Genomic DNA, 72089 nt, shown 5'->3' on the forward strand with positions numbered 1-72089 from the left:
AAAAGTTTCTTGAGGATTTCAGGGAAGCACACTTTGCTCATCTTAGCAGTATACTTGGCATTCAATATGTGTTTATTGAAGTCAAATATAAGAGTATCAATATTTCTCATGCAGAGAATTAAGAAGAGAATAAAATAAATTACCAATGTGAGGGCACCTTGGAGAAAAAAGAAAATGGTTTTCTTTCTTATGTCTGGGTCATTTGCAGGAATTCACTATGGTTGCTAGCAGATGAGGTAACTCATCCACTAGCAGGCAAGCCCTGGAAAGCTACTTTTGAAGCTCCTCTTAATGATATTGGTATCAAACTAATCAATTTACCTTTTTTTTTAAATAGGGAGCTTTATTATTTTTTCTGATTTTCTGATTATAACAATATATGCTCATTAAATTCAGATGACCAAGGAAAATAAAACAAATTAAATCCAGTTCAAAAGTAAAATTTGCTCTAAATCCCACCACACAGAGGTAGCACAATTATCATTTTGGTAAAAATTCTTCTGAATATGTCCCTATGTATATGCATACATGTGTAAACACAAAAACATGCTGTTTCACATATTCACTTATTCTCAAAACATTAAACTTCACATAAGTGAGTCATATTATAGCTTCTCTTATATAATCTCCTTTGTCTCTCAATGTATTACATTTCATATCAATATATAAAGCTTGGAATCATCTATTTCTATAGAATATTTCATTGAATGGATATCTTACAATGTTTTCCAAATGTCTGCTGATGGATCTAGGGGCTATTTCCAAATTTTTGTTACTGCAAAATTCCCATCATGATAGACGTCCTTGTTCAATGGGGTCACATGTTTTGTGGTGTTTCAGGAAAGATAATGTATACAGTAAACCTCATGAAGAGTCAAAATCGCCATGAAAAATTAGATTGGTGCCATCCTTGAGAAAGACGTGGCTTCTCCAAGCACAACCCTTTTTTTCTCCTGCATCAGATTAGATGGTTGTTTCCTCAAACAAGCACCTGATTAAATAGCTGGCTTGCATTTTGGTTGGGGTCATGTATTATGTGAAAGATGAACAACACGTTTACTACCTTTTAACACTGGGACCCAGCCCAGCTCATTGGGATGCTTTTATCCATTTGAGGCCTTTTAAGATGAGATGAAACCAGCAGAGGGAAGAGCAGTCCTGCCTTCCTCCTGGCACATGCCTATTGTGTGAAGGGACTGGGGCTGGGGGCCAGAATCACCTGGGGAATTTAACGTTCTGTCTCTCTCTCTTACAGAGTCCATACAGTCCCTTTTGCAAATGGTAAGTGTGAATCCAGTGTCTTGTTATATACCTTTCCAGAAATGGGCCTGCGAATCAGAGTGTGCCAGGTCAATAGTTTATCAATTTATCATCCTAATAAAAATGCATACAAGTTCGTATTTTCCCAAAATGGGCATGCTTGATGAATCCACTTTTGCCAGTCTGACAGGGTCAGATGTATCATTTTTATTTGTATTTCTTTTTGATAGCTTCATTATGATGAAATTATCTTCCTAAGCTCCCTAGCTATTTGTAGCTATTTGTGAATGGAAGATCAATTTTTATGATCATGTCCTCTGTTGCACTCTCTTCTTTTTCTGAGTACCTTGAAGACCTCTTTGTACATTAGGGGTACTGACCTGTTATATGCTTTGCAAATTGAAAATATTTTTAGTTTTATAGTTTATTTTAACTTTATTATAGTATTGTTATTTAGTATGAAGGTGTTTGATTTTTATGTAGAAAACAATATAAGTTTCTTCCTGTAGATTCTAAGTAATTTTCTGTTTAGAGTGTTAGGTTTTAGTTTGAGTATTTTTCTACTTTTGGAATTAGGACAAGAAGGAGTTGGTTATGTCAAACTTTTTTTTTTTTTTTTTTTTTTTTACTAATTTTATCTACTATTTTAATGACCCTAAAATAGTATTGATAATTCTCTTAAAACACGTGGAAGTGAGCAGAGATTCTTCATTCAAATTCTGCAGTGTTCAGCTGTACCTCATTTTAGTGGAAACCTCAGGTAGAGAACATAAATTAGAGGTTAATGAATTAAAAATTAAAGGGTCTTCTCTTTTAAAAGAAATCAACAGTTTTTCTTTCAATATCAAGTTATTTTACTTAAATAAATTATAAGAAAGTAGTTGGTACATTTTAAGGCCTTAATCAAGTGTAAATTTTTCTTGTTATTAGAAAGAGGACTGAAATATTAATTCATGGAAAAATCAGTTTTTACTGAAAATAATTTAAGCCACACAGCACTGTTCAGAATCAAGTCTTACATTCTTTCTTAAAGTAACAGACATCGGTTTTGGAACCAGATCTACACATTATGTCTCCTTAGAATCTTTCTAAGGGTCAGAGTTCATAGATGATCTCAATATCACTGTGGGGACAGAGTTCCAGAGAGCAGTTTCCAGGCTCTTGGCCTCCCGTGGAAAGGTGCTGGCTTGGTTAGTAAATGGCCATCCACTAATGGCTGGGTGGCCATCAGCTGTAACCAGTTAGCCATTAGTCACTGATATAAGTGCCATGGCTATACTGAGGGATTGGTTGGTTGGCAGAGAAGCGGAGGCGGATTGCACATCGTGTGGATCCTGCTTCCTGTGTCTCCAACCCAGCTGCCAATGAGAATATAGCATTTCACTACCAGCATGAGACATCTGGTTTTGGATACTGCCCCTGCAAGTACTTTTGGATCGTTGGTTGCCATTCTTATGCCCTATGTGGGCCGGTGGATCCATGAAGTTACCATCGCCATGGCCACCCTGGGGGATGTTGAAAGCCGGTGGCAAGGGAAGTTAAGACAGGAGGTCTGAGAAGTCAAGACATGGAAGCTCAAATCAAAAGTAAGGTGGTGAGATTGCAGGCCTCAGAGAGTAACATGCACACAGATATGGCGTGATCTTGTGGCAGCAAAGGTTGATCAGGAAAAAACAGACCAACAACCCAATGCACTCTTGTTGGAACTTTGGAAACAGCTGCGTCTAGAACAGCAATTCCAATGAAGCCAAAAGGGGAAGTCCGGGAAAGTGCGACCCATGTCCCTCCAGAATTTCATGCGGCTGCTTGAGGGCGACTCCTTTCAGCTTGATTGGGGGGCGGGCGTCAAGGTACCCGATCAGAGGGAACGAGCGGGGACTGGAAACTCCACGTAGAACTGTCCATACATTGGTCTCCTTCTAATGTGTAGAGGGTTTTAGCCGTAGCTGACACCGGCACAGACTGCAGTCTTATTTATGGGAACCCAGAACTGTTCCCTGGACCAGAGATCTGCATTGATGGCTACGGGGGAAAGACTGTGACTGTAAAAGCTGTTTCCTTACCACTGGGTATAGGTAGGGTTCCCCTGATACGTACAAGGTGTATGTCTCCCCCGTTCCAGAATATGTTCTAGGGGTGGACGTACTACGTGGCCTCAGTTTACAGACGTGGGTTAAGGAGTTCCATCTCCGGATCTGGGTGATGAAAGCGGTGACACCTGGGAATGCTCATCACCCTCCTCAAGTGTTGCCACAGCCCCGACATGGTTACAGTTCGACCGTACCGCCTGCTGGGAGGACAGGAGGAGATTGGTTGTACAATTTTGGAATTGGAGAAGGCACATATTGGGAGGCCAACGCACAGTCCCTTTAACTCCCCAGTATGGCCTGTCAGGAAGCCAGATGGGACCTGGCGAATGACTATGGACTACAGGGAGTTAAATAAGGTGATACCACCCTTGCACGCTGCTGCAGTGCCTTCAATTCACTACTTGATGGATCGTCTGACTGTCTGCCAGGGAACGTATCACTATGTAGTGGATTTGGCCAATGCTTTTTTCTCCATTAACATTGCACCTGAGCGTCAAGAGCAGTTTGCTTTTACTTGGGATGGGCGGCAGTGGACTTTTCAAGGCTTTCCACAGGGATACATGCACAGCCCCACTATCTGCCATGGGCTCGTAGCCAAGGACTTGGCACAGTGGGATTACCCATCTTCTGTGATCTTGTTTCACTATGTTGATGACATATTACTAACTTTTGATTCTCTTTCAGATTTAGAGCAAGCAGCTCCGTCTCTTCTCCACCACCTGAAATCACGAAGCTGGGCGGTGAATGAGGAAAAGGTCCAAGGCCCTGGCTTATCTGTCAAGTTTTTGGGTGTTGTGTGGTCGGGTAAGACAAAGGTCATACCTGAGGCGATTATTGACAAAATACAAGCATTTCCCTGGCTGACCAAGGTCTCCCAACTGCAGATGTATTTAGGTCTGCTGGGGTATTGGTGTGTGTTTGCACACTATTTAGCACAAATGGCAAGGCCCTTGTATAACAAGTTATCTGGGTCCAAGGCCCATGGTGGTGATGGCTCCCACTGCCTTCTCATGCCCTCTGCTTGTGGCCTCCAAACTGTGGGGTCCGAGTTTACTCATATATGGCATTTGTTATGTTGAGATATGTTCCTTAAATTCCCACTTTGCTGAGAGTTTTTATCATAAATGGATGCTGGATTTTGTCACATGTTTTTCTGCATCTATTGATCTGATCATTATTTTTATTTTTCATTTTTTTTATGTGGTGTATCACATTGATTGATTTGCAGATATTGAACTAAACTTGCATACCAGGAATAAATCCCATTACATTACGGTATATGATCTTTTTAATGTATTGCTAAATTTGGTTTCCTAATATTTAGTTCAGGATTTTTGCATCTATGTTCATTAGGGATATTGGCCTATAGCTTTCTTTTTTTTGTAATGTCTTTGTCTGGTTTGGGAATCAGGATAATGGTGGCCTTGCAAAATGAGCCTGGGAGTCTTCCCTCCTCCAGGATTTTTTGGAATAGTTTAAGGAGAATAGGTGTTAAGTTTTTGGTTTTTTTTTTTTTGTTGTTGTTTTTTTTTTTTTTTTAATTATGTTTGGTAAAACTCACCTGTGAAGCCATCAGATCAGGAATTTGTTTCTTGGGAGCTTGTTGATTACTGATTCAATTTCATTGGTACTAATCAGTCTGTTCAGGTTTTGTTTCTTCTTGATTTAGCCTTGGTAGATTGTATGTTTCTAGAAATGTATCCATTTCTTCCAGATTGTCCAGTTTGTTGGTATAGAATTACTCATAGTATTTTCTTCAATTTTTTTGTTTTTCTGTGGTTTCCATTGTCATTTCTCCTCTTTCATTTCTGATTGTATTTATTTGGATCCTCTACCATTTTTCTTTATGAGTCTGTTAAAGGTTTGTCAATTTTGTTTCTCTTTTCAAAGAACCAGCTCTTGGTTTCATTGATCTTTTGCATTATTTTTTCTGTAGACTCCATTTTGTTTATTTCCACTCTGATCTTTATTTCTTTCCTTCAACTCACTTTGTGTTTAGTTTGCTGATTTCTTTTTTTCCAGTTCTATGAAGTGTAAAGTTAGAGTGTTTGCTTGAAATTTCTGTTTCTTGAGGTAGGTTTGCATTGCTATGAATTTCCCTCTTAGGACTACTTTTACTGTGTCCCACAGATTTGGGGTCATTGTGTTTTCATTTTCATTGTCTCCTTACTCTCATTTCTTCCTTGCTCTCACTGTTAACCCATTGATTATTTAGTAGCATGTTATTTAGGCTCCATGTGTTTATGTATGTTTTAGGGTTTTTTGTTTTATTTTATTTATTTATTTATTTTTTTTGGTAATTGATTTCTATTTCCATAGCATTATGATCAAGAGGACCCTTGATATGATTTTAATCTTCTTGAATTTATTGAGATTTGTTTTCTGGCCTAACATGTGGTCTATCTTGAAAAATGTGACGTGCACATGAAAAGAAAGTATATTCTGCTACTATGGGGTGGAATGTCCTAAAACTATGAATTAAATTCATCTGGTTCAGTGTGTCATTTAAAGCTGCTGTTTCTCTGTGGATTTTCTGTCTGGAATATCTGTCCATTAGTGTCAATGGTGTGTTAAAGTCCCCTACTATGATTGTGTTACTGTCAACCTCTCCCTTTATATCAGTTAATATTTGTTTTATATACAGAGCGTGCCAAAAATGTATACATATTTTAAGAAAGGGAAAAAAACTATTAAAATAGTAATATTCAATATACAGTCATATTTGACTTCTGCAATTAAAGAGGATCTCAAAGTGGTTACCATCAGCGTCCAGACACTTCTGATGACAGCATGCTACTGCTATATAGATAACATCTCTTCAAATGTGTACACATTTTTTGGCACCCTCTGTATTTAGGTGCTCTTATGTTGTGTGCATAGGTGTTTACTAGAGTTATGTCCTGTTGTTAATTGATCCCGTTATCATTATATAATGTTCTTCTTTGTCTCCTATTATAGTTTTCATTTTACAGTTGGTTTTGTCTGACATAAGTATTTCTACCCCATCTTTTTTTAAATTTCCATTTGCATGAAATATCTTTTTCCATCACTTTATTTTCAGTCTATGTGTGTCTTTCGATCTGAGGTGGATCTCTTGCTGACAGCATATGTATTCATATCTATTCAGCTACTACATGTCTTTTAATTGAAGTATTCAATCCATTTACATTTTAAGTGATTGTTGATAGGTACATAGTTATTGCCATTTTATTATTCATAATTTTGATCTTGTTTTGTTTGTTTTCCCCTGTCTCCTTAAACAAGTCACTTTAACATTTCTTGTAATACTGGCTTGGTGGTAATGAATTCTTTTAGCTTTTTTTGTCTGGGAAGCTCTTTGTCTCTTTTAAATTTAAATGCTAGCCTTGTTGGATATACTAGTCTTGGTTGTAGGCCTTTGCTTTTCTTCTCATTGAATATTTCCTGCCTCTCCCTCTGGCCTGCAAAATTTCTGTTGAGAAATTAGCTAATAGCCTTATGGGAGCTCCCTTATAAGTAATTAGTTGTCTTTCTCTTGCTGCTTTTAGGATTCTCTCTTGTTGAATATCACTATGGTCACCTTTGAAGAACTCCCTTTAGGAAGCTATGCACTGATGCCAGAACCTAATCCACCCTTCAAAGCAATTTTGGAACTCTATCTGGAACGGCCATCAGAGCTGTCGTCATATTACCCTTGATATCTTGAATGTAATCAAGATGTCTTCCTTTCAATATTTCCTTTTTCTTCAGGTAAAGAAAGAAGTCATTCGGGGCCAGATGAGGTGAGTAGGGAAGGTTTTCCAATACAGTTATTTGTTTACTGGCTAAAAATTCTCTCACAGACAGTGTGAGCTGGTGAATTGTCTTAATGCAAGAACCATGAAAAAGTTTAGGTCGTTTTCATCTAACTTTTTCACACAGCCTTGTTAGCATTTCCAAATAGTAAACTTGGTTAACTGTCTGTCCAGTTGGTACAAATTCATAATGAATAATCCCTCTGATATCAAAAAAGTTTAACAACATTGTTTATACTCTTGATTTAGACTGAGAGAATATTTTTTGGTCATGGAGAATTGCTGACTTCCACTGTGCAATTTGACACTTTGTTTAAGGGTCATACTGGTCCATCCATGTTTCATCACCAGTGATAACACTGCGCAAAACATCGTCTTGCCTCTCCAAAAGGTCTTGGCAAACTTCAACTCTCCTTTGCTTTCATTCATCAGTGAGCTCCTTCCAGACCATTTTTCCACACAACTTTCTCATCCCAAGATTTTCAGTTAAGATTTTCCTAATTCATTCTCTATCAATGTTTACTTGGTTTGCTATGCTTCTCAGAGTCAGCTGATGATTTTGACCCACAACTTGATGAATTTTTGCAATGTTTTCATCAGTTCTGAATATTATTGGCCACCCTGACCTCTCTTCATCAATGACACATTCTCTCCCCTCAGAAAAACGTTTAATATTTTTTTGTTATTTATACATTGTCTTTTTCTTCATGGTATTATCCCCATAAACTTGGACTAACATGTCCCTGATTTCACTTCCACTCTTGCCAATCTTAACAAGAAATTTAATGTTTGTTCATTGCTCTAATTCAAGTGCAGACATTCTTGCGACGGGACACAAAAACACAGAACAACAATAATAATGCCACTTAGCAAGACACCACCACATGTCAACATGAACACAGCTGTAAAACACTGATATACCAAGGTTATGAAACCTTACTGAGCTGTTTGTACAGTGCTGCCAATGAAGTGCACAGTGGTAAGTTTGTAACTCAATTGTCAGGCTTGTATGTCTATTTCCTTCCCCAGGTTAGGGAAGTTTTCAGTTATTTTTTTCAAATACATTCTTTATCCCTTTCTTCCCCTTCTGATACTCCTATGATGCTTATGTTTTTTACACTTGATGTTGTCTCAGAGGTTCCTTAAATTGTCTTTGTTATTGTTTTTAAATTCTTTTTGTTTTTCCAATTGAGTGGTTTTTTTTTGCTATTTTTTTTTCCAAATCACATATTCAGTCCTGTGCTTCATCTAACCTGCTGTTGATTCTTTCTAGTGTAATCTTCATTTCAATTACTGTATTCTGTATTTCTGATTTTTTTTTTTAATAGTTTCTATTCCTTCTTCATGTTTCCCATTTCTTTGTTGAAGTTCTCACTAAGTTCCTTAAGTATTTTTATAACAAGTGTTTTGAACTCTGTTTCTGGTAGGTTGATTGCCTCCATTTCCTTTAGTTTTTTTCCCCCCTGCAGTTTTCTTCTGTTCTTTTATTTGGGACTTTGTTTCTCCATTTTGGCTGCCTCTCTGTGTTTGCTTCTATGTATTAGGCAGTTGTCATGTATCTCTCAGTCTTTGCCAGGTTGCCTTATGTGGTGTGTGTCCTGTGTGGTTCAGTGGTGCGGTTTCCTTGATCACCTGTGCTGTGTGTTCCAGGAATGTTCTTTGTGCATGTTGTATGTGCCCTCCTTTTGTAGTGCCCTCGATTGCTTTTGGCACATCAATGAGTGGGACTGACTCTCAGACTTACTGGTGCTTGACCAGAGCATTTGAGCTGCTCTGTGGGCACTGACCCCTCTGAGGTGATTCACCCCATCAGACTTTTGTGCCTGTTTAGACCACTCTTTGGGTATGTCTCTTGTGGGGTAATCAGGGAGTGCTGTGATGTCTTCTGAAGCTCTCCTCTGGGTGTGCTGTTTCTGGTTCCTCATGAAAGGTCTGTGAAGGCTAATTTCAGTCTCTTCTGTGACCAGCCTGGGGCTACCTGGTAGGAGCCACAAAACTATATGTAGTTGGCTGATGCCTGCGCTAGACCTAGAGGCCGGTGTGGGTGACCTCACTGTGAAACAAGGTTGACTGCTACCAGTATTGGGCCTGGGACAGCTTAGCAAAAGGCCCAGGCCCCACCCACCCCCAGGCTTGTTGCTTCCTTCCAGCTATCCTTAAGGCTCAGCTGCTGAAAGAGACTTCTTTGATGCATGGGTCAGACTGGTCAACCCGGTGCTGACAGTACCCCCAATGATGCCACCTGAGTTGGGTTGGGTGGGGACTCAGGGATTCACCTGGGTGAGTCTGGTTGTTTTCATAAAGTTAATGCAAATTCAGTTTGTGTGTGAGTGCTGAGTCTGTGGCCACTGCAAAATGCCCAGAGAACGCCACAGCCAGCCTGCTCATCTTGGGCCTGCAGATCCCCAGGAGCCACCCAAGAAAGGTTGTAGCATGTTTGACCACCAACCACTGAAAATTTTCCAGGCCCCTGTGGGCTGTCGGCTGCTGTAAAATCCTCCTGCATGTTGTGGGGTGCAGCTGGCTGCCCAGGAAGCAAGAGTGCCGCTGGCAATGCTGCATTAGCTGGGCAGGGTGGGGTCTCAGGGAGTCACCAGGTTGGGGCACACACAGAATTCATCAGGGCAGTATGTTCTCAGGTTTGGCCCTGTGGAGTACGGTTTAATACAGGAAAGATGGTGCCCACCTGTAGGCTACATGTGGATGTGGGCTCCACATATAGATAGCAGCAGCTCTCCCTCTAGCCCTCACCCTGCAGCCATGTAACTCAGTCTTTCCCTGTATGTCTATGGCATTTCTCAATTTGCTGCCCCTCTTCTGGAGCATAGTGTGAGTCCTTGCAAGTGAGCAAGTTTATGCACGGTCCCTTTAAGAGGACATCTGCGTTTTCAGCCACCTTCCTTCTCACCAGGATGGAAGAAGTCCTTGCTGATTTTCACAAGTAGATGTTATGCTGACTCTTCTTCCCAGAACAGGACCCTTGGGCTGGGGATCTGGGTGTGGGGCTGGGACCTCTCGTTCTCCAGGGGGTCCTCTGCTGCCAAAGTGTCTCTTCCAATGCTCAACCACTATGTGTGTGTTTGGGGTCAGCCCCTTTCATGTCTCCACCCCTCCTACCACTTTCCACCTGCCCTTTTAAAAATATCCTTAGTTATAGAGGTTGGTTCTGTTCAGCTAATCTGCAGGTGTTTCTTGAGGCTGATTTTTCTGTAATTTAGTTGTAATTGTAATGTGGCAGGTACAGTGTTTACCTATTTCACCATTTTGACGCTTCTGATACTCCACTATTTTTAAAAATAACATAATATTCTATAGTATGTGTTATAATTTGATTATTCTATTGTTATTTTAGGTTGTTTCTCATTGTTCTGCTATTACAAGTAGTTGTGCAATAAACATTTTTTGTATTTATTTTTGTACACTTGAAGATATATTTCTGTAGGATAGATTCTAGAGGTGGGATCCCTGGATCAAAAGAGTATTTATAGTTATTTGTCTATTAATGTCCTCTCACTTACTAGGACCTCACGTTGGCAGGTGAATTCAAGCCTCTTCAGCTGCTTTGATAAAGTCTTCAGAATGTTGCCTATGGGTGGCTTGGTGTGGGATTGGACTGAGACCTTTAGATGATATTACATTTTACATTTTCTGATCAAAATTCAGATTGGTAGAGAAGTTGGGAGAAATATAGGGAATATATATATGCAAAAGTAATTGCAGTTTAAAAATTAAAAAATAATTGTGAAAACCACAATTACTTTTACACCATATATATATATATATATGGTGTATATATATGTGTATATATATATATATATATACATATATATACATATATATACGTATATATATGTATATATATATGTATATATATATATATATATATATATATATATATATATATATATATATATACAGTGCTATTTCACAGAAAATAATATGAGTTTGGAAGTCAGAATTACTTATTCAAATCACTTGGAGAATGCTAAAATATACCAATACCCATGTTACACCCAGTATATCTGGGGAAGTAGCCTAAGCATCTGCACTTTAAAAACCTCCCAAGTCCTTTTAGTGTTCCTCTGAGAATGAGAGCCATTGTTCAGATGCCCCTGTGCTCTGATCAGCTATGAGGCATCATGAACACTGTGTTTGCCTTTTTCCCTTCTGTAACATGAGAATGTTTTATTTTACAAGTTTTGTGATGGCAAAAAGAGATAATAGATGTCAAAATAATTGTCAAATGAGCATTAAAAATAAAAATATAGGCCATCATTATTATTTTTTAGTTTAGCCAGTCAGACAAAGCAAAATATTTAGAAAGCATTTAAGAAGTTCTAAAATTCAAATAGTGAGATAACAAGATTACTGAAGGAGAGGAGCAATATTTGGGTTGCTCCCAGCACTGCTGTCAACTTGGGGTTTGATAGCTTGTCAACAGATTAAGAACAACACTCTCCTCAACTTCACAGGGATGGACTATTGTGACGGTAAATAAAGTAATGTCACAGAAAAGTGCAGTATAAATATTTGCCGTCAGCAGTGATAAGAACAAATTGCTTCCTCTGTGGATTCTGCCTTGGATGTGTACTCATTTGAAAATTAGTCAGTGGTCCAAAGAAAGAGATCCCCACTTCCCTTCTAATCTTCATTTCAATCACAAGGCAAGGGAAAGGAAGAACAGAGGAATGGATGAGGCGATCTTCGAATTTAAGATGTAAATTTGGTGATTTCATTTTCCCTGGTGTGCCCTGAAATACACTGATAAGTGTGCCAACTCCTGAGGCCTGACACTCACATGGGTTTGTTGTTGTTGTCTACCCTTCTATTTCTGAATGTCCCAATGTGTTAAGTAAATTAAAGACTGAGAAATCCTGCAGTCAGAGAAATCTGTTTAACTTGTTCAGATCTGCACTTCCAAAACTTATTTAATAATGGAACTGTATATTAACACACCCTGAGTCACCATGCAATCCCCCTGAATGAAGACATCCTAAGAGGGAGATGACGTCATGGAAATGGTAGTGTGAGGTGAGCCTCTCAAAATCTTCCCTGGAATTTACAACAAATTGAATAACTATAACTCCACAAAGGACTCCCTGTGCAGCAGAGAGGCAAGACTAAGAGATGAGCAACTGAAATCATCTAATGGTGGGGAAAATGAGCGTGGGGGGATGAAAGCAGGAAGGGCAGAGACCCATGCTGCGCAGGTGCAGGATGCAGACCTAGCTCAAAGCTCCAAGCTCCCTGCATTCCGGAGTTACAGCAGTCATGGGAGAGGGAAGAATTCAGACTGTTGGAGCTCCCTTTATGGCCCACAGTCTCACCTGAGGGATCAGCATATAATACGGCTGAACCCAATGCTCATCGCAGAGACCTTGGAGCAAAGACTGAGGGAAGAAGGGTAAGAACAGATTTAAGCCCTCACTGCCAAGTAGAAGATGGAAGGCTTATGCATGGAGCCTAGCTGTCCACTCCCACCCTACTAGAGCTTGCCTCACCCCCACGTCCCAGTACTAGAAGCAGAGATTAGCAGTCTCAGATCAAACAAACAGATATTTGCAGTTCTGAGAACTGCGGCCCCCAGCTATGGACTCACAGCCCAACTAGTCCCAGCTAAGGGGAGAGAGCCCTGGGCGCAGCATGGGCTGTGGTGGTGGTCACCACCATTTGTCTCAGCCACCTCTCACAATCCACCCCACCTCATCCCCACCTATCTGGGCAGATCCTTGCAGTGGCAAACAGAGCCACTGAGACACATAGGCCCTGAATCTGGTGCAGGAAGGGCTTTGGAACTTCAGAAGCTTTCCACATCTCCCAAAGGAGGTGGTGCCCTGAGACCCAGGCAACCTGCTCACAGAGGAGAAACCCACCTTCCAGGGAATCCCCCCCCCATTGTGTGAGAAGCCGGAATAGTTTAGAGAAAATATAACACTACAGCATGAGAGAGTATTAAAGGCTGCAGTTGGAAAGAAAATAAAGCATTCTACAAACACCTACTGGAAAGCAAAGGAAAGACCTCTTCCTACCAACCTGTTGCAAAACCCACTCATGTAGATGCCTAAGAAGAGAAATAATAATTCACTAATTGTCGTCAATAACCAAGGAAACAAGGCAGCTCAGAAAGAAATGTAAAGTCTCCAGAAAATGAATGCAAAGACATAGAAATATATGAGTTAAATGACAGAGAATTCAAGATTGCAGTTTTAAAAAAACTCAATGAGATGCAAGAAAACACAGACAGGCAATTTAATGAACTCAAAAACACAATCAAAGAACAAAATGAACATTTTACCAAAGATATTGAAATTTTAAAAAAGAACCAAATAGCATTTCTGGAGATTAAAAACTTAATAAAAGAAATGAAGACTGAAATAGCCAGATTAGGTAATAGAGCTGAACAGATGGAGAAAAGAATCAGTGACATTGAAGATAGAAATCTGGAAATGACACAGATCAAAGAACAGAGAGACTTGAGAGTTAAAAGAAATGAAAGAACTCTACAAGAACCTTCTGACTCCATCAAAAATAGTAATGTAAGAATAATGGGCATACCAGAAGGAGAAGAAAGGGAGAAGGGAACAGAGAGTATATTCAAATAAACAGTCGACCTGAACTTCCCAAGCTTGTGGAAATAACTGAATCCTCAAATCTAAGAAGCAAGTAGAATACTTAATTGCCTTAACCCCAATAGGCCTTCTTCAAGGCACATTGTAATGAAGCTGTCAAAAATTAATGACAAAGAAAGAATCCTCAAGGCAGCCAAGGAAAAGAGGACGTCCCATTAGATTATCACCTGATCTTTTGCAGGAACTCTACAAGCCAGGAGGGAGTGGAATCAAGTATTGAAACTATTCAAAGAGAGATATTATAAGCCAAGAATAATATATCCAGCAAAGATATACTTTAGATATGAAGGAGGAATAAAGACCTTTCCAGACATACAGAAGCTGAGGGAATTTTCTAATACAAGACCTGCACTACAAGAAACACTGAAGGAGGCTATTCAACCAGCATAACTAAGGACCATTTGTGACAACAAAAACATAAAACGGGGGGAGAGTAAAGGTCTGAACTGGCATAAGGGAATGGAGAAAGTAAGCATGCTGAAGAAAATGGAATACTCTAAATATGAAACTTTCTTTTACATAAATATAATGGTAATCACTCAAAAAATCTAGAACTGAAATATATAATATAATAAAAGAATAAACAGAGGGAAAAATCATAGAATACCACCACACTGAAGTAATAGACAGCAACAAAAAGGCAAAGAAACAATGTAGACACAGTTCTAGCAGAAAACCAAAGACAGCATGATAGGATATCCTCATATATCAATAATCACCCTAAATGTAAATGGATTGAACTCACCAATAAAAAGGAAAAAGAGTAGCAGATTGGATTAAAAAAACCAAACCCAACCATATGCTGCCTCCATGAGATATATCTGAGGTACAAGGATAAATATAGACTCAAAGTGAAAGGGTGGAAATTGACACTCCAAGCAAATAGTATCCAGAGAAAAGCAGGTATAGTCATACTGATATCAGATGAAACAGACTTCAGGATAAAAAAGGTACCAAGAGCCAAAGATGGATATTTCATAATGATAAAGGGGACTATAGAACAAGAAGACATTACAGTCATTGATATTTTTGCTCCCAATCTGAGAGTACCAAAATATACCAAGCAACTATTAACAGTCCTAAAGGGAGAAAACGATCAAAACACAATTATAGTAGGAACCTAAATACATCATTGACAGCTATGGATAGATCACCCAAACAGAAAACAAATAGAGACATTTCAGCCCTAAATGACACTTTAGATGAAATGGACATACTTGACGCATGTAGAATGCTTCATCCTAAAACATCTGACTATACATTCTTTTCTGGTGTACATGGAACATTCTCAAGGATAGATCATATATTGGGACATAAAACTAGCCTCAGCAAATTTAACAAGATTGAAATCATACCAAGCATATTCTCTGATCACAAGGCTTTGAAATTGGATATCAACTGCAAAAAGAAAGCAGGAAAAACCACAAATATGTGGTGATTAAATAACATAATTTTAAAGAACACTTGGGTCCAAAGAAGAAATAAGAGATTAAAAGATACATTGAAACAAATGAGAATGAAAATGCATCCTACCAAAATTTTTGGGATGCAGCGAAAGCAGTTTTAAGAGGGAAATTTATATCATTACAGGCTTATCTCAAGAAGCAAGAAAAATCCCAGATAAATGACTTCACGTTACACTTTAAAGAACTAGAAAAAGAACAACAAATGAAACCCAAAATCAGCCAATGGAAGGAAATAATAAAAAAACAGAGCAGAACTAAATGAAATAGAGAACAAAGAGACAATTGAAAAAGTAAATGAGACAAAGAGCTGGTTCTTTGAAAAGATTAATAAAATTGACAAACACTTGGCTATACTATGATAAAAAGAGAAAGACACAAGGAAACAAAATCATAAATGAAAAAGGGGATATTATCATGGATGCCACAGAAATACAATGGATCATCTAGGAATATTATGAAGGACTATATGCCACCAAATTCAATAACCCAGAAGAAATGGACAAATTCTTAGAAATATATAGCCTTCCTAGGCTGAATCACGAAGAATTGGAAAATCTCAATAGACCGATCAAAAGTAAGGAAATTTGAATCAGTCATCTAAAACCTTCCCAAAAGCAAAAGTTTGGGACTAGATGGCTTCACTAGTGAATTCTACCAAACATTCAAAGAGGATCTAATACCTGTCTTACTGAAACTTTTCCAAAAATTTGAAGAAGAGACAATACTCCCTAACTCATTATATGCGGTCACCATTACTCTGATTCAAAAACCTGGTAAGGATAACACAAAAAAAGAAAATTACAGACCAATATTTCTGATGAATACAGATACAGAAATCCTAAACAAAATTCTATCAAATTGAATTCAACAATGCATTAAAAAGATTATCCATCACTATATAATGACGAGTGGGGAAAAGAAAAGTGGGGGAACACGCGCTAGAGTGGGGTTAATTAATTAAGTAATTTAATATCTAATCAATTTATTTAGAAATATGCAATAGCCAAAGACAAAGGCAATTAATAGAATGTGCTAATGACAGAAAGTAAAGGTGGTTAAGACTAAACTATATACATTGATAACAATGTCATGTCAGAGGAGTACACATACATATAAGTTTAAGAGATCTCAACATATGTTTACTATTGATCAAAAATCACTTGGCTAAATACACAAATAACATCAGTAAAGAGTACCCAAAAGCAGTAATAAGCTTTATAGGATAGTAACTATTACAGTAGATGCCAAAAGCTCACCAAACCGGAGTGGAGAACAGCACTGGAAAAGTCATAAATCAAAACCTTGCCTGATCTGTAGCTGAGAGAACTCAGGCGCCTTCCACACCACTGTTTGCTAATTCCCAAGAATGCTGCTGCTGTTGGCATTGTTGTTGCAGTTGTCCAAGTTCCTAACTAGGAAATTTTCTGATACTGCAAGCTGCAAGTGGTATACAAGTTCCCAAAGATGCTAGAATGATGACAATTCACCAACAAAAGAAGTCTCTACTGTCCATTGAGGCAGGTTCCGATCTCTTACTCTGAAACAATCCAATCCTGAAAAGCAGTCCTGAAACAGCAAATCTTCTGAATAACAATCTTTTTAAACAGCAATCAATCAATTAATCCACTTGAGGTCTGTCTTATATATCTCTTTAGATGCACCCCAGAGCCAAGTTTTTGTGTTCCTGCCTCCCCGTCCAGGAATGGCCAGTTCCTGGAGGGTCTGGCAGTTATTGATATGAATGCTGCCTAATCGGCCGAAGGGTCAATTTATTCGGATAAGCAATATCTATTGTTCTTGCTTGGGACCATCAGGCCAAGGTCTTCCAAAGCCTGGCAACGTGCCTGTCACATCGTCCTGATATAACTTAGCTACTTCTTCACTTCATCTGTTGACGTGGGTGAAGCAGACAGAACAAAGAGGGAATTCTCTCAACCCCTGATCAAGATTTTCTTTAACCCTAAACTAACCATCACCTCACAGCACAGACAGAACAGCAAGCACCATCTCATATCACCCCTGCTTGGGAGAATGAGACCAAAGGGGGAATTTACTCAACCCCTGATCACAGCACAGGAATCACCTCACATACAGGAACAGACAAAAGTTAATAGACAAAAGCTCAATCAACTAATGAAGGCAAATTTTCCTCAACATCTACCCTACACACGACTAAGTGGGGTTCATCCCAGGGGCACAAGCATGGTTCAACTAGGCAAAATGATCAATATGATACACCATATAAACAAAATAAAGGACAAATTTCATATGATTATATCAATTGATGCAGAAAAAGCACTTGCCAAGATACAACATCCATTTATGATTAAAACAATAAAATTGATGTAGAAGGAAAATACCTTAACATAATAAAGGTCATATATGACAAATCCTCAGCTAATATCATAATTAATGGTGAAAAACTGAAACCCTTTGGTCTACATTCAGAAACAAGACAGAGCTGTCCCCTATCATCTCTGCTTCCAATAGTATTGGATGTCTTAGCCAGAGCAGTCAGGCAAGAGAAAGAAACAATAGGCATCCAAACTGGGAATGACGAAGTTAAATTATCACTTTTAACAGATGACATGATGTTATATATAGAAAATCCTAAGGACTCCACCAAAAACCTATTAACAACAATAAATGAATACCATAATTTTTCCCTCTACCAAATCAACATAAAAAAGTGTATTGCATTCCTATATACTAACAATGAAATCTCAGAAAAAGAAATTAAAAAAAATTCCTTTTGTATTTGCAACAAACAGAATAAAATACCTAGGAATAAACTTAACCAAGGATGTGAAAAACCTATATACTGAAAACTATGACATTTTTAAAGAAATTGAAGAAGACACAAACACCTGGAAAGACATTCTATGTTCATGGATTGGAAGAATGAATGTACTTAAAACGGCTATATCACCCAAAGCAATGAACAGATTTAATGCAATCTCCATCAAAATCCCGATGGCGTTTTTTAAAGAAATAGAAGAAAACAACATCAGATTTGTGTGGAATCACAAAAGACCCTGCATAGCCAAAGCAATCCTAAGAAAAAAGAACAATGCTGGAGGTATCACACTCCCTGACTTCAGCTTGTACTACAGGGCAACAATAATCAAAACAGTATGGTATTGGCAGAAAAACAGACACGTAGACCAATGGAATAGAATTGAGAGCCCAGAAATAAACCCATATATATGGACAGATAATTTTTGACAAAGAAGCCAAAAACATACAATGGAGAAAAGACAGCCTCTTCAATAAATGGTGCTGGCAGAATTGGAAAGCCACTTGCAAAACAATGAAACTAGACTGCTGTCTGTCACCATGTACCAAGATTAATTCAAAATGGATCAAAGACTGAAGCATAAGACCTGAAACAATAAACTGCATAGAGGAAAACATAGGTACTAAACTTATGGACATTGGGTTCAAAGAGCATTTTATGAATTTGACTCCAAACACAAGGAAAGTAAAAGCTGAAATAGATGAATGGGACTATATCAGACTGAAAAGCTTCGGCACAGCAAAAGAAACAATCGACAAAATAAAGAGGCAACCAACAGAATGAGAGAAGATTTTTGTAAACAACGCCTCCGATAAGGGGCAAATATCCAAAATATACAAGGAACTCATACAACTCAACAACAATAACAAAAAATCCAATTAAAAAATGGAGAGGACCTGAAGAGACTTTTCTCCAAAGAGGACATAGAAATGGCAAATAGACATATGAAAAAATGCTCAACATCACTAATCATCAGAGAAATGCAAATAAAAACCACAATGAGATATCACCTCACCCCAGTCAGAATGGCTATCATCAACAAGACAAATAGTAACAAGTGTTGGAGAAGCTGTGGAGAAAAAGGAACCCTCATACACTGTTGGTGGGAATGCAGACTGGTGCAGCCGCTATGGAAGGCAGTGTGGAGGTTCCTGAAAAAATTATGAATAGAATTATCATATGACCCAGCAATCCTTCTCCTGGGTATCTACCCAAAAAATCTGAAAACATTTATCCATAAAAGCGTATGTGCTCTAATGTTCATTGCAGGTTTATTTAAGGTGGCCAAGATATGGAAACAACCAAAATGTCCTTTAATAGATGAATGGATAAAGAAGTTGTGGTATATATACACAATGGAATACTATTCTGCCGTAAGAAACGATGAAATAGTACCATTTTTGACAACATGGATGGATCTCGAGATTATAATGCTAAGGAAAATAAGTCAGACAGAAAATGTAGAGAACCATATGATTTCACTTGATATGTGGTATATAAAACTGAAAACAGCAAAAGAACAAGACAAACAAATGAAGAAACAAAAACTCATAGACATAGACAATAGTTTAGTGGTTACCAGACGGTAAGGGGGAAGGTGGGTAGTAGATGAGGGTAAAAGCGATCAAATATATGGTGATGAAAGAGAACTGACTCTGGGTGGTGAACACACAATGTGATATATAGATGATGTAATACAGAATTGTACACCTGAAATCTATGTAACTTTACTAACAATTTTCACCCCAATAAACTTGAATTAAAAAAAAATACGTCTTAAGAGCTGGTGTTCATCACTTAATCGTCACTTAATGATTTACAGGCATTCAAGAAAATTCAATTTGGACTTCATCTTCCAGGCTATCTCCTCCAATAATTGTATTACTTTTCAGAGGAATAAATAGCCCCAGAAATGTTAAGACCTGGGAATGGATCCCACTGTGTTCCTATTGCACCCCATGTCCTGGGATGGGGTTTTTATTCCTCTCAATACAACAGGTATTGAACAGCCACTCTAGTTTTGGCAATGTGGCGAGTGGCATATATTCAACTGTGCAAGTTGATACTTGAGAAACTCATATTACCTATTCTAGAAGCAGTGACATGAAATATCAAAGTATAATGCAAAGAGAATGAATTAAATGCTAAGTTGAGTGCCATGAACAGTAAACAGTGATGTACTGATAAACTAGCTCTCTGGAGAGAAAAAAAGGAAAAAATACCAACCTGATATGTAGTGTTTGCTTATTTCTACATTGTAAATACTCCCACCCTGCCTGAGTTCAAGCTACTAGCATGATGTCACCGAAAATGGAGTTGGGAAGAGATGGACATCATCAGAGCAGATTTCAGAGGACAGGGCGGTTGGTGATAATTGGCATTGTCCAGAAAGAGTTCATGAAGGGGATTGAACTCAAGCTGGAAATTACTGGGTAAAAGGAAAAGCAGAAGAAAACCTGGAGCTGGCAGCAAACAGAGTTTTTGAAAGACTAGACTTTTTCCTGGTTTGGAAAGAAAGGGAAACTCTTTTGAGATCAAATTTACTTCATCCCAGGAGTTTTTAAAAATTTATATTCAGAAATTTTTTCTTCTAAATTTTTCATTTTAGAATAGTATTAGATTTACAGAAATGTTGCAAATATACTACAGAGAGTTCCTGTATACCCTGTACCCAGCTTCCCCTATTGTTAACATCTTATATTGCTACAGTACATTTATCAGAACAAATGAATCAATATTAACACATTATTATTAGTTAAACTCTATACTTTATTTGAATTTCATTAGTTTTCTTATTGTCCTTGTTCTGTTCTGGGATCATATCCAGGATACCACGTTGTCTTTAGTTGTTCTGTTTGTTTATATTCCTCTGGTCTGTGACAGTTCTCAGACTTTTCCTTGCTTTTTCTATGACCTGAGGAGTATTGGACAGGTATTTTGTAGAAGTCCCTTCAATTTCTGTTTGTCTCATGGTTAGGTTAGGGCTGTGGGTTCTTGGGAAGAAGAATGTGGAGGTAAAGTACTATTGTCATCACATCACATCAAGATTACCTGCCATCAACATGATTTATTGCTGAGGTGATTTACCTTGATAACTTGGCCCTTGTGCTATCTCTCCACTGTGAAGTTATTTTGCTCCCTTTCCACACTGTATCTTTGAAGAGTCTTCATCCAGGTCTCGTCATCTTACTTGAATTTTCTCTGTGCCTCCCTTTCTGGGCTTTTGGAGATTCTCCCCATTTCAGTGAGTTCTGAATGCACTAGTAGTGCTCTTACAACCTGATATTACCACTGTCACATCTGTGTTTCTAACTTTTTAGCATTTTTGTCCCATTAAGTACAAATTCTATAGAACCTGGACACTCCTACAGTTGTTACTTTGTTAAACACTGTCTGCTCCTCCCACACCCACTTGGCTACTGTCCCCTAGCTCTTCTTTGTCTCTAATTGCCCTCAACTCTGGTAAGAGCATCTGTCTTAGTCTGGATTTCCTCAGAAGCAGACCCAGAGATGAGGATTTGGGTGCCAGTGGTTTATTTGGAGGTGGTCCCAGGAAGCACTGGGAAGGGAGTGGGGAGTGAGACAGGATAGGAAGACAGGTAGTACATATTTGTTGATGAGCAGATGATCACAGTGGCATCTGGGACCTCAGTCCCACTGGGGACTGTTTGGGAAACTGTAGAGCATATCTCAGATTTATCCCCAACTAAGGGACAAGGAAGATGGAGGTATTTAAACTTCTAGTTAATTCCCACCTGTCACCAACAGAAGATACTTCTGGGGGCATTAAGTTTCCGGAACAACCAGTCTACCCAAGAACTCTAGTGACCAGAGAAAGCCCCCAGCAGAGGGTTCCATGAGCTTTCAGTTCAAAATCAGGCTGCATGTTCAGGACTGGTAGGTGCGGAAAGGACACCAAAAGGATCCTCATCTATTTCCTTTAACAGCCCAAATCAGAGAATCCTAGTAAAGGACAGATCATAGATGGCAGCTACCAAATTAAGATCTCAGACTAAAAGAAGTTCATTTATAAAATACATCTTCTAGGGAGATCCCCTAGATTAGGTAATAACAACAGAGTATGATAACAGAGTAGCAAAAATAATATAAATACTTTTAAAATCTATAAAGCTTTCATATACATTATGTCATTTAAAAATAATTTGAATTCCATAAGAACAAAATTTGATATTCAGAGCCTATATTATTCCCATTTTTTTAGATGAGGACATCAAAGCATAGAGAGTTAGCCAATGGGTGGCAGAATCAGAACTGGTCATCAGTTCTTCTGAGTCTAAGACCAGTGTGCTACAGTTAACAGATTATTAGAATTTTTCTACCTACTTTGGGGTCAGTGTCTGGGGAAATCAATTTGCAGCTCAAATATTCCTTATTCCACTCCTGGCGATGGAGCCAAACCAAGAACAGGACTGCCAATTCTAAGATAAATCCAGTCTCTCTATTTCTAGATGTTTTGAGAAGTACTGCAAAATGAGAAAATGGAATATAGCACATTCCAGAACAGCCAGATAAATTTCCTCATGTTAATTTGGTTTCATATGTTCCAAAAATCAGCCACAATGCTAAAACAACCAAGAAAATTTGTGTACTTTAATCTAGAAATTGGCAGAATTATAAGTATAGCTGTGTAAATATTAAGATCAATAACATACCAAAAATTATGGACATTCTGGAGTCTCTATCTTAAATATCTGACATTAAATTTTTTAAATGAAACATAGAGTATTAAAAAAAATACACATTGCATTTGATCATAATATGGTGGCTGACAGATTGTGTCTATCCAAAGATTTTTATCAGAAAGGGGGAAAAACCCAGGCATCTGGGTGGAGAGGCCTTATTGGACTATATGGAAAGGGTAGGAGGTGGGTGGGGTGAGAATAATGAATGGTCCCTCTGAGCATTAATTGAGATTAGTTCACAGGCTATTTAAAATTTCAGTTTCCTGCAATGTTTCTCCAGAATTTAGTGTTATCTTTCTGTTCAGTTCCTATATGCTTTTCAAAAGTTCTTTTCCCCCTGTAATTTCTATTAAGAATCCCAATATTTCAGTGATTGTTTTAAGCTATATGCTTTTCATTATTCCTGAAACCATTTCCACATTTTTATTCTGCCATGTTAATCCAACATGGGAATTCTTACATGGCCACATCTTAGCACTTATTGCCCGGGAAGCTTATATCAGAATGTAAGGAGCCACCCAGCCAAGGAGTCTTTTCAAATGTAAAACATTTCATATGTGCAAAGTATTATTTCAAACTTCAGCAAACTCTAGGGTCACCTAGAGAGCTGGTTAAAACACAAATGGCTGGATATCACCCCCAGTGATTCTGATTCCATAGGGCTGGGATTGTGCCCCAAATTTGTGTATCTAACAACTTTCCAGGTGATAACTGATGCTGCTAGTCAGGGACAGCACTGTAAGGAGTCCTGGTATTGGGGCGAGGATTACATGTGGACTGATAGAAGAGGGCGCACTAAAGAAATTTTCAGGAATAACTTGCTATAAGGCAGATTAAGTGCACAAGATGGTGGAAGAAGTGAGAAATATGTCACATACCAACAGGTATGTGTCCTTATACACAGTATCAATCGACACTGCAAACTATCATTTACTTCTGGGGAAAGGCATATTATTGGCTGATGCCTTGGAATTCTGTCCACATATTCTATATTTAGTGATTTATACACTTAATACAAATACTCTCCTGGACTAATATTACTCAAAGCAAGAAGACTTGTAATAATGGATGGATCACCAAACTCTGAATTAGAAGCTCTTGGATTCAAGACGTGGTGATTTGCCTCCTCTTTTTCTTCTGCTGTGCTACCTCTAACAAGTCACCTAATCTCTCTTAGCATCCTCCTCAGTCAGGTGGTCATAGCATAAGCTGTCCTGATCAATGCCTTGGGTTGCAGCGATTGTCTAAACAGAAATTAGCCAATGTCTATATGTGTAAGGGGTTAACTGGGGAGCTGCTTGTTCCTGAAACGGAGATGGGGGTACCACCATCTGAACGCAGGCTCAGCTCCATCTGCCCCCTGCCTGGTGGATTGCCATATGGCGCCTCACCTTGTTCCCTTTCAAGATGAACTCTCATTCCCCGGAAAAAAAATTCTCAACCTTAAAGTCACAACTTCAAAAATGCAATGGGGACCACATTTAAAAGATCTGGCAGGTTTTTGGTTGATTTAATTTTTTAAACTGCACTTTTAAAACAAACCCAAATATAGAGATGAAAGCCAAGAATTAAAACATACATACGAAATAGAAAACATTAATAAGTATGATGAATTGAATAATCATCATAAGGAAACAATAAAACATTAAGTGACTTGGACCAGATGATCACTGTTAGTTTTCATGATGCTGGAACATGTGGTCTGTGCAGAAGATCAGGATGAAGCCAACCCAGTGCTGGCTTCCACAATGCAGTCACTCCCTTAATCCCTCTGCTGACAAGTGCCCCATCAGTAAATTAAACAAGCTTTAACCTTAACTGGCAAAGGGGGAGTGGGGCGAGACTGAAGGACATCTGTTAAAATGACTTACAGGGTTAAATTCTGTAATCAGGACACTCTACATTACATTGTCTCCCAGCCCACAATTATTTGATTTTTAATCTGGTTGTCAACCCATTCTGACATCCCTTCCCCTTACGTGGTGTTTCTTACCACATAAAGGCAGCTAAGGAGCTGAGGTCTAGGAGACATGAGGAATAGAATGGTCCCCTGGGCTCTCCTCACCCATCCTCACCAGCCCAGAGCTCTCTTCTCACCCCCATCCTGATGTTTCCTTTACCCCGTTCTCTCAATCTTCAGTGGTTTCACTAATGGCAGATTTTCTACATGTCAACGTGGAAGAATTTATGAAGAAGCAAAAAAGGGTGTGAACTGACTCTGAAGGAGTACAATTTAAGAGTAATGTTTTTGTGGTGGTGTCCCTGTTACACTTCATGTTGCACCGAAACAGAGTGCTCCAGGCTGGGGCCTAGAATCTCATGGACCATGAGGCTCAACTTTAGAAGCCAACTGGACATCTATTGACTTGAAGGCTGAGGAGGCCATTGGGTCAATTGCCCCCAAAATAATGATTGGCAGAATGGTTGGCTGCCTTTATGAGAGGGATGTTTTCTCACTCACCTGTCTAGGTAACAGTACCTTAGAATAAGAGTGTTTAAAAATTTCTTTTATAAAATGAATTTTAAAACATTTTGTTTACTACTTTATTATTCTGCTAGGCACGTTATCTCCACTGGAAGCGCTACAGTGTTTATCTTTTATTGGACTTTCTTGTGACTGTACATGTGCAGGCTTATGTTCAAGGAAGGACAGCAGCAGAGGTATTCATTCCCATACAAAACATAAAAATCCTAGTCCCTTAACTGAAAATGTCAGAATGGCTCCTCTGCCCCTTACTTTGTTGTTGTTGTTGTTGTTGATAAACACCTCCATCTCTCCTGTCAGCCCCCAAGTGTTGAGGCTGCTGGTGCAGGGTCCACACCCCAGCTTTGCCTTATTGCAAGCAGATGCATTGATGTGGTTTGTAGACTAATACTGCATGTTGAGAGCACTGCTCATTATCCAAAGGTAAACTGCTGAGCTGAGTTGACAAATGGGAGCTGGGGTTTCTGTAAGTAAGGTATACCACTTGCTTGGGAAAGCACATGGGGACCATGCCAGAACATGTATAGATAATGTCTGCTACAATCACAGTGCATGGGTCAGGAGGGACCCTATAAACCATTACCCCAGCTTCTTCCTCTTTTTTTTTAAATTAAAGTTTATTGGGGTGACAAGTATTCGTAAAGTTACATAGATTTCAGGTGTACAGTTCTGTAATACATCATCTATATATCACATTGTGTGTTCACCACCCAGAGTGAGTTCTCCTTTCGCCACCATATATTTGATTCCTTTTACCTTCATCTACCATCCCCTCCTCCCTTACCCTCTGGTAATTAACTTCCTTTTAAAGATGAGAAGACTGAAAATAAAAGAGCTAACATGACTCGTTTAGAGGCTCATGACTAGTTGGTGGTAGAGCTGGGTATATCACTTAGCTCATCTTCCCCAGTGCTTAAACCTCTTTTGATAAGTCATATAAAAATTTGTCAGTTCACAGCTGTGAGGAAGATAAAGCTGCATTTGACCAGGAAGACAGGATAATTCCCCTGATACATAGCCTGGGGTGAGGAGAAGTAAATTTCCTTTGGCAGATATTTTAGGCGCTGGTGATATGCCAAGTGGGATTACTGGAAGGCAGCGTTGGATGTAAGTAAGGAATTCACTCATTTATTCAGTTTTGACTGCAAAATTGAGTTGTCTGAACACTGTACAGCAATAAAACATACACACATGCACACGCATACACACACACATAACTAATTGGTACTCAACAACAGCATAGGTGTATTCCACAGATCGTGTTGAGTGACAGATATCAGACACAAATGAGAATGTGTTGTATAAACTCCTTTTAGAAAGTTTAAGAACAGGCAAAACTAATTTATGATGAAAAACATGAGAATGGTGGTTATCCCTGGGTGGATGTTGGCATTGACTAGGAAAAGGTGAGTGGGAGCCTAACTGGGTGATGAGAATGTTTGATTTTTTCCCCCCATATTAAGTGACATATTTATTTATTTATTTATTTTACAACATTATTTATTTATTTATTTAACATTTTTATTAGTTTCAGATGTACAAAACAATGTAATAGTTAGACATTTATCATTTATATCCCTCACACAGTGACAACCCCCCACCCCCATCCACTACCCCTCTGACATCACACAGAGCCATTACATTTCCACTGCCTCTATTCCTAATGCTGTACTCCACTTCTTGTAAATATATATATATATATATATATATATATATATATATATATATATATATATATAAACTTGTAGTTGACATTCATTATTGTTCAGCTTCAGCTTCAGGTGTACAGTGCTGTGATCAGGCATCTACATCATTCCTGAGGTGGTCTCCCTAATGAGACAAGTGTCTATCGGATACCCTACAAAATCTTTACAACATTATTGATTACATTCTCCAAATTGACTTTCGTATCCCTGTGGCCATCTTGTGGTTACTGACTATTTTCTAATCCCCTCACCTCCCTCATCCTCACCTGTCTCCCATCTAGCAACCCTCAGTTTTTCCTCTATGTCTCAGAGACTATTTCTGATTAATTCATTCATTTATTATTTTCTTTAGATTCCACATGTAAGTGAGATCTTATGGTATTTGTCCTTCTCTGTCTGACTTATTTCACTTATCATAATGTTCTCTAGGTCCATCCATATTGTTGCAAATGGGACATGTTTCTTTGTTTCCCCATTCTGGCTGACTCTTTGTGTTTACTTTGATGTATTAGGTAGATACCCTGAGGTTCTCAGTTTTTGATGGGTTATCTTATGTAGTGTGTCCTTTATATTTGTCTTGCACCACTTCCTTCTTCTCCTGTGTTTGTGCTCCAAAGGTGACTCTTGTGTTGTGTATATTGTCCTGTTAAAGTTGATCTTCAATTGCTTTTGGCTTGTCAGTAGGTGGGATTGACTCCTAGGCTGACTAGTTGTGAGACTTGGCTCTGCCCACAATGGATGTTCTGCGTGAAGGTTGACTACTCAAATGAGGCTTGGCCCCTATTGCCTCTTGTGCCTGTAGAGAAATCCCTCTGGGTATGTCACTTGTAGGTCAAACCCGGTAATACTCTAGTTTAGTCTGTAGTTGGCTTCTGGGTGTGTTGAATCTTGTGCCTCTGGAGCTGGGCCCGGGTAGTGTAGGGCAATTTCAGAACAAAGCAAATCACAAAGCACAATAACTACAACAAAGAGAAAACCAAATATGTTCACATGGAAAAACAACCGATAACCCACACTCAACATAGGCAAAAATACCAAAAATACAAAAACAAAACCAACCAAACAAACAAAAAAAAGCAGCGCCAGTCTTGGCTTAAGCCCACCAAGTTATTTCCAGGTTGTCCTCTCCTGTACCGAAGAATCCTCTGCGTCTTGTGCAGGCAGAGCAGGTCACCTGGTGCCCAGAGTGACCCTGGGACTGCAGTTTTAGATGAGTGGGGCTATGGGGTCTGGATGGTAGTTTTTACAAAGTCAGTGCAGTTTCTACCCTTGCCTGCGCATATGCGCACACAAGAGTACACAAAAGAGTAACACAACCAGCCCTGTGCCTGGGTCTCCTGAGTCTTAGGGCACTTCTTCTGTGTGTGTTTGTGTGTGTGTGTGTGTGTGTGTGTGTGTGGCGGGTGGGAGATTTCTGAGCTGCTAAAAGCCCAGAACTGCATCTGCCGCCTACTACTGATCCCTGGGAGTGTCTCCACAGTTGTAATGGCCCTGCCCTAGGCAGGCCAGAAAAGGTGGTGGCTGGGGATGGAGGGGTCTTCTCTCTCCTAGCCCAGCAGTATTACACTCTTCCCAGCCTTTTCCCTGGGTCAGAACTGCAAGCCGGGTCTTCCCAGATCCTGAGTGCTATGGCTCCTCTGTAATCTGGCACTACTCCTCAGTTCAGGGGCCAGCTTGAGTCTCTGGAAGGGCAGGAGTAAGATTGGGAAATTGGGGTGAGGTGTCCAGGTGTGGAGTTTAAGTCCCTTGTCTGACCTAGGACCCATCTGGAGGTCTCAGCTAAGGTTACTGCCTCAAATGCTGGATATGCTGTTCTCTCAGTAGCGAGATCAGCTGTAGGGCACAGGGAAAGAGCCCACCTCCTGACTCTTATGGTCTCTGTTCTGTCCTGGGACCCCCTGAATCTCTGCAGCCATGGATGCAGGTTGCAGTCTCCACTCCGCTCCCCTCCCTCTTCCCCTGCTCGCCCAATTTGCCCACCTTCAAGTTATCCTCGCACGAGTTTCTTAGCTGTTCTGTGTGATGAGCAGAGCTGTTCTCTGTGATGAGTCCTTTGATGGGTTATGGATGTTCAACTAGTGGTAAGTTCCAGAGGAGAACTCAAGAAGACCACCTCGCTGCCGCCATTCTTATGAATGTTTGATATTTTGAACTGACTGGGAATACACAGGTGTTTACATGGAAAGCAGTCATTGAGCTGTATATCTAAGATTGGAGTACTTTATGATCTTTGTTATTTTATCTCAGTTAAGAAAATGAAGGAAAAAGTCACAACACACCATAACATTGTAAATGGATTGGATTAAAAGAAATAATTTTCTCGACTGATAGGTCATAGGAATGGCGGCAGTGGGGCGCACTTTCTGAGTTCTCCTCCGGATCTTATTACAAATGGGACCTATAACCCATCAAAGAACTGTTTGCTCATCACACAGAACAGCTAAGAGACTCGTGGAAGGATTACTTAAAGGTGTGCTAATTGGGCGACCAGGGGAAGGAAGGAAGGGAGTGGAGTGAAAACGCGTGGCCCGGCGGCAGAATCCAGGCCAGTGGGGGCGGGGAAATCCCGGCCCTCGGAGGCGGCGGCGGTGGCGATGGTGAAAACCGCGGTGGCACCCGCAGTGCCAAACAAGCAGGGGATCCCAGGGTGGAACAGAGAACACAAAAACCAGGAGGTGGGCTCTTTTCCTGCGTCCCACAGCTGATCTCTCCCACTGGGAGGGCTGCTAGTGGGCCCTAGGGCAGACAAAGAACATAGACTCCATACCTGGGCCCCTCCCCTGCTCTTCAAATCCTACCCCCGCCCTTCCAGAGACTTAAACTGGCCCCTGAACTGAGGAGTAGTGTCAGATTACAGAGGAGCCGTAGTGCTCAGGCTCTGGGAAGACTGACAGGTAGCTCTAACCCAGGGAAGAGGCTGGGAAGAGTGTGATTTTGGCTGGGCCAGGAGCGAAGAGACTCCTCCACCCATAGCCACCACCTTTTCTGGCCTGCAGGAAGTGGGTGACGCACGGCTGGGCTGGGAGAGAGAAGACCCCTCCATCCCCAGCCCCTACCCTTTCTGGCCTGCCTAAGGCGGGCAAGTGCAACTGCGGAGGCACTCTCAGTGATCAGCAGTAAGCGGCAGACGCAGCTCTGGGCTTTCAGCAGCTCAGAAATCTCCCGCCCGCACCGCCCCCCCATACACACACACACTGAAGTGCCCTAAGACTCAGGAGTTCTGGACACGGGGCTGGTGGTGCTACTCTCAGTGTGCATATGTGCAGGCAAGAGCAGAAACTGCACTGACTTTGTAAAAACTATCATCCAGATCCCTCAGGCCCACGCATTTAAATCCACAGTCCCAAAGTCACTCTGGGCACCAGGTGACCGGCTCTGCTTGCGCAATAAGCAGGGGGCTCTTTGGTACAGCAGAGGACAACCTGGACATTACTTGGTGGGCTTAAGCCAAGACTGACAATGCTTTTTGTTTTGCTTTGTTTTGTTTTGTTGTGTTTTGTCTTTATATCTTTGATATCTTTATCTGTGTCGAGTGGGGGTTATCGGGTGTTTTTACATGTGAACGTATTTGAATTTTTTCTTTGTTGTTGTTGTCGTTGTTGTGCTTGATGATTTGCTTTGTTCTGAAATTGCCCTACCAGGGCCCAGCTTAAGAGGCACAAGATTCAACATATCCAGAGGCCAACTCCAGACCAAACCAGAGTACCACCGGGTTTGAACTACAAGTCACACACCCAGAGGGAATTCTCTGTAGGCACAAGAGCCCACAGACGCCAAACCACATTTTAGTGGTCAACCCTCACGCAGCAGAACGCCCTGCGGTGGGCAGAGCCAAGTCTCACAACAAGTCAGCCTAGGAGTTAACCCCACCTACTCACAAGCAAAAAGCAATTAAAGATCTTCTTGAACAGGACAATATACACAACACAAGAGTCACCTTTGGAACACACGCAGAAGAGAAGAACGAAATAGTGCAAGTCAAATATAAAGAACACATATTACATAAGATAACCTAGCAAGAACTCAGAACTCTAGGAGATCTACCTAATACATTAAAGCAAACACAGACAGTCAGCCAGAATGGGGAAACAAAGATACACGTCCCAAATAAAAGAACAGAAGTAATCTCCACAACTGGAACCAAATGAAACAGAGGTAACCAACTTTTCAGAGACAGAGTTCAGAACACTGGTGATAAGAATGTTTAAGGAGCTTAGAGAAGACATAAAGAAGGATGTAGAAATCATAACGAACAACCAGTTAGAACTAAAGAACACAATTACCGAAATTAAGAACTCACTTGAAGGAATTACCAGCAGGTCAGATGAAGCAGAGGATCGAATCAGCAACTTAGAAGACAAGTTAGCAGAGATCACCCAAAGAGAACAATAGAAAGAAAAAAGAATACAAATCAATGAGGATGGCTTAAGAGACCTCTGGGATAACATCAAGTGCAACAACGTGTGCATCATAGGAATACCAGAAAGCGAAGAGAGGAAGCAAGGGATTGAGAACATATTTGAAGTAATAATGTCCGAAAACTTCCCCAACCTGATGAAGGAAACCAACATACAAGCCCAGGAAGTGCAGAGAGTTCCAACCAGGATAAACCCAAACAGGTCCACACCAAGAAACATTATAGTTAAAATGGCAAAGCTTAAAGACAAAAGGAGAATCCTAAAAGCAGCAAGAGAAAGACAGAGGGTTACATACAAGGGAACTACCATAAGACTATCAAGTGACTTTTCTACAGAAACATTGAAGACCAGGAGGGAGTGGCAGGAGATACTCAAAGTGATGGCAAAAAAGGCCTACAACCTAGATTGCTTTATCCAGAATGACTATCATTTAAATTTGATGGAGAGATAAAGAGCTTTCCAGAAAAAAATAAGCTAAAGAAATTTATTACCACCAAGCCAGCATTGCAAGAAATACTAAAAGGACTTCTGTAAATAGAAGAAAGATGAAAACAATCTAACTACAAATTTAAAAATGGCAATAACTGTGTACCTATCAATAATCACTTTAAATGTAAATGGATTAAATGCTCCAATCAAGAGACATAGGGTGGCTGAGTGGATAAGAAAGCAAGACCCTTGTATATGCTGTATACAAGAGACTCACCTCAGAACAAAAGACACAAACAGGCTGAAAGTGAAGGGTTGAAGTAAGATATTCCATGCAAATGGAAATGAGAAAAAACCTGGAGTTGCAATACTTATATCTGACAAAATAGACTTTAAAATGAAGAACATGTTAAAAGACAAAGAAGGGCACTGTATAATAATAAAGGGATCGATCCGACAAGAGGACATAACCCTACTCAACATCTATGCACCCAACATAGGAGCACCTAAATATATAAAACAGGTACTGAATGACATAAAGACAGAGATCAACAGGAACACTGTCATAGTAGGGGACTTCAACACACCTCTGACAACAAGGGACAGGTCTTCCAGACAGAAAATCAATATGGAAACAACAGCCTTAAATGATACATTGGACCACTTGGATTTAATCCATATTTTCAGAGCATTTCACCCCAATGCTGCAAAACACACGTTTTTCTCAACCGCACATGGAACATTTTCCAAGATAGACCATATGTTAGGCCACAAAACAAGACTTGATAAATTTAAGAAAATTGAAATCATACCAATTGTCTTCTCTGATCACAGTGCTATGAAATTAGAAATGAACTACAGGAAAAAAACTGGAAGAAACACCAATTCATGGAGGCTGAATAACTTATTACTAAATAATGAATGGGTCAAGCAGGAGATCAAGGAAAAAATCAAAAGATATCTCGAGACAAACGAAAATGAAAAGACGATGACCCAAAATCTATGGGATGCCGCGAAAGCAGTCCTAAGAGGGAAAATCATAGCATTGCAGGCCTACCTAAAGAAACAAGAAACATCACTAATCAACAGTTTATCTTCACACTTAAGGGATCTGGAAAAAGAACAGCAAAATAAGCCCAAAGGGAACACAATGAATGCGATAATAAAGATCAGAGCAGAAATAAATGAAATAGAAACCAGAAAAACAATACAAAAGATCAATGAATCCAAGAGTTGGTTCTTAGAGAAGATAAACACAATTGACAAACCTTTAGCCAGACTCATTAAAAAAGAGAGAGAGAGGACCCAAATTAATAAAATCAGAAATGAAAGAGGAGAAGTGGCAACGGACACCGCAGAAATATAAAAAATTTTAAGAAATTACTATGAGCCACTATATGCCAACAAATTTGACAATCTGGAAGAAATGGACAATTTTCTAGAGGCGTACAACCTTCCAAGGCCAACTCAAGAAGAAAAGGAAACCTGAATAGACTGCTTACCACCATGGAAATTGAATCAGTAATCAACAATCTCCCAACAAACAAAAGCCCTGGATCAGATGGCTTTACAGGTGAATTTTAGAAAACGTTCAAAAAAGAATTATCATCACCTATTCTCCTCAAGCTCTTCCAAAAAATCCAGAAGGAGGGAAGACTCCCAAACACTTTTTATGAAGCCACTATCACCCCGATCCCAAAATCAGACAAAGACACCACAAAAAAAGAAAACTACAGGCGGATATCTCTAATGAACATAGATGCAAAAATCCTCAACAAAATATTAGCGAACAGAATTCAGCAATACATTAAAAAGATCATACACCATGATCCAGTGGGATTCATCCCTGGAATGCAAGAGTGGTTCAACATCCGCAAATCAATTAATGTGATACAGCACGTTAACAAAATGAAAAATAAAAATCACATGATCATATCAATAGATGCAGAAAAAGCATTTGATAAAATCCAACAGCCATTTATGATAAAAACCCTTAAGAAAGTGGGAATAGAGGGATCATATCTCAACATAATGAAGGCCATATATGACAAACCCACAGCTAACATCATACTCTATGGGGTAAAGCTAAAACCATTCCCCCTAAAATCAGGAACAAGGCAAGGTTGCCCACTATCTCCGCTTCTATTCAACATAGTGGTGGAAGTCCTAGCCACAGCAATCAGACAAGAAAAAGAAATAAAAGGCATCCAAATCGGTAAGGAGGAAGTAAAATTGTCATTATATGCAGATGACATGATACTATATATAGAGAACCCTAAAGGCTCCACCAAGAAACTATTAGAGCTGATAGATGAATTTAGTAAAGTAGCAGGATACAAAATTAATATTCAGAAATCAGTTGCATTTGTATATATCAATAATAAAATATCAGAAGGAGAAATTAAAAAAAAAAAAAAAAAAGAAAACAATCCCATTTACAATTGCTCCAAAGACTATAAAATACCTGGGAATAAATTTAACCAAAGAAGTAAAAGATCTGTACTCAGAAAATTATAAGACACTAAAGAAAGGAATGAAAGAAGATGTAAATAGATGGAAACACATATCATGTTCATGGATAAGAAGAATTAATATAGTTAAAATGTCCACACTGCCTAAGGCGATATACATATTCAACGCAATTCCTATCAAACTACCAACAATGTTTTTCACAGAAATAGAACATATAATCCTAAAATTTATATGGGACCATCAAAGACCCCAGATAGCCTCAGCAATCTTGAGAAATAAGAACAAAGTGGGAGGTATAACAATACCTGACTTCAAATTACACTATAAGGCTACAGTAATCAAAACAGCATGGTACTGGCATAAAAACAGACACATAGATCAATGGAATGGAATAGAGAGTCCAGAATGAATCCATGCCTATATGGCCATTTAATCTACGACAATGGAAGCAAGAATGTACGATGGAGTAAAGACAGTCTATTCAATAAATGGTGCTGGGAAACCTGGACAGACACATGCAAAAAAATAAAGTTGGACCACCTCCTTATACCATATACAAAAATAAATTCAAAATGGCTTAAAGACTTAAATGTAAGATCTGAAGCGATAAAATACCTAGAAGAAAATATAGGAAGAAACTTCACAGACATTACCCGGAGTAAGATTTTTACTGATATATCCCCTCGTGCGAGGGAAGTAAGAGAAAAAATAAACATGTGGGATTATATCAAACTAAAAATTTTTTCACAGCAAAGGAAACCATCAATAAAACAAAAAGGGATCCTACTGAATGGGAAAAGATATTTGCCAATGATATATCTGATAAGGGATTAATATCACAAATCTATAAAAATCTCACTCAACTCAACTCCCAAAAAACAAACGACCCAATTAAAAAATGGGCAGAGGACTTGAAAAGACATTTTTCTAAAAAGGACATACAGATGGCAAACAGACATATGAAGAAATGGTCAACCTCACTAACCATCAGATAAATGCAAATAAAAACCACAATGAGATACCACCTCACCCCAGTCAAAATGGCTATCATCAATAAATCAACAAACAATAAGTGCTGGCGCGGATGTGGAGAAAAGGGAACGCTTGTGCACTGTTGGTGGGATTGCAAATTGGTGCAGCCATTATGGAAAACAGTATGGAGGTATCTCAAAAATCTGAAAATGGAGCTACCCTATGATTCAGTAATTCCACTCCTAGGTATCTATCCGGAGAAATCCAAAACTCCAATTCAAAAATCTTTATGCACTCCTATGCTTATTGCAGCACTATACACAATAGCTAAGACATGGAAACAACCGAAATGCCCATCGGTAGATGACTGGATTAAGAAACTGTGGTACATTTATACAATGGAGTATTACGCAGCCATAAAGAAGAAAGAAATCTTACCATTTGCCTACAACATGGATGGACCTAGAGAACATTATGTTAAGTGAAATAAGTCAGACAGAGAAAGACAAATACCATATGATCTCACTTATATGTGGAATCTAAAGAAAGGAATAAGTGAATGAACTAATCGGAAACAGTTTTGGAGACAAAGAGGAAAAACTGAGGGTTGCTAGATGGGTGGGGCGGTGGGGTTAAGGGGGAGGGTGAGGGGATTAGAAAACAATCAGTACCCACAAGATGACCACGGGGTTTTGAAAATTAATCTGGGGAACGTAATCAATAATGTTGTAAAGATTTTGTAGTGTATCCGATAGACACATGTCCCATTTGGGAGACCATCTCAGGGAAGATGTAGATGCCTGATCACTGCACTGTACACCTGAAGCTGAACAATAATGAATGTCAACTATAATATTATATATATATATATATATATATATATATATATATATATATATATGTATACATTTACAATAGGCAGAGTACAGCATTGGGAGTGGAGATAGTGGAAGTGGGATGGCTCGGTGCGATGTCAGAGAGATAGTGGATGGGGGGCTGGGTGTCCACAGTGTGAGGGATATAAATGATAAACGTCTAAGTAAAAAAAAAAACAACAAAAAACAAACAAACAAAAAGAACTCATAGATACAGACAATATTTTAGTGGTTACCAGAAGGTAAGGGGGGTGGGGGGTGGGAGATGAGGGTAAGGGGGATCAAATATATGGTGATGGAAGGAGAACTGACTCTGGGTGGTGAACACACAATGTAATTTATAAATTATGTGATACAGAATTGTACACCTGAAATCTATGTAATTATACTAACAATTGTCACCCCAATAAATTAAAAAAAAATAATTTTCTCTTTCATGCATGTATTCTTTCAATAAATGTCTATTGAGGCTATTGGTGCCTGGTTCATAGTCCCTCAGTATTCATCCTTCCGTTACATGGGGGCAGGTCTTGCTGCAAGATTGTGCCCTCACACTCTGCCCCAGTCAGGAGCCATGGCCTTGGACTGATGATGAATGGGGGTGGAGCATGAGTACTCGCTTCCAAGGGACTGAGCCCCAGTTACCTACAGTAGCCCAAGTTACTTACTTGATGTCTTACACGCCTTGTATTAGCTGCCTTCTCTCCCCTGTCTCCCTTCCTCTTTCCCCTCTGTGCACTCACATCCTTGACCCAGGGTCTGCTAAGTGAAACTCTTACTTTCCTCCTGGATGACCAGTCTCTCACACTCATACAACTTACAGGGTGAACAGACAATCGACAAACATAAAAAAAATGAAGTGGGACAAGTGCTGAGATGGAGGAGCACAGCCAGGTGGAGACCACAGAGGCTGCAGGGGAATCTAGTGAGTCCAGGAGATGTCCCAGAAACAGAGCAAGAACTGATTGCGCCTCCCCTCCTTCTCTTCCCCATCCCTCTCTATTTTCTTCCTTTTTTCTCTTTTGAAGCCAGAAATGAAAAAAGACATTAATTTATTTAAGACATTTCCTTATGTTCCTATAAATATCAATAAGTATATTGAATTTATCACCCATGTTGGTTTTTTGTGCTGCCTCATCTTATATCACAGAACCAAGACATAGCCTTTAGAATTGGTTCCGGATGTATGGAGGCCATTTTTCACATATATTTTCAATATTGCTTCCCATTGGCATGATGTACAGATCCTAGGAAAATCCAGCATATATTTCTCAGACCATGGGGGGGTGGGATGCCTTTCAAAGGTAGCTCAAAATTACCTACCAATCAGCAGCTGGCAGAAACGTGTATCAAGAGTAGTCATCTGGAAATGGTCAGCTGACTCATGTTGTTGGAACTGTCATCCCCACTCCAGCAGGCTTTCTGGGTGAAAAATTCTTCAAAGAACATGCATTCGAGGCCAGGGCATTTCTCTTGTGTTTTCTGTGCTCCTCACCAAAATGGATGGGTCATGGCACTCTCTAATTCAGGATCCAGTAGAGTATCAGATGGAATGCAGGCAGTGGTTTGAACATCCTTGTCCAGATAGAGTATCATGTCAGCAGAGATGTATGCATTTAAAATGTGAGATGTGTTTTTGTTTCTTCATTTGTTTGTCTTGTTCCTTTGTTGTTTTCAGTTTTATATACCACATAGACACAGACAATAGTTTAGTGGTTACCAAAGGGTAAGGGGGTTGGGTGGGGTGGTAGATCAGGGTAAAAGGGATCAAATATATGGTGATGGAAGAACTGACTGGGTGATGAACACACAATGTGATATATAGATGATGTGTTACAGAATTGTACACCTGAAACCTATGTAACTTTACTAACACTTGTCACCCCAATAAACTTTAATTAAAAAAAACACGAGATGTTCACAATTCTGAACTGGCATGCCCTCTGAGGGAGGATCATATAAAAACAGAAAGACCATTTGTATGGGCTAGCAATTCTGGGTGGTATCAGGAAGCTTTATACAAATGCTACCCTTTACTTCATATTAAAAGCTTAGAAAATAATGGGAAAAAAATGGCAGTGTCTGCTGTCATTTCCAAATAACTTTGGCCAAAACACATGTAATTCCAAAGACCAAAGGACTCTATTAAATAAAAAGTATATGTTCATGGTGAAGTTTTTATGGAAAATGAAACTCAATTAAGATTGGATTTGTTAAACAGCAGAAAATGTTCATGTGGGAGAAAAGATAAGTTTTTTGCTTTTATAAAAAAAAATTTTTGCTTTAACCATTTATCTTTCGATAAAAATTAAGACATTGATTAGTCTTTATTGTTCAAAATTATTACCAATAAATTTAGAGGCTCAAACCAATACTTGTTTATTATTTCCCAGGTTTTTAGGCCAGATGTTCAGGCATAGGGTGGCTGTGTTCTCTGCTTAGGGTCTTACAAGGCTGAAATCAAGGTGTGTTTGATTAAACAATTGGGAGAAACTATGTGTACACAAGAAGATTTAATCTTGAGATCCATTTTAATAATTTTTTTTATTTTTTAATTACAGTTGACATACAATATTATATTATTTCAGGTGTACAACATAGTGATCAGACATTTACATAAATTATGAAGTGATCACCCCAATAAACCTAGTACCCATCTGACACCATTCATAATGGTAGTTATTACAATATTATTGACTATACTATCTATGCTCTACCCATGACTACTTTGTAACTACTAATTTTTACTTCTTAATCCCTTCACCTTATTCAACCAGCCCCCACCCCCAATCCCTCCCCTTTCCATCTGGCAGCCATCAGTATCTGTGAGTCTGTTTCTCTTTTGTTTATTTATTGTATTCTTTAGATTCCACATGTAAGTGAAAACATATGGTATCTGTCATTCTCTGGGTGACTTATTTCACTTAGCAAAATGCCCTATAATTCCATCCATGTTGTTGCAAATGGTAATATTTCGTTCTTTTTAAGGGCTGAGTAATATTCCATTGTATATACGTACCACCTTTTCTTTATCCAATCATCCATTGATGAGTACTTAGTCTGCTTCAGTAACTTGGCTATTGTAAGTAATGCTGCAACAAACATATGGAAGCATATGTCTTTTTAAATTAGTGTTTGGGTTTCTTTGGATAAATACCTAGAAATGGAATTACTGGAACCTTCTTTGTCTCTTGTTACAGCCTTTGTTTTAAAGTCTATTTTGTCTGGAATAAGTATTGCTACCCCAGTTTTTTTTTGTTGTTGTTTGTTTGTTTCCATTTTCATAAAATAACTTTCTTTTTCCATCCCTTTACATTCAGTCTGCGTGTGTTGTAATCTGAAGTAAGTCTCTTGCAGGCAGCATATCTAAGGGTCTTTTTTTCTTGTCCATTCAGCCAGCTTGTCTTTTAACTGGATCATTTAATCCACTTACGTTTAAAATAATTGTTGATAGATATATAGTTATTGCCATATTATTATTCAATTTTTTATCTTTTTTTTCCTTCTTCTTAAAGAAGTCCCTTTAACATTTCTTGTAATATTGGCTTGGTGGTGATGAACTCCTTTACTTTGTTTTAATTTTTTTCTGGGAAGCTCTTTATCTGTCCTTTGATTCTAAATAATAGCTTTGTTGGGTAGAGTAATCTTGATTGTAGGTCCTTGCTTTTTCATTACTTTGAATATTTCATGCCAATCCTTTCTCACCTGCAAAGTTTCTGTTGAGAAATTAACTGATAGGCTATGGGATCTCCTTGTAGGTAACTAACTGCTTTTCTCTTGCTATTTTTAAGATTCTCTCTTTGTCTTTATACTTTAGCATTTTCATTATTATGTGTATTGGTATGGGCCTCTTTGGGTTAATCTTGTTGGGGACTCTCTGTTCTTCCTGGGCTTGTATGTCTATTTCCTTCACCAGGTTAGGGAATTTTTCATTATTATTTCTTCAAATAGGTTTTCAATTCCTTGCTCTCTCTCTTCTCCTTCTGGTACTCCTATGATGCGAGTGTTGTGCTTGATGTTGTCCCAGAGGTCCCTTAAACTCTCCTCATTTTTTTTTGGATTCTTTTTTCTTTTTGCTGTTTAGTTTGGGTGTTTTCTGCTACTTGTCTTCTAAATTGCTGATTTGAGCCTCTGCTTCATCTAATCTTCTGTTGATTTCCTTTAATGTATTCTTTATTTCAGTTATTGTATTCTTCATTTCTGACTGGTTGTTTTATGTTTTCTATTTCCATTTCTATGTTTCCTGTCCCTTTACTGAAGTTCTTCCTGAGATCATTGACCATCCTTATAACCAATATTTTGAACTCTGCATTTGGTAGATTGCTTCTTTCCAATTTGTTTTGTTGTGTTCTTTTATTTGGGACATATTTCTTTGTCTCTTCATTTTGGCTGCCTTCCTGTGTTTGTTTCTATATATTAGGTGGAGTTACTATGTCTCCCAATCTTGGTAGAGTGGCCTTATGTTGTAGGTGTTTTGTGGGGCCCAGTGGTGCAGTCTCCCTGGTCACCTGAGCTGCATGCTCCATCTGTGTCCCTTATGTGGGTTGTGTAGGCCCATTTTCTGTAGTTGAGTCAATGGAAGATATTAACCCCCAGGCTGATTGGTTGTGAGGACTGGTTGTGACTACAGTGGAGGAAATGTTGCACAGGGACTGACCCTATGGAGCAGGATTTGCTTTAGTGGGGCTCTGGTTCCTGCTGAGTCTGCCCTTTGGGTGTGTCGTTTGTAGAGGTGGTTGGGTGGTGGTCTGGTGTGGTCTGAGGCTATACACCAGGTATGTTGTGTCTGGGGCCTCTTGAGAGGGACTCTGTGCTGGCCTAGGTCAGCTGCTGCCTATGCTCTGCCTGGGGCCACTTGGTATGAGCTACAAAGTGATCTGCAGATGGTTGCCACTTGTGCTGAGCTTGTAAGTGCCTGGAAGAGGCTAAGCTGTGAACTGAGGCCAGCTGTGTCTAGTGCCAGGGTTGGAGCTGCTTAGGAAGAGGTAGAGGTCATGCCGAGGCCAGATACTGCTTGTTTGGGGTTTGTGGACCTTTGAGAGATTTTAGGAAAGTCAAAAGCATGAGACAACACAGGCCATTTGTGTGGAAAAGCCCCTGGAAGCAACTTGCATGGGCCAGTGTCGTGCGGGGTCTCAGGCGGGGTCTCTGGTCCCACTCCCCACATAAGAACGCAGGACATGGTGAGGCCAAAAAGGAACACCCACGGAGCCATAGGTAGGGGAGTCATACCACTATACTCTCACTGGCGGCTGGGTTGGAGACACAGGAACCAGGAGCAACACAATTCTCAACCCTCACTGTGCCGCTTGCAGACTCAGCCACCATCTTCTTGCTAGCTCCTATTTTTTTCTTGCTAGCATAGCCACAGCAGTTATATTAATGGCCAATGGCTCACTGGTTACAGCTGACAGCCAGCTATCCACAGCTGATGGCCATTTGATCACAGTCGATGGCCATTTACTACCTGAGCCAGCACCTTTCTATGTGAGGCTGAGAGCCTGGAAACTGCTTTTTGGGGCTCTGTCCCCACAACCAGCAAGTTGGGTGGGGCAGTGTCTCAGGGAATTTCCAAGACAGGGCTAACGGTATTAGGCAAGTTGATAGAGCCTCAGATATAGCACTTAACCTGTTCTTGCAGGCTGGATGGAGAGAGACTTAACAAAGGAAAAATGGTTTCTGCTGCACTTCTCTCTGGGAGAAAGCAGTCCCTTCAGCCCTTGCACTGCATCCAGACAATTCATTTCCTTCCCAAATGTCCCTGGCACCTGTTGAGCACCTGACCCTGCACTGGAGCTCAGAGTGAGTCTGTTAGCAAGTAAGTTTGTGTGCAGGCCATTTAGTTTGGATGTTTTGACACTTTAGCAGCCCTTTGTCTCACTCAGCCCCAATCTCCACTGTTTTTCATAAGCAAAAATTATGAGACTCCTTTTCCTGGCACCAGAATGCTGGGATGGATAGCGTGGTGTGGGGCTTGGAAACCTCCCTCCTCAGAGAGGTCTTTGCAGACAAGATATTCCTCCCAATTTTTAACGACCACATGGGTGTATGTGACCAGGCCATCTCTGCCCCGCCTGCCAGTCTCAACATAGCTTCTGTATATCCTTTGTTATAGGATTTTTCTTCAGTTAGACTTCAGGTAGTTCTCAATGATGATTGTTCTGTAGTTTAGTTGTAATTTTGAGGTGGTTGTGGGAGGAGACAAGCACCGCATTTACTTACTGCCATCTTGACATTCTGCCTAGGACAGGTTTATTTGGTAAATGTCTATTGATCCCTTTCAGAGAAAATTAGCAGTTATGGCATGATTACTTCTTTACTGATTACTTACAAGGCCCCACAGGGAATGTAAAATAATGAAATGGGTTGTGGAAAAGATAAAATGGTGGAACAGTGGGCTCCGTGGCTCATTGTAACCAGTTACCCTCAACTCCAGGTGATGTCTGTCAAGTGATTATATATGCCCAGTATTATCAGATCCTCTAATTTTTAAGAGAAGTCAGAATTCTCTTGAGATTTAAAAGTTGTCAATGACTTCAAAATTTTTAAATTACCAAGTTAAATACATTTCTGCTCTTGATTTGATCCATGTGCCACTAGTTTTCTTAAGTTTTCTGCAGTCCCACGGCAGTCATTCATTTGAAAATAGTTATTGAGCACCTACTCTTATACACCCTGGATCTACGCACTGGGAATACAGGGTGATCATGAGAAACTTCACTAAGAAAATGGTATTTGAGTGGAGGTCTGAAGTAATGGAAGAGATAGATAGGTGTCCCTCTAGTTGGCACACATTCCAGGAAGACAGAAAAGCAAGTGCAAAGACCCTGAGATGTTCATGTTCTAGGCATGTTTAGACCTACATGAAGGCCTCTTTGGATCTTCATGTTCACTAGAAGTGGAATGAGCAGGGGAAGAGCAGTAAGAGATGATGTCAGAGGGGTGTATAGGAGAAGTGTATTAGTCAGGGTTCTCCTGTGTATTATTGTCATGCAGGGTCTCAGTTCCCGCTCCCCACACAAAAATACAGGATATGGTGAGGCCAAAAAAGAACACCAAAGGAGTCAAAGACAGGAGAGCCACACCACTATATTCTCGATGGCGGCTGGGTTGGAGATATAGGAAGCAGGCTCCATACGATGCACAATCCACTGTCCGCTTCTCTGTCAACCAACCAACCCCACTTGCTAGCTGCAATCTGCAGTCCGCTTCTCTGCCAATCCACCAACCTGCCGGCGTAGCCACGGCAGTTATATTAGTGGCTAATGGCTAACCGGTAACAGCTGATGGCCACCCAGCCACAGAAGATGGCCATCTGATTACAGATGATGACCACCTAATAACCGAGCCAGCACCTTTCCACGTGAGGCTGAGAGCCTGGAAATTGCTCTCTTGGACTCTGTCCCCACAATTATATATTTTATAAATTATGTATCTTACATAAAGTATTGACTCACTTGATCATGGAAGCTGAGAAGTCCCATGATCGACCTTTTGCAAGCTGGTGGTATAGTTCTAGTCCAAGTCTAAAGACTTGAGAACCAATGGTTCAAGTCTGAGTGCAAAAGACCCACATCTTAGTTCAGACCATTAAGCAGAGAAAGAGTGAATTCTCCCTTCCTCAGTGTTTTTGTTCTGTCAGGCCTTCAACAGATTGAATGAGGCCCACTCGCATTGCAGAGGGCAACCTGCTTTACTCAATCTATGAATTCAAATGCTAATCTCATCTGAAAACACCATCACAGACAAACCCAGAAATAATGTTTAGCCAAATATCTGGGCACTCCACGATCCAGTCAAGTTGACATACAAAATTAACCATCCTAGTAACGATTTGAGGATACTTTGGACAGGAATGGGAAGCCTTTGGGGAGTGGCATGAATTTACTCTTATTTTCAACTAATCACTCTGGCTTCTCTGTTGGGACAAGATTTAGATTTTAGAAGATTTAGGGTGCAAGCAGGGAGATTGCTTAGAAATCTATAGCAATAAACCAGGAGAGAGATGATGGAAGCTTAGGTTTAGCTGGTTAGAAAGAGGGGCTGCTGAGAAGTTGTCAGGTGCTTGCTAATGTGAATTAAGCAACTCCAGATGGATAGAATGTGGCATGTGAGAGAAAGCAGAGACAAGGATGGCTCCATGATTTGAGTCAGAGAAACTAGAAAAATAAATAAAAATCAATAAAAAGTTTAGCATGGGAATTCATGATAAATAAATCAATAGATGATAAATAAAAAATAATAAAATAATAGATTAAAAGGCTGGCACGCAACTTCACTTCCCTATTCCATGTAATTTTCACTAGAAGTTAAATGGAAGTCTATAGTTGTCCAGCCTTTGTAGGTCTGCCATGCATTTAACTAAGACTGCTCATGACTCAGCACACCTCCTAGTAGGCTTAGCCTAGATGCTTTAAAAAAAAAAAAATTAAGCAGTTTAGAAATTGAGAATTTGAGAAGCTCCTGCCTTGTCCACTAGAATACAGGGCAAACCCGGAGTCTAGCTCTAACCTAGTGTTCATTTTTGGTGACAGGACCCTTCTTTATGACACACAGTACGCTGTGTCATTTCTAGGCCTGGCCCCTAGTCACTTGGGATGTAATCTCTGCCTTACCTTGATCCATTGACTTTTAGCCTGTTTTTGAGATTTCTAATAGATATAGGGGTATTCAGATTTTCTGTTTCATCTTTGTCGGTTTTGGTAAGGTTATTTTTTAAGGAATTCATCCATTTCAAAAAGGTTGTCAAATTTCTTGGCATGTAGGTTTTCATAATTTTTATTATTCTTTTAACGAATGTAAGGTCTGTAGTGATAATCCATTTTTCATTCCTGGTCTTAGTAATTTGTGTTCTCATTCTCTTTTCTTGATCAGCCTAGCCAACAGGGGAGTATGTCAATTTTGTTAATCTTTCCAAAGGAACCAACATTTAGCTTTGTTAATTTTTCTCTGTTGTTTGTCTGTCTCTGCTTCAGCCTTCAAAGGACTCTTCTACTGCTAATTATCTGTCTGCTTGGATTTTCCAGTTGTCTCTCAGATGAAGCTGAGGCAAAAGTTGTTACCACATTACTGTTTTGTGTCCCCCAGTGCCATCTACCTTTCTGATATAGTGCCCTCTTGAAATCAAGTCTAGCCTTTCCCCATGACTTATTTTATTTTATTTTTAGTCAACAAACATTTATTGAATTTCTATAATGTGCAGACACTGGGAATGTAGCAGGTGAAAATACTGACCTCATAAAACTTACATTCTAGTGGGAAACTGACCAATAAAGAAGGTAAGTAAATATAGCATTTGGCAATTACATATGTCTCTATGATTAACATTTAATTTTACAAACTTTCCACTTGGTTCCACCTTGTCTTTTTATGAGCCAGTGCTCAGATGGCACTTAGCTTTTGCTAGATGGTGAAGTTCTTGAAGACAAGAAGCAGTATAAGTCTCCTTCTAGCAGAGAACTTCCTCTTGCAAGGAGAGGACAAAGAAGTCTCATCTAGTCCTTACTGTTCACTGACATATTTTAGGCCTGGGGTGGGAGTGCTGGGTGAGTTCATCTGACCCAAATATAAACTTATGTAGCTCTGTCAGAGCCTGGCTGGAATAGTTAAACCAGACTTTTAAAGTAAAGACATGAGTGATATAGATCCATTTTTAGATTCTCCATTTCCTCAGGTGTAGGATGCCATTATAGTGTGATACAGGTCAATTTTTTAAAAAATTTAATTTTAGTAAATTTTTACTGTCATATGATTTAAAATTTCCCATAACTGTTTGATATCATGTTTTGATGCTGGAGCAGATGTCCATCAGCCCCGGGTCTGTCTCACATGTGTGGGCCCTACCTTGGCTGGGTCTGGTTCCAAGACCTGCCCCTCCTGAGCTGCCTCATTCTCCTGTAGTTAGTTATTGCCATGACTGCAATGGGAATTTCCCCAGATTTAGGAGCACTTCCATTTCTGCTGCTTAAAAACCGGAAGTGGCAAATTTAACTAAGTTTTTTGAGCTGGAAAAGGTAGATTTAAAGAAAAGTGGGTTCCTGACATTACTGCTCCTGGACAGTAACAATGAACAAGAGGAGATTATTACTATTATAATTGTCCTTATTGATAGTAAATCATTCCAGCAAATCTTCTCCAAACATTTTGCTGAGCAACCTACATACGAATTGGATTCTATCAAAATGGTGCCATTTATAGCTTTTGTGTCATTTCCTTGTGTTTTTCAGTAGATCTTTTCAACAAGTGTCTATTTTTCTGTAAGAGAATGGCTCTAGTGGAGCCTGAGATGTACACAAACTTGACAGAAATTTACTTGCTAGTTAAATTTATGATACATTTAAACATTTATATTCATTTAAAATGAATAGCAGGACTAAGAGCATTTTTTAATGTCTATGACTATATATCTAGTTTGACCTAAAGTAGAAATTATGTCTGATTATTTCACTGAGGGAAACATTTCAATTTTGGTCTTCTATTTCAAGAGAAAATGCCTATAATTAATGTTAGCTTGCATATCTGTTCTGTCAAAAAACGCTTCAAATTGAAATTTTCATTGTGGACAAGAATTATAACACACTAATTAAAATGTATTATTGATATATTTATAACATTTATAGTGAATAAAATAAAAAATAATGTGAGTCTTATAATAATGCTTTCAGATCTTGATGCTGATGGTAAACCAATAATGATAGCTTATATTTCTGAGAGAATCAGTGTTAAGAATTATAAAGTACTAAGTAACTAGTATTAAGTAAGCATTAAGGATTAAGTACAATAATTAAAACAGAATTTTACACAGGAAGAGTACATATTGTACGATTCCATTTACATAAAATTCAAAAATAGGCAAAAATCAATCCATGTTGTTGGATGTAAGGATGGTGGTTATCTTTGGGGCAGGTGTTGACTAGGGGCATCAACCCCATTTGGGGGGCTGGAAATGGCCTGCTTGTTGATCTGGGTGGTGGTTGTAGGGTATGGACATATATAAAACGTCACCAAGCTACACATTTTAGATGTGTGCAAATATGCTCCTCCATACCTCCCTGTGATTTATATATAACCATAGATTTCTCTGTAACAATTGACCCACAGCAGATTTTAAGCAATCTTTTTGACTTTCCTCATGATCAAGTTCCTTTGGAACACTATAGAGGATTCTTGTACAAAGCTATTTATCATGTCATCCTTTCAGAAAAATATGCCAATTGAAAGATGGAATGAAATCTATTTTGTCACTATTTGTCTGCATGACTTTGTTTATTTAGCCCACATGTCTTTTTCTTATTTCTAGCTAAATAAGTAGCAGATACAAAGTGTAGGGTTCTGTGCTGCATTCTTGTAAAGAAGCCAAATTTTGCACTTTAATGATTATGTTTTTTCCAGGTTCCTACAAAGATTATCTGGATTTACTATAAAAGTTATAGGTATATGTTAATAAAATATTGTTAAATTCAGTATTTCTTAAGAAGTTGGAAAATAATTTGAGAAATAAAGTCATGAGTCTATCTTGTTTTTTATTCTCCACCTTTAAAACTGGCCGAAGCTGCAGTTTCCAGGACTCAGGTTAGGGGTGGGGCAGAGCAGAAAGCAGAGGCAGTTTGAGGGCTTCCTGTCTTTTGTTGTCCAAAGCCTCAACCAGCTGAAGTGGGTAGGGTTGGCTGGAGAAAAGGTTTTCTCTCTGACTAAAAGAAGGCTTTGAGTCAAGGACTGGGGAGAAGGAAGAGGTCTGTGAGTTTCTAAGAAAGTGGTTCTGGACTCTTCTTGGGAGATGTTCAGAGGGAAGCAGAGTAAGATGTCGCCAAAGGCAGGAAACCAGACACTACATTCCTCTGTTCCAGGAATGGGAGCTGAGAGTCCTTGTACCTTCAGGAACCATAAGCTCAGAGATGATAAGTGTGTCAGTCATACTCTGCGTGAAAAATGACCAAAGATAGAAACTCCCACCTGGTCCCCCTCTCTTTCTAAAGCCTTGGTATTTACCTGGGCCTTGGAGTTGATGGAGGAAAACCCCCAAAACACCTGAGATTAAATGTATTGCCAGTCAGGTGGAATGAGGGCTCAGGGTGAGAAATTAGGTTGGTTGAAAAGAGACAAAGGAAAGCCATTTTTAGCACATCTGAATTTATGGATGGAGGTTCACTTGTGATGCTATGAAAATATTCATCCCTCCAAAATTACCATCAGCATCATTTGAGATGATTTTTCTAGTAATCACATGTTTTTGGGCCCAAAGGGAGAAATGTAACGAATAAAATTGTGATCTCTGAGAGTGGCATATTGAAAAATCTCAGTTCAGATACTTTGGGGCCATGCAGAGGGTTTCCAAGTCAGATATGAGTGTGGGTGGTAGAGGTTTGAATACTGAAGAGATAGACAGTTAAGGGCCATCAACTGTCAAACGGTACCAGGCAGAGTGTGTCAGAATAAGCCAACCAGCAGTTATGGTGGACTTGGCAAATTGAAACCTCAGGACTCTGCAGTTCTAGGCAACACAGACCAGAGATTGGGAACTCATGCAGAATCATATGTCTGTAGTTAGATCTGTTAAAGAGAAAACTACAGGTTCAAAATAGTATCACTGTGTTAAGCCCATGGTATCAAACCTAGATTAATACCTGACTTAATTGCAGTTTTGATTTTTACCAAAAATGTAATCTTAATCAACCAGTCTGGAATTTTCTGGTCAATATCAATGAGGTAATCTGTCATGTGGGCCCTCTCCATTTACCACCCCTTCAAGAAGAGGCAATCAGCATGACAAAATTTTTGCTATTCCCTTGCCCCCTTCTAAAGTTGTCCTGGTCTAAAAATAATCCTTTTATTTTATTGGGGAACAGTAGTGTGTTTTTCCCAGGACTCATCAGCTCCATTCAAGTCAAGTTGTTGTCCTTTCAATCTTAGTTGTGGAGGGCGCAGCTCCAGGTCCAGTTGCTGTTGTTAGTTGCAGGGGGCATAGTTCACCATCCTTTGCAGGAGTTGAATCCGGCAACCTTGTGGTTGAGAGCACATGCTCCAACCAACTGAGCCATCTGGCCACCAGGGAGCTCAGCGGCAGCTCATTGACTTCATTCTAGTTGCGGAGGGCACAGCTTGGGAATCAAACTTGCAGCGCTGTTGCCCAGAGTTCACACTCTAACCAACTGAGCCCCTCATCCGCCAATCCTTTGTTTCCATTTGGTAATAACTCACTTGCCACATCCTTCTTCCTACAAAAAGTTTCTATTTGTACAACCCGCAGTAGTGCTCTTCTAGTTGCTAGATAGGATGCTGCTCAATTCATGAATTGCTTAGTAAAGCAAATTAGATCTTCGAGCTCACTCTATTTAATTTTATTTTTTAACAGGACTTATTAATCCTGACAAATAGCTGTAAAAAATATTGAAGATACAGACAAAAACTCTAAAGACCAGAAAACAACAACAAAAATTTTGATCTACTGTGTTTTCCCGAAAATAAGACCTAGCTGGACAATCAGCTGTAATGTGTCTTTTGGAACAAAAATTAATGTAAGACCCAGTCTTATTTTACTATAATATAAGACCGAGTCTTTAATAATATAATATGATATGATATGATATGATATGATATGATATGATATGATATGATATGATATGATATGATATAATGTAATATAATACTGGGTCTTATATTAATTTTTGCTCCAAAAGACGCATTAAAGCTGATTCTCTGGCTAGGTCTTAGTTTTGGGGAAACAGGATAGATAATTTTTTATTACTTCTAGTTTGGGGCTGGAACTGGTGACTGGGGTTGTGGGAGGGGAGCTCAAGGCTGCAGATGCATAAGGAACTGCATCTGCTTGAAAAGTGAGAGACTAGCAGCTGAACTTGCTTCCTGGCTGGAACCCAGGCAGAAGAGCTGGGATTATGGGATGGCTCTTACAAGGAATGCAGGGACCTACATCTCAATCTCTAGCCAAAGGGGGGACGGATTGAGTTAGGAGCTCAAAACAGAGTGTTCTAGGTATTGCCTTTAGTCATGGCCTAGTTAAAAGTAACACATTTAAGGAAGTTGTTGGAATAGGAGGTGTAGGATGAGAAGCAACCTAATCAGGGTGTCAACTTGGAATTCATGCACACACTTGCATGTGTGTTTCTGTGGTGATGGCTATAACTGGGAAGTCAGCCTGGAAAGACTTGGCTTTATACATGTCCAGGGAATTTGGGAAAGAGCATTCTGTCTTGGCCAGAAGGTAGAAGAAAAATGTAACTAGAAAAGTTTACTTCCAGGGACCAGTTTTAAAGAGTTGCAGTTTTGGGGAAAAGCTGAGAGAGAATTCTAAAAGCTTGGTCAAGTCAAGCTGGTCCAAAGAATAATCTCTCTATATGCTAGTATTTCCTCTCACTATAGTTAAATTGCTTTTTACCCTAAAGACCTCACCATGTGTTGTTGGGACCACTGGCCACGTAAGAAGTACATCAAAGCAAATGAAAAGAAAACCCTAAATTTGTGGTATTTGAAAGTAAAATTCTTTATGAGTCTTGCCCAGTTTCAGAATTCTGAGATTCACAGATTTTACAATCTGCAAAATAATAACAATATCAATAATATGTTGTTTGCTGTGCTCTGAATTCTCAATAGGAAAGATATGGAAGGTATTATAGAAGTTGGCCAAAAATGTGCACAAATGGATTTGAGAGTGAGCAGAATCAAGTAAAAGAATGGTTTGAATAATAATTTATTGATAACAGATAATACAAACTTTTTTGATTAGGCTTCAGAAGAATCTGAATAGAAATGCATTGTTTGGTATGTGTATGCTTTGGTCTCAATAAAAATATCCGGTTGCAGAAATATTTCATGTGGTTTGAACTAACAGGCAAAAAATTAAAAATTCATTGGTGTACACTAATATATGTAATTGTATATTTTCGAAGTAAGTATAATGGCATAGGTTTGCTGTAATGGAACTGATTGGAAAACGATCTCTTGGAGAAAATTTATTGCTGGTTGTAAGATTCATTTGGTTTAGAAAAATGCTGGGTTTAGTAAAATCTGTGGCACCAAATGAAAGTCTGCTTTAATAAAAATGTGGATCTGAGAACTGTGGTTTTTTTAGTAAGCAGGCATTTGATCCATTAAAATTGTATTGGTTTATTCTTCATGTTGGCTTTTCCTGAAATCTATCAGTTTGAAGCATGAAGTAAGCACTTGCCAGGTATTGCACCAATAATGAAAGACCCTCAGTAATCATTAAAACAAATCTTATTAATCAACTGTGACTTGTTCTTTGTAAGGTTCTCCCAACAGAAAAAGAAGCAGCTTATTTTGCTTTGGTTGAAAACGGCAAAACAGTCATTTTATTGTCAGAGAATTCACTCGGAGTCAAAGAACTCAGTGATGGAAAATATCTGCAGAATTAGATCATGCCGCTGGCTTGGACTACCAGCGCTGCATCTTCAGTACAGAGCTCTCTGATGCTTTGTCTGGGCAAAACTGGGCTGGACCCCTGATGGGGACTCTGCCACTCTCCTTGGAATAGGATCCCACAGTCTAATTGACCTTACTGTTAGGAAATTTTTCATAAAATTAGGAAACTTAGAGTAAACAGAGAACTCAGACAGAACTCCTCACAGAGGGTAACGTACATATGGAATGAGTTACAGAGAAAAGCGATTGAGGTGAAGTGCACAAATGAATTCAGGAGACTCCCAGGTTTATTTCTGGACATGGGGGAAGAGGGAGGGAATATGGAGCAGGCTAGCAGGAAGGTAGGAGTAAGATGCATTTTGGAAGGACAAGCATGTAAATAATTTGACCTCTTCTTTATAATTCTTTTTATGTTTGTAGAATATTCCCAGTGAAAGCCTACTTTCTACATGTTCTCACCTATTTGGGGCTGAGGGGCATTGCAAGGTCTGACTCTGAGTGACAATTCTGATCCAGTCATCTCATCAGGCTAAATGGTTTCTAGGTAGAGGCTGGGGTGGCACTGATCCTGAGTAGAACAATCAGCAGGAAGCGGGAGAGAGTAACTCTTGCAGTGGGTTATACACCTTAAAATGGACAGCTAAGAGGTAAGTCCCAAAAGCCCCCTGTTTTTCACTTGGTATTTCCGTCTTGTTTTAAACCAGGGAAGGGCACTGGGGACTGTTTAAAGTCTTGTGAGAGGCCGGTTATATGGAAGACCCCATTTCCTCCTCAGTGCTGTAACATCAGAATTATGAGTGTGTGAGTCTGCTTGGGCTCCCATAACAGAGTATCACAGGCTGGGCTCCTTAAACAATAGATATTTATTTTCTCACAGTACCGGAGGCTGGAAGTCCAAGATCAAGGTGTCAACAGGGTTGGTTTCTTTTGAGGTGAGTCCTCTCTCTTTTGTTTGAAGATGGCTATCTTGTGTTTTCACATGGCCTTTCCTCTATTTGTGTCTGTGTCCTAATCTCTTATAAGGTCTTGTGTCTCTGATAAGAACAGCTGTCATATTGGATTAGGGCCCATTCTAATAACCTCATTTTACCTAATTACCTCTTAACAGGATCTATCTCTCAATGCAGTCACATTCTGAAGTGCTGGAGGTTAGGGCTTCAACATATGTATTTGGGGGCACACAATTCAGCCCATAAAAATAAGATTCAGAAAGAAACCAGAAGGACTGGAAAGAAACCTGTTGCAGTACCAAGGAGAAGCCACAAAGTTAGCTGAGGGCTCCTGTGGTAGCCTTGGGGTTTTCTGGGGAAGAGAAGTCTCTTCCAAACCTTTCTCATCTTTCTCTTCCACTCTAGCTGGGGAGGGGTTTTAAAGGAGCCTACAAAGGGAGAACTGGGCAGCACTGGGTGCCCAGAGCTTCCAGCAACTGATTGATAAATCCTGAGGTCGTGGGCCCTTGGGAGTCCGAGGTTCCCCTTGCCTATGCTCAGGCCCACCTGAAAATCCCTTCCATGCTTTACAGGCAGCACAAGTGAGGGAGGAGGGGAGGAATGCAGCAAGGGAGAGACATAAAATGGTGAGAAAAACTGCCTTGGCTGAGATTTTAAAAACTAACTGTTCTAAGTCCGAAAATATTCTAGATGGAAGCAATGCAAGCAGAAAGCTGCAGTGGATACTGTATTAGAGAACTAATCCTCCAGGACATATAATTTATCAGTCTAGAAAACAACTCCAGACATGGGGCCATTTTATACTTTACCACATGGGGGTTTAGTGCAGTGTCTTGCACTGGATGATGTGCCATGAGTGTTTTTTGAGCTGGAAAGTGACTTCTTTAAGTGCCAGTGCCGTCAGTTGGGCTATTGATGTATTTGAAGTTTCATGTCATGGCCATTTGCCTTTACTTCCCCTATATCCATTGCTTCCACCAACCACAGAGTTTTTCTCATTAAGTTTTCAAGTTTGTCTAAGGCTTGATGTGAGTGGGGATCAAAGAGAAGGTCAAGGGCAGGCAAGATGAATGATACAAACAGCCCAAACAGACGAGTGAAGGCTGACCTCTGATGCTGCCTCCCCTTTATGCAATTGACAGTTTCTCCTGCTCCATATTTAGTTTGGGTCCCTAAATGTTAAATTGTACCTAGGATAATAAGCTTGTTGTACCCCACAAATGGAGCATGATACTGAGTTGTTCAGCTTGAGCAGCCTCCAGTTGGTTACAGACCAGGCTGCAGCTGGTTCCCACCAACAGTTAACCACTTTGTTCAAAGACTCATCGTTGAACAGGCTACTGTGGCCTTTGAAGCTATTCAACTAAGGCTGACCTGAACTCCCCTGAGGAGACTTCTCCCTTTCCAGAAGGTTCCCTATCAGGCTCCTTGGAAAGTTCAGCCCAAATAAGAGGACCTTGAGAGCATGTGTTGGTAGAACACGGTCTGGCTTCTTGTACTTGCCTCTCTGAATTATCTGCACCCAGGGCCATGACTTGTACATGGTAGATCCTCAACTGACATTGTCTAGTGGAATTATCTGTAGCATGATGAGGGAAGAGGGGAAGCAAGGGAGTTGGTTAGCTAAAGCTGAGTTTAGTGTACGGCACTAGTTTTGAGGTGTTTCAACCATCTAAAAATGTAAACCAGTTCAACTCCCTCCTTACATTTCCTAGATTAAGAGATTCTTCTTGTACTGCTCCATAAAATGAGAGTTTCATCTGTTTTTCCATACAGATTTTGTGATGATTAAATGAGAGCAGTCAGTATCTGGCAGGTATAAAGTGTAAGTACCTGACAATTAGCTTTTTTGATTGTAATGTAAGTGCCTGACTTTAAGTTTTTGATTGCCCAGGTAGCCATTTGAAAGACATCCATCTTGAATAAATACATTGCAGGCTACACAGCAAGATAAAAAGCCAGGCCGTTCCCCCCAACCCTATGAAGTTCCCCTTTTAGAAAGCCCTGGGTGACCTAGATACTGACCACTTGAGTGACCCCACTTCTCCATTCTTGTATGCTAATTTCATCTGTTATGTTTTAAATTTACCAATAAAGAGTGAAACCTCAAAACTTTAGGCACCCTACCCTCAACACCAATTAAAGCAGAACACCAGCCTCTCCCTCTCCCTCTCACCTCTCTGTGTAGCCCTGGGCATGCTGTGTACTGACCAGGACTTATGAATAATAAATCTTGTTTTTTTCAAAGTTCCCCGATGGCTGTTGCTGAGAAGCATCTCACAATCATAGTAAGAACCACAAGGGCAAGTTCAGCATGTCTGTGGGAGCTGCCACAAGTAGTACAGGCCCAGGTGAGTGCCCCAGGCATTCCTGGCCATAGTATCACTGTCCACAGGCTGAGACTAACACAATACAAGATAGTAAGTGCTTTATGTGCCATTCATCATTATAGTTACTGTTATTGTAATCATTATCATCACTTGAACTTAGATTACAACGGCTTTCAACGTTGAGATTTCTCTCAAAATCAAGGGAGCGCTGAGCAGCCAGTTCAGAGAAATCAGCTCTGAATTCTTTAGCATGAGAGAAGTGGCATTGTCCAGAGTCCTGGTGTCAGGGCTCAGCTGTGAGAATAGTCTTTTCATCTGTTGGAATCAGGAAGTAGCTAAAATTCATAAATTCCTGGTCACTTGAGATTTTCTGCCTATTTTATGAACCACAGTTCAACATAATTTAATCTTGGGCTTTTACTTGGAAGTATCTCTAGATAATTTTATAGCCCAAATCTTTAACTGAAAGATGGCTCTGCTGTTGATTTCCACTTTCCTTAGGCAACTTTATAGAAATGTGTCCAGCTTCTGAAAAGTTCAGAAGAATTTACCAGTCTGAAAGAAGTGGTCACACACAAGGAAATTTTCTTGAAGAGAGCATCAGTTCCTTATCTTTGAAGGTGTTGCAAATGTATTTCTATACACAGTATAAAGAGTAAAATATTTGTCAAGTTGTTTCAAAAGAAAATTTCACTTGAATGAGGGAGCACTAAATACAGCTAATGAGATGGATTTGTCTGTCTTCTACCTAATACATCTTTATGAATTAGGATCAAATACGTTTTTTTTTTTTAGCATTAAACCATTTTGTTCTGTCATCCTAGTAATCAAAAGTGTGACTGTGATACTATCAAAGTTGGGGAGACTGAAAATGTCTAAGAGTAATGCCCTGGATTCTGGTAATCTTGAAGAAAGCAGTGGATCGGTCAAAAAGTGTGGACTTTGAATGTGTTTACTTGGTTCATCTAGTACAAAAATATTTGTTCAGGTTGAACTATATGTCTGGCCCTGAGATAAGAATCGGCTATAAACCAGTGTTCTTGGTTTATAATCAGCTCTTTGTTTTTAAGGAACAGAACACTACTCAAGCATGCTCATATATCACACACAGTGACAGCTCCAGGAAAAGGGGAATGGCCTAGCCAAATGGGACCTCGTTCTAGGAACTAGGAAATCATCAGCGTCCCCAACAGTGACTCTTGCTCTGTTTTGACGTCTCTGTCTTGGCTTTTTGCCTCTCTTTTTCTAGAACCACGTTGCATCTCTTATCTCTCTGTCTACTCTGGCTCCCTGTTTCCATCCACTGATATACCTTCTCTGCCTGTTTGTGAGAGAACAAGGTTGGAATTGGCCACCCTCGTTCTGGGTGATCTTTCCATGTGAGCTTGCCTCCATCTGTTACAGTCCTGGTGTCTTTTTGTTCCTGTTCTCAAGAGGGAACAACTAATTGTTTGATTAGTCTATGAATTATAAACTTCTTCTTGTGACCCGTTCTGTTTCTTTTGGCAGATAACAGAGCAAGGCACATGAAATAAACATAACTGCCCAGACATGTGCTATTTTCAGAGGCTGAGAGAGAGGCAGTTCCTAGAGAACTTACAGGTGGGGCAATCCTCTCCCAGAGTCTTCTAAAAAGTGCTCTCCTGGACCTTGCTGTGGGATTCTTGTGATTGCTTCACCCTGAGGCACTGCTGATATGACTCTCATTGCTGAAAGGGCATTAGAGGTCATCTTGGTTCAAATGATACAATTAGGAAAATGTCTTATTGCTACATGCCAGATCCTTTAAAAACTTCTCAAGTATGCGCTCATTTAATCCTCATAGCATCTTAATTGGAAGATACCATTGTTAACCCATTTTCATATAAAAAGACTAAAGAGTGGGGAGGCAAAAAACTCACCAAGGATGAATGGTGAGATCGGAGTTGAGATCCAAACCCCAGCAGATGGGCTGCAGAACCTGCACTTAACCACTGCCATGCACTGTCTGCTGTCATGTGAGTGGGTGGTCCAGCTGAGTTAGAAATTCAATGATCTGAGTCCTAGTCCTACTCCTCCCGCTTTGGAGGACTCCAAAGTTCTTGAATTTCCCTGAGACACGTGGTAAGCACGTAGGATCTGCCTGGACACCATGAGTGAAGGGGTTGTGTCCATGTAATGGGGCTGACCAGGAGGCAGGCAGGGAGAGAGATCATCAGGAGTAAATGCTTCACTCATTGGATACAGGCTGTGGGGAATTCTGGGTCAAAAAGAAAGTAAGCTATAAAAGGGGAAAGGCCAAGAACAAAGTAAGCTAGAAATGAGACAAATATTGAAGACAGGGTCATAGACACAGCCAAGAAGTAATCCTTGGTGATGTAGATTCAAGGGCTATTATTTTTTTTTTGGTCTGTTGAGAAGGGCTGACAAGATAATGGAGCTAATGCCTTCAATTTTAGTTCATGTTAGTTAAAATCAGGCACTAGGGGATTGATTGCTTTTTATTCACTGAAATGGTGGAATCCACCTGGCCCAGCGAGGTGGGTCTGTGACTGGCGGCCCATTAGGAGTGTCGTGCGAGGCAGCCTGCGGGGCCTCTGGTCCTGCTCCCCACATAAGAATACAGGATGTGGCTAGGCCAAAGAGGAACACCCGCGAAGCCATAGGTAGGGGAGTCATACCACTATAGTCTAACTGGAGGCTGGATTCACACGATGTGCGACCTGCTGTCCACTTTTCTGCCTGCCAACCGACCGACTCCTGCTAGCTGCAATCCACGCCTGCTAGCTCAGCCACCATCTTCTTGCTAGCCCCCATTTTCTGCGAGCATAGCCTCAGAAGTTTTATTAGTGACCAATGGCTCACTGGTTATAGCTGACGGCCAACTAGCCACAGCTGATGGCCATCCAATCACAGTTGATGGCCATTAGTACCTGAGCTAGCACCTTTCCACGTGAGGCCAAGAACCTGGAAACTGCACTCCTGGCTATGTCCCCACAAGGAGGTGCCTGTTTCTTCTCTGAGAAGTATGTCAGTTTCCTCTTGATTCTACATAGGATTATGGCCTGGTATAAGGTTGCCATACAGGCTGCAAAGAAAGAAATTACAGAGAAGATTGTCCTGGAAACTCATGGAGGTATCAGTGAATTGACCCAGCATCACATTAAAACAAATTTTTTTTTTTAATAATATTAATATTCTAACTTCCCAAACATATATAATTTACTTTGGTGATAACTCTCATTGTTGCCATGTTATAACAAGATACAAACTGTGATTTAAAAAAAAAAATTCACCAAGCAAATATATATAGCATATATTTTTTAATTTTTTTATAGTCTGGAATTTCCACGTATCACCACGTCAAAGTATATATCAGATAATCATTACAGTTTGCATATCTTTAAGTACTTGATTATAACATATTCCCAGTAGTTTATAATCTCTATCACTGGACCTTCACTGAAATGAGTTTTAGTGGATTAGCTTTTTCTTTTTTCTTTTTTTTCTATAGTCAATTCACAATCTTAATGTTCAAGGCAGTTTTAAATTTACATATTGTAATTAACTTAAGAGAGCCACTGCTTTAAGCTTATGTGAAAATAATCTCTGATGGTACTCTGTAAAAGTTCCTTTATCTATCCTAGATTGGGTGTACCCTTTGGAAATATTCAGATAATTTCTACAGCATTTTCTTGAACATTAATGACTAAATCAGAACAAGTTGCCTTCAGATTTGGTAACTTTTGTTTAAAGGGTTGCTCTTATCTAATTAGTTCATTAACGTGGTAGCCAAGAAAGAAGATCGTTTTTCACATTGATTTTCTAGAGCAAATTTTATATTTATTAACAATTCATTCTCTCATTTGTGGTGCCATTATGCTCTGTTTAACATTGCTTAGCATGGGTGGTGTTGAAGAGCATAATTTGTTCAACAGTGTTAGATACTTAAAGTAACAAGTCATTCATAGCAAGGAAAAAAATCTTCCTAATAAGTTGTGAAATATACCAGAATTTTGGAGTAGGTAGGAATCTCTGACATTACTTAGACCAAAATTCCCATTTCAGGTTAGGCAACTGAGGCTGAGTGTCACTTAATGACTTGATCAGGGCCACAGAGTACTGGTAGAAGGAAAAGTGAGTGCAAAGTACTCAGCAGTGTTGGAACACGTGACAAGAATCTGCTTTCTCATAGCTCTTGGCTGCCTTCCCCTGACTTCTGCCCAGGTACATCTGTCCATCTCCTCTGGCTTGCTTCTTGTGTCTTCACTGTCTTTTGTTCTGAATGAAGAGACCTCATTAAGAAATGTATTTTATAAATCCCATTGCTTTGAATCTTGCCTTTATTCATAATTGCTTTGAGAGAAATGAAATCTACTTGGAATTTTCTATTTAGTCATCAAATACTTTTAATACACAATCAAAGAAATATTACACCAGATTTATCAAAGGTTGATGTCGGTTATTTCAGGGCTACTGACATGAGAATTGTTTTCTTTTATTCTACTTATACTTCTGGTTTGCACTGTCCAGGAGAGAATAACTAGGATTGAGGAAATATGTGTGGCTTACTGGAAATACCAACCACTCTATTAGCAAAACTTGCCCGTGGAAAGCATATTTTTTCCTAAGGATTCCATTGCATCATGGGAGAATCTCTATGACATGCTTGGGATAAAGCAATCTATGACACTTGTTTTCTTTTAGTGGAGGGGAAAATAAACTCTATAACAAACACAGCTGCCCAGTTATATTCTAACTTGGGAGACAGAGATAGAGCCAGAGCAGATTTATTAAATCTGTTCCAATTAACTATTGCTGGGTAAAAAATGATGCAGTATTTAGTGGCTTAAAACAGTAACAATATTCATTTTACTCAAGAATTTGCAATTTGGGCAGTGATCATTTCTTCTCCACTAATGATCAGCTCAGGTGGCTTGAAGACTGGGGCTGGTACTATCTGAAAGCACACTCAGTCACATGTCTGGCTGTTGATGCTGGCTAGTGGCTGGGATCTTAGCAAGGGCTAAGGCTAGAACCCCTATGTGTGGCCTCTTCATGTGGCCTGGGCTTCCTCACAACATTGTGACTGGGACCCAACACAGTTACATCAACTTGGCAAACGTTTGCTCAGCATCTCCTCTATGCCAGTTTCTGGGTTGCACATAACACCACATGAACTCCCAGAGAGAGAGTAGCCCTCTTTACAGATAGGTCAGAAATCCAGTCTTCTTCCTCCCCTCATGAATTTGCTATACAGTAAAGATTTATAAAAATTCAAAGAATGTCAAATCTACTTATTAAAATATACTTTGAAAAGGTAAAAAAGTAATTGGGATGAGAGTGTTATGAAAAGTGATTATGACAGAAGGTCCAAGATGGCAGAAGAGGTAAACACTATGTCTGCTGTGTCCCACGATCACATTAAAATTATAATTATAAACAACCTTGAGAAACAACTGAAGACTAGCTGAACAGAACTTCTGTAACTAAGGATATAAAGAAGAAGCCACACAAGACTGGTAGGAGGGTTGGAGATGTGCAACAACCTGACCCCAAACCCACAGGTAGTGGTTGAGCACCAGGAGGGACACCTTGGTGGCAGAGGTATCCCCTGAAGAGTGAGGGTTCCCAGCTCCATCCTCGGCTCCCCAGCCCAGGGGTCCTGTGCCAGGAAAAGGAGTTCCCACAATATCTGACAGTGAAAAGCAGTGAGAATTCTATCTGTCCATCCCAGTGAGATGGAAGGCTGCTGAAAATCCAGACGGCCACTTAAAGGGCCAGTGCACAGATTCACTTGCTTGCAAGCTCTCAACCTGGGCTCTGGCAGAGGGGTGGCAATTCAAGAAGCACCAGAAACATACAGGGAAAGTCTGAGGTGTGTGGCTGCAGATTAAGGGCTAAAGGGACAGCAGCCATTATCCCTGTGTGGAGGCCACCTCACGTGTAACCTATAGGAGGGCACCATCTTTCCTGTGTTGAACTCATCTCCAAAGGGCCAAATCTGAGACCTTATTGTTCTGGTACAATCTATGCATGTGCTCACCACCTTGGTAACTACTTTGTACCCCGCCCTATCCAGCTAGTGCAGCATTGTCCAAGGCACTCTCAGGTCCTGGGCGATCAGCCTGCCCTGCAAGCTGCAGGAAGCTTATATAGCAGCAAATGGCCCACAGTGTCCTGAGAAACTTTTGGTGGTGGGTGGTCAGTCCTAGCTTCTGCTACAGCCATTCTTGAGTGGCTCTCTGGCATCTACAGGTGCAAGGAGAGTGGTGGCTGGCCATGGTGTACTCAGGGTGTTTTGTGGAATGGCCACAGGCTTAGCACTGGCACAAGAACTGAATCTGCTTAACTTTGTAAAAACTACTGGCCACACCCTGTGACACCCTGGGACCCACCCTCTCCCCCCACACACAGCTCAGGTGGCATTGCTGGAGACACTGTCAACACTGGGTCAACCAGTCAGGCTCATGCATCTAAGCAAGCTCTTTCAGTGGCTGAGCCCGAAGGGCAACCAGCAGGTGGCAACAGGCCTAAGGAGGCACTGGCCTTTTGCTAAGCAGCTCCAAGCCCAATATTGGAGGCAGCCCAGCCTCATGAAAAGCAAGTTCACAATGAGGCAACTCACACAAACCTCCAGGTCCAACATAGGCAGCAACCAATCACATATACTTTTGCAGCTCCTACCAGGTTGACCTGGGTCGGACATAGGCAAGGCTGAAATTGGCCTGCATGGGAGCCCCTCCCAAGAAACACCAGAAACAACACACCCAGAGGTCAGCCACAGACCACACCAGAGCACTACCTGATTAGCCCCACAAGTGGCATACCCAAAGGGTGCTCTCAATAGGCACAAGAGCCTGCTGTGCACATACAGCAGCTCATATACTGTGGGCATAGTCAATCCTCATAGCCAGTCAATCTGAGGGTCAATTCCACCTACTGATGCACCAAAAGCAATCAAGGCTGAACTACAACAGGAGAATACATACAACACACACAAAAGACTCTCCTGGAACACACACAGGTGGAGACTGCACCATTCAACCACAAAGCATATCTACTACATAAGGACACCCAACAATGACTGAGAGACATAGGAGATCTACAGAATACATAGAAGCAAACACAGAGAGGCAGCCAGAATGATGAAACAAAGAAACATGCCCCAAATGAAAGAATAGGAGAAAACTCCAGAAGGAGAACTAAATGAAATGGAGGCAACCAACCTATCAGAGACAGAGTTTAAAACACTGGTTATAAGAATGCTTAAGGAACTTAGTGAGAATTTCAACAAAGAAATAGCAAGCATAAATAAGGACATAGACACCATAAAAAAGGACCAGTCAGAAATAAAGAATACAATGAGTAAAATGAAGAATGCACTAGAAGGAATCAACAGCAGATGAGATGAAACAGAGGGTCGAATCAGCAATTTAGAAGATAAGGTAGCACAAAACACTCAATTGGAACAACAACAACAAAAAAGAATGATAATAATAACAAGAAAAAAACAGTTTAAGGAACATTTGGGACAGCAACAAGCATAAAGACATACACATCATAGGAGTACCAAAAGTGGAAGAGACAAAGCAAGGGATCAAGAACCTATTTGAAGAAATAATTACTGAAAGCATCTCTAACCTGGTGAAGGAAAAAGACATAGAAGCTCAAGAAGTACAGAGAGTCCCAAACAAGATGAACCTAAATAGGCCCACAGCAAGACACATCACAGTTAAAATGGCAATGGTTAAAGACAGAGAGAGAATCCTAAAAGCAGTAAGAGAAAGACAACTAGTTACTCACAAGGGAGCTCTGATAAGACTGTCAGCGATTTCTCAACAGAAACTTTGCAGGCCAGAAGGGAGTGGCAAAAATATTCAAAGTGATGAAAATGGAGGGCCTACAAACAAGACTACTCTTCCCAAGACTACTCTTCACTTAAAATTGAAGGAAAGATAAAAGAAAAAAATCTTTTTAGATAAGAAAAAACTAAAGTAATTCATTACTACCAAGCCAGTACCACAGGAAATGTTAAAAGGACTTCTTTAAGAAGAAGAAGAAGAAGGGGGAAAACAAACAAACAAAAGAAGATAAAAAATATGAATGATAAAATGGCAATAACTATGTACTTATCAATAATAACTTTAAATGTAAATGGATCAAATGCTCCATTCAAAAGATAGAGGGTGCCTGAATGGATAAGAAAACAAGACCCATTCATATGAGGTCTCCAAGAGACCCACTTCAGATCGAAAGACACAGTAGATTGAAAATAAAGGGATGGAAAAAGATATGTCATGCAAATGGAAATGAATAAAAAGCTGGAGTAGCAATACTTATTTTGGACAAAACAGACTATAAAATGAAGACTATAATAAAAGACAAAGAATGACATTACATAATGATAAAGGGATCAATCTAACAAGAGGACATAACCCTAGTAAGCATCTGTGCACCCAACATAGGAGCACCAAAATATATATAAAAAAATATTAACCTAATAAAGGGAGAGATTGACAGTAACACAATCATAGTAGGGAACTTTAATACCTCATTGACACTATTGGGCAGCTCTTCAAGACAGAAAATCAACACAGAAACAGCAGCCTTCAATGATACACTAGAGCAGATGGATTTAATTAATATTTTTAGAGCATTTCACCCAAAACAGCAGAATATACATTATTTTCAAGTGCACGTGGAACATTTTCCAATATACACTACATGTTAGGCCACAAAACAAGTCTTAATAAATTTAAGATGATTGAAATCATATCAAGCGTCTTCTCTGACCACAGCGGTATGAAACTAGAAATCATGTACAAACAAACAAAAAAAAAAGCCTGTAATACACACAAACACATGGAGGCTAAATAACATGCTACTAATCAATGAATAAGTTAAAAGTGAAATCAAAAGATAGTTTGAGACAAACAAGAACTTGATAGCTTTGAGCCAAAATCTGTGGGATACAGTAAAAACAGTCTTCAGAGGGAAATTCATAGTAATGCAGGCCTACCTCCGGAAAAATGAGAAATGTCAAACAACCTAACTTTACATTTATGGGAACTGGCAAAAAAACCAAACCAAACCAAAACAAACAAACAAACAAAACACGAACAAAGTCAAAAGTGAATAGAAGGAAGAAAATAATAAAGATCAGAGCAGAAATCAATGAAATAGTGGCTAAAAAACAATATAAAAGATTAACGAAACCAAGAAGTGGTTCTTAGAAAACATAAACAAAATTGATAAACATTTACTCAAATTCATCATGTAAAACAGATAGAGGACACAAATAAATAAAGTCAAAAATGAAAGACTAGAAGTGACAATGGACACCAAAAAAATGCAAAAACTTTTGAGAAAATACTATTAGCAATTATATGCTAGCAAATTGGAAAATCTGGAAGAAATGGATAAAGTCCTAGCAGCATACCATCTTCCAAGGCTAAATGAAGAAGAAACAGAAAATCTGAACTGACCGATTACTCCTAATGAAATTGAATCAGTACAACAAGCTCACAATAAACAAAAGTCCTGGACCAGATTGTCTCACAGGTGAATTTTACCAAACATTCAAAGAAGAATTAAAACCTGAAGATGGCAGAGTAAGTAAATGCTGTGCTTATTTTCTCTCATGGCTACATCAAAATTACCACTAACCTACAAAACAACTATCATTGAGAATCACCTGAAATCTTGCTGATCCTAAGCCCTACAACTAAGGACATACGGAAAAAGCCACCTTGAAACTGGGAGGAGGGGCAGAAATGTAGAACAGGCTGTTCCCACACCTGCGTGTGACCATTAAAAATTAGAAGGGATATCTTGGCTGTGAGGTCACACCCAAAGGAGCAAAACGTCCTAGTCCCAATATCAAGCTCCCCAACTCAGGGTTCCAGTGCCAGGGTGAGAATTCCCCTTAATTTCTGGTTGTGAAAACCACCACAGATTGTAGCTGAGTGAAACAGAGGGTAGCTGCACTCCCAGGTGCTCCTCTTGAAGGGACTACACATGGACTTACTCACTGATGGAATTACTGGCTTTGAGCTCCAGCACTGGGGCAGCAGCTGGAGAGGCGACAAAGACATATGCGGAAGAACTGAGTTGTCTGGTATCATGAAAAAAGATGGAGCGGCAGCCTTCTTCCAGATGGAGGAGCTGGCAGAAGCCATCATTTCTTTCTTCAGCCTCTCTCTTCCTGACATACAGATGCAGTCGACTGCCATATCTGTTTCCATCAAGCTGGCTGACATCATTCATTTGCCATGCCATGGTAATTCTGAGACCTCACCCCACCCAAATTTGGGCACACCCAAGCTTCTACCAGTGGCTTTTTCCTACAAACCACCTGCCCTGGCTCATGCTGAAGACTTTCCTAGGGTCTCTAAAGGTTCACGGAACCTAGACAAGCAGCACCTGGCTTGAACGTGTCCTATACCTATGGCAGAGCAGCTCAGAGCCAGGCCCTAGTGGCATCCAGCCTTGATTCAAGACTTGTCCTCACAAGGCACTTCCAAGCATGGCATGAGTTGTGGCCATCTGCTGATAGCTTTGTGGCTCCTGTCAGATGGCCCTGGGTAGGGCACAGGCTGTGGCTGAACTCGACTTGCAGTGGGTCCCCTCCCAGGTGGCCCTGGTGCTGGCAAACCAAGTGGCCAGCTTCGAACAAGCTGGAGCATCTCCCAGCTGCCTCCAAGGACAACACAACCAATGGTGGATTGGGCAGGCATCAGAGCCCTGCTGAGGCACACCTTGCTCTGTAGGGTCAGCCTTGTAGCACAACTCCTACACTGTAGTCACAACCAGTACTCACAATCAATGACCCCAAGAGTCAAACCCTCCAAATGATGTGCAAAGAGCAACCAAGGCTCAACTACAAGAGGAGGACACACACAACCCACTCAAGGGACAGACCTGGAGTGTGCAGCTCAGGTGATTAGGAAGACTGAGCCACTGAGCCCCCAAACACACCTAATACATAAGGCCACTCTATTAAGACTGGGAGACACAATAGCCCTACCTAATACATATAAACAAACAAAGGGAAGCAGCCAAAATGGGGAGACAAAGAAATATGTCCCAAATAAAAGAACAGAACAAAGCTCCAGAAAGAGAACTAAACAAAATGGAGACAAGCAATCTACAAATTGCAGAGTCCAAACACTGGTTATGAGGATGCTCAATGATCTCAAGGAGAACTTAAACAAAGAGATAGGAAACATAAAAATGAGAGATAAAACATAAAAAAAAAAAAAGTCAGAAATAAAGAATACAATAACAGAAATGAAGAATACATTAGAGGGAATCAACAGTAGATTAGATGAAGCAGAGAACTGAATCAGCGATTTAGAAGATACGGTAGCAGAAAACATGCAATCAGAACAGAAAAAGGAAAAAAGAATCCAAATAAATGAGGATAGTAAGGGGCCTCTGGGCCAACATCAAGCACATCAACATTCACGTTATAGGAGAACAAGTAGGAGAAGAGAGAGAGCAAGGAATTGAAAACCTATTTGAAAAAATAATGACAGAAAACTTCCCCAACCTGGTGAAAGAAATAGATGTACAAGCCCAAGAAGAACAGAGAGTCCCAAACAAGAGTAACCCAAAGAGACCAACACCAAGACACACCACAATTAAAATGGAAAAGGTTAAAGAGAAAGAGAGAATCCTAAAAGCAGCAACAGAAAAGCAGTTGGTTACCTACAAGGAAGCTTTCATAAGCCTATCAACTGATTTCTCAATGGAAACTTTGCAAGCCAGAAGGGATTGGCAAGAAATATGCAAAGTGATGAGAAGCTAGGACCTAAAACCAAGATTATTCTACCTAGGAAAATTATCATTGAGACTCGAAGGACTGATAACGAGCTTCCCAGACAAGAAAAAGCTAAAGGAGTTCCTCACCACTAAACCAGTATAACAAGGAATCATAGAGGGACTTCTTTAAGAGGGAAAAAAATAAAAAATATGAATAATAAAATGGCAATAACTACATATCTATCAACAATCATTTTCTTTTTTTGGTGGGGGGAATGTTGGGGAACAGTGTGTTTTTTCATGACGTCAAGTCATTGGTTTTTCAATTTAGTTGTGGGAAGCACAGCTCAGCCCCAAGTCAAGTCGTTGTTTTCAACTTAGTTGTGGAAGACACAGCTCACTGGCCCATGTGGGACTTGAACCAGTGACCTTGGTGTTATGACCACTGCGCTCCAATCACTGAGCCAACTGGCTGCCCACTGGCAGCTCAGCTCCAAGCTCAAGTTGTTGCTTCTTACTGGTCCATGTGGGAATCAAACTGGCAACCTTGGTGTTATGAACACTGTGCTCCAACCACTGAACCAACCAGCCATCCACCAGTGGCTCAGCTCCAAGCGCAAGCCATTGTCTCCCACTGGAGACAATTCCACGTGGGAATTGAACTGGTGACCTTGGTGTTATAAGCACCACTCTCTAACCGACTTAACCATCCGGCTGCCCCCAACAATTACTTTCAATGTAAATAGATTAAAATTTCCAATCAAAAGATGGGGGGCTGAATAGTTAAAAAAAAAGACCCTTATATATGCTGACTACAAGAGACTTCCTTCAGATCAAAAGATGTACAGACTGAAAGTGATGGGATGGGGAAAACATATTTCATGAAAATGGAAACAAACAAAAAGCTGGGATAGCAATATTCATACTAGACAAAACAGACTTTAAAACAAAGACTATAACATGAGACAAAGGATCTAGTAATCCCTCTTCTTGGTATTTATCTGAAGCAATCCAAAATGTTATTTCTAGGGGATGTGCTTATCCCTTTGTTCATTGCAGTATTATATACAATAACCAGGATATGAAGGGAACCTGGGTGTCCCTGAATGGATGAATGGATGTAGAAGAGGTGGTACATATATACAATGGAATATATTACTCAGCTGTAGAGAAGAAAGAAATCTTGCCATCTGTTGCAACATGGGTGTACCTGAAGTATATTGTGCTGAGTATAGTAAATCAGACAGCGAAAGACTAATGTCATATGATTTCACTTACAAGTTGTAAGGAATAGAACATATGAAGGTCTGCCTGGGAACATTTGGGGATGTAAACTCTCACAGTGGCTGGGATACGTGCTTGGCCTTGGAAGGATTGGCTACCCTCCCAAGGACCAAGAAAATATTTACAGTATGTGGAGCTTGGCCTTCGCCCTGGCGCAGGTGGGCCGAGCTCTGATATATCTAATCTCATATCAAGGACTGGCCCCGGCTCCTAGCCAGATCCGAGACCAGTTCCTTGTGTTGCTAACACATATGCTTATTGGCTCCTTGCCACTGTTGTTGGTGAAGTCCTCAAAACCTCAGAAAACCGAGGCAGGCACAGTTGTTCCCCGGGCCGCCTTGGCTGCTGCAAGATATTCCGCTGGTGCTGATGACTTTACTTGACTGGGATTTTGCCCACGCTGATGAAGGGCCGGTTCTGTTTCTGTGTATGATGTTTTGCTGGTGCTGATGAACAACCAGTGCTGTTTCTGCGCATGATGTTTTGCCAGTGCTGATGAAAGTCTGTTGCTGTTTCTACGACTCTAATTGAATGGGTCCTGGTGGTATGATGAATTGCCTCCTTGCTTGTTAGTAGTATAATGATATATTCCCCTAAATTCTGTCTTGTCTTACTTACTTTCGCTTTGTAATGAAACACTTTAACCCCTTCATCCCGGCTTGTGGTGGTGTGTCTTACGTATTGGGCCTTGAAATTAAGTCTATACACAGCAATTGATAATATTTATCAATACACAAGTAGAATCTAAAGAACAAAATAAACAATCAAACAAAACAAGGAAAACCTCATAGATACAGAGAAAATTTTGATGGTTGCCAGATGGGAGAGGGCTTGAGGGTAGGTGAAAAAGGGGGAGGGATTAAGAAGTATTAATTGGTTGTTACACAGTAATTATGGGGTGGTAGGGTATAGCATAAGGAATATAGTCAATAATACTGTAATAACTATGTATGGATCAAAATGGCGGCGTGAGGTGAGCCTCTGTAAAGCTCCCCTGGAATTTACAACTAATCGAACAACAACAACTCCACAAAGGACTCCCCACACAGCAGACAGGCAAAACGAAGAGGCCCACTACTGAATTCACTGAAAGGTGGGCGAATCGCGCTAGTGGGGGAGGAGGGAAGGGACAAGTGCAGAGACGGAGCCGCGTGGGCCGGCGCAGGACGTAGACTAGCTCAGTGCTCCGAGCTCGCTGCATCTCGGAACTACCGCAGCTGCGGGAGAGGGAAGAACTTGGACTGCTAGGGCTCCGCTTATGGCCCACAGGACTCAGGGGGCAGCATATATCACAGCTGAACCCTGCACTCACGGCAGGGACCTCGGAGAAAAGACCGAGGGAAGAAAGCTTTCAGCCTCAATTCAGCCTTTAAGTGAGGGCTTAAAACGGTGGTTTAAGCTCTCACTGCCGAACAGAGAACGGAAGCCTTAGGCACTGAGACTAGCGGCCCCCTCCCTACCATCCCAGAGCTCGCCCCACCCCCACATGGCTGGTGCTAGAAGAGGAACAGTAGCAGTGTCAGATCAAAAGAACAGATCTGACACTGATACTGTTCCGCTTCTTGAAAATTAATCTGGGGAACGTAATTTGGTGGTTACCAGAGGGTAAGGGGGTTGGGGGGTGGGGGATGAGGGTGAGGGGGATCAAATGTATGGAGATGGAAGGGGAGCTGACTATGGGTGGTGAACACACAATGTGATTTATGGATGATGTGATACAGAATTGCACACCTGAAATCTATGTAATTTTGCTGACAATTGTCACCCCAATAAATTAAAAATAAATTAAAAAAAAAAAAAAGAACAGAATATTTGTTGTTCTGAGAACTGTGGACTGCAGACACAGATCCGCAGCCCAAGTAGTTCCGGCAGAGGGGAGGGAGCTGTGGAAGCAGAACCCGGCTGTGGTGGTGGTCACTGCCATTGCTCTGGGGCACCTCTCACAATTCACCCCACCCCTGGTCCCACCTATCTGGGTGGATCCCTGCAGGAGTAAACAGAACTGCTGAAACATACAGCTCTGAATCAGGTGCAGGAAGAGCTATGGAACTTCAAAAGCTCTCAAGGACACTGCGCCCTGTGACCCAAGCAAACTATTAACAGAGGAGAAGTCCCTCTCCCAGGGAATCCCCCCATTGTGTGAGAAGCTGGAATAGTGCAGAGAAAACATAGCACTACCATGTGAGAGAAATAAAAGACTGCAGTCGGAGAGAAAATAAAACACTCTACCAACAAGTACTGGAAAACAAAAGAAAGACCTCTTCCTATCAACCAGTTGCAGAGGCCACTCCTGTAAATGTCTAGGAAGAGAAATAATAAATCAGCGATTGCCATGAATAACCAAGGAAACAAGACAGCCCAGAAAGAAAGTGAAAAGTCTCCAGAAAAGGAACTTAAAGATATGGAAATATGTGACTTAAATGACAGAGAATTCAAGATTGCAGTTCTGAAAAAACTCAATGAGATGCAAGAAAACACAGAAAGGCAGTTTAATGAACTCAGAAACACAATCAAAGAACAACATGAGCATTTTAAGAAAGAGATTGAAATTTTAAAAAAGAACCAAATAGAATTTCTGGAGATTAAGAATCAGTACAAGAAATTAAGAATGAAATAACCAGCTTAGGTAGTAGAGTTGTACTGACCAGATGGAGGAAAGAATCAGTGACATCAAAGACAGAAACTTGGAAATTACACAGATGGAAGAAGAAAGAGACTTGAGAATTAAAAGAAATGAAAGAACTATACAAGAATTTTATGACTCCATCAGAAAGAGCAATATAAGAATAATGGACATACCAGAAGGAGAAGAAAGAGAGAAAGGAAGAGAGAATATATTCAAACAAATCGTTGATGAGAACTTCCCAAACTTGTGGACAGAACTGGATCCTCGAATCCAACAACAAATAGAACACCTAATTACCTCAATCCCAACAGGCCTTCTCCAAGGCACATTGTATTGAAGCTGTCTAAAATCAAAGACAAAGAAAAACTCCTCAAGGCAGCCAGGGAAAAGAAGATGGTAACGTACAAAGGAAAGCCCATTAGATTATCATCAGATTTTTCAGCAGAAACTCTACAAGCCAGGAGGGAGTGGAACCAAATATTCAAACTATTGAAAGAAGAAATTATGAGCCAAGAATAATATACCCAGCAAAGATATCCTTTAGATATGAAGGAGGAATAAAGACCTTTCCAGATATACAGAAGCTGAGGGAATTTTCTAATACACGACCTGCAGAATAAGAAATACTACAGGAAGCCATTCGACCACCATCAACAGGGACAATTTGTGGCAACCAAAACATAAAAAGGGGGAGAGTAAGACCTGAACTGGAATATGGGAATGGAAAAAGTAAGTGTGCTAAATAAAATGGAATATTCTAAATATCAAACTTTCTTTTACTTAAACTTAAGGGTAACCACTCAAGAAAAATCCAGAACTGAAATAGATACTGTAATAAAAGAAGAAACAGAGGGAAACATCATAGAATACCACCATACAGAAATAATAGACAACAACAAAAAGGCAAAGAAACAATGGAGATACAGCCTTACCACAAAACTAAAGATAGAATGACAGAAAATCCTCACATATCAATAATCACCTTAAATGTAAATGGACTGAACTCACCAATAAAAAGTCCACAGAGTAGCAGATTGGATCAAAAAGCTAAACCCAACCATAAGCTGTCTCCAAGATACATATCTCAGGTTCAAGGACAAGTATAGACTCAAAGTGAAAGGGTGGAAATTGACACTACAAGCAAATGTTACCCAGAGAAAATCAGATGTAGCCATAATGATATCAGAGGAAACAGACTTCAGGGTGAAAAAGATAACAAGAGACAAAGATGGACGTTTCATAATGGTAAAGGGGACTATACAACAAGAAGACATAACAGTCATCAATATTTATGCCCCCAATCAGGGAGCACCGAAATATACCAAGCAACTACTAACAGAACTAAAGGGAGAAATTGACCAAAACACAATTACACTAGGGGACCTAAGTACATCACTGACAGCTATGGATAGATCATCCAAACAGAAAATAAATAATGAAATAGCAGCCCTAAATGACACATTTGATGAAATGGACCTAATTGACATATATAGAGCACTTCATCCTAAAACATCAAACTATACATTCTTTTCTAGTGTACATGGAACATTCTCAAGGAGAGACCATATATTGGGACATAAAATCAGCCTCAGCAAATTTAAGAAGATAGAAATCATACCAAGCGTATTCTGTGATCACAAGGCTTTGAAATTGGATGTCGACTGCAAAAAGAAAGCCGGGAAA

Source organism: Rhinolophus ferrumequinum, chromosome 23 (assembly GCF_004115265.2).
Source record: "Rhinolophus ferrumequinum isolate MPI-CBG mRhiFer1 chromosome 23, mRhiFer1_v1.p, whole genome shotgun sequence".
NCBI classification, from domain to species: Eukaryota; Metazoa; Chordata; class Mammalia; order Chiroptera; family Rhinolophidae; genus Rhinolophus; species Rhinolophus ferrumequinum.